Below are 72,089 nucleotides of genomic sequence, written 5' to 3'. Positions count from 1 at the left end.
TAACTGTTGTAATTTGAAAACCAAACAAGCCCTTGAATTCTTTGAAATTCATTTACCTTAATAAGTTTTTTTCATAAATGACAATAATGGCTCTCTTTATTTAATTAATGAGGAAGAAAATCTTGTTAATTTTGTAAATGACTAAACTACTCTTACATGTAAAATGGTATATGTCATATGGCTTGCAAACAGGTTCACCCTGCTGATGAAGTGGGACATCACATAAATCACACATTTCCAACCATCACATGCAAATTGGAGGTTTTCAGGTGGTTGTCATGGTTTTTTACTCTATACCCCACTTGATATAAGGATAAGCTTGGTCTTTGAAGGCTCTCATAATGTAAGCATTGGTTGCCAACCATAAAAAGATCGCGTCTTACACATGCAAGAGTATAAGCCCAACGGTAGCAATGGAATCAGGAAAAGTATATAGTAGAGACTATTCTTTTCTATTATATTAGTTATTGATTATGAGTTCTTTCTTCCATATTACTTAGTGATTCCAACTCTTGGTGAGTTCTTTCTTCCTAATTAATTATATAGTAGAGACTATTCTTTTCTATTATATTAGTATTAGTTATTGATTATCAGTACTTTCTTCCATATTAATTAGTGATTCCGACTCAAGTCTTGGTGAGTTCTTTCTTCCGTGGTATGAAATGTTTGCACCAATAAATCTAAAAGTGGATTGATTATTAAAATTTAAAAAAATCTATTTAATCACTGAATTATCTGGCGTCTACAATATATGATTAAGTTACTACTGATTTTACTGGATCAAAATTTTAAAATGTTGAAAAAATCATACCCCCTTATTTACCTGGTGTAATTACTTGAGCCGGCTGAGAGAACACCTTCATGTCCGAATTTTAAAAAGGAATCCATTGAAACCTATCCTGACTCTAACATGTTTGTTCCCAACTCTTCACAAGTGGGCCCACATTTTCTGCAAGGTGAAAATAAGGCTAGTTCAGTCATCAAGTGGGCCTCGCGTGTGTGGCAAACGTGGAGCCATTGGATCTTTCAAAATCACAGAAGATGCCATTTACTGTATTTCATCTTCTACTTCTTTTTATTTACACTTGCCACGGACAGGTAGCAATGCACCTTACATGAGCGAGATCCAAGACATCTTGCTCCAATAACCAGTGCCGTCTACTAGTTATGTTTCCCACACATACCGAAAGAAATTGCAGACCGTACATATTTAGTATACACGTGTGGCCTAATTATTATATGACTAGGTCACGTTCATGGTAGACGGCTGGTGATGAAGGTCACGTCATGCACATGTACCCAAGAGTAGTTTTCATAATGCCGTAAGAGGAGATCTAATTGGTAATAAAGGGATCCTTACCATTGCTCCGGTGGTTGACTCCTGAGAGTTTCAACACCTCGTCAAGGGTGAGTATCCATAGACGTGAAATCCCACCATGGGATGAGTGTGCGTGTGTTAAAAATAAATAAAAAAAATTAATAATCAAGAATTCGTTATCTATACATATAGTGTTGTCAGAACAGATGTATTCAATCTGAAATTTTTTTGGGGATGTTCAATTGATCAAAAGCATGGCTCGGCCAGTCAAGGGTCCGCTCGACTTAAAGTCCAACGAGCTTGATTTTTTGGGTGTCTGTGATGCTCTACCAATCGAGGGTCAGTCTCGATCCGTCGAGCAGGTTGCTCGACTAGTTGAGGCCCTCCTTCGACTAGTCGAGGTTACGCAGAGCCTGCGCGGACTGCGTAAATTTGTGGCGATTTTCGGACTTTTCCAAAGGAGGTGTGTAAGTGGAGTTTTCTAAACTATAAATAGGAGTCCTTAGGGCTATTCTAAAATATTCTAAGGTTTTTTAGAAGTTTTTCAAGGATTTCTAAAAGGGTTTTAAGGTTATCAAAGGGTGTAGTAAGGGTGAAATTCGAGGTTGTTCGAATTGGATCTAGATCTGTGTGATTCTGCAACACAATCCCTAACAAGTAGTATCAGAGAAATCGTTAGGGCACAAATCTGAATCTGCAGGATTAGTAATAATGAGAAACGACAAGTTTGATATTGAGAAGTACTCAGGCAAAAATAATTTTTAGTTATGGAAGGTTAAGATGATTAGCTTGTTAACCAAGCAAGGTAAGATTAAGGCTCTTAAGGAGCGGAAATCTACCATGAAAGAAGATGAATGGAAAAACTTTGATAGCAATGTTTTAGCCTCTATCCGTTTATGTCTCATGGATGAGGTTCTCTATAATGTTTTGAGAGAGAAAACTATAACTAGTTTGTAGGCGAAGTTAGAGAACATCTATGCAAAGAAGTCTTCTGAAAATCGCCTACACTTGAAGCTATAGTGTTATACCTTCAAGATGATAGAGGGTGGAGATCTAGAAGCTCATGTCAACAACTTTAATAAATCGATGTGCAAATTACTGGATATGGAGGAAGTGGTCAAAGATGAGGAACAAGCATGTATATTGTTGAATTCTCTTTCTGTATCATATGAGTCTTTCAAAGACACGATGTGCACTGCAAATAAAACCCTAAGTGTTGACACCGTTATCTCAGCCCTTCAAGGGAAGGCTATGAGAAAGCTAAACGGCGACATGGGGGCATCTTCCAATGCACTGATTACGAGGGGCAGAGATTCTGAGCGAGGTACAGGGTCTTCAAGACCTAGATCCAAATCCAAGGGTAATGGCAAATGAAAATTAAAGTGTTAGAAATGTGGGTTGATTAGACACATGAAGAAAGATTGTACAAGTTGTAAAACAAAGAAAGAAAATTCAGCGGCTTCTTTCAAGGAGGCCAATTTGGTCACATCTGATGAAGAATCAAGTGGTGTTGATGTTCTGTCTGTTTTCATGATTGGTCACTTACACAACAATCATAAAGACGAGTGGATACTTGACACGGGAGCATCTTATCACATGACTCCTCATCGGAGTTGGTTTACCAGTTACAAGGAATGCGATGGTGGGCAGATTTTTATGGGCAATGACAACGCCTGTAATGTTATGGTTATTGGTACAGTGAAGCATACCGTAATTGACATCAGGCATGTTCCTGATATGAAGAAAAGTCTGATTTCTTTCGGTGCACTCGAGGCTATAGGGTGCAAGTTTACCGGTATTGATGGTATCCTTAAAGTTTCAAAAGGGGCACTCATGGTTATAAGAGTGCAGAGACACGGAAACCTTTGCAGGTTAACTGGGAGCACTTCGACAAGTAGAGTGGCAACAGCTATTGCAAACTCCACGTCTCTACGTATGTGGCATGCTCGTCTGGGCAACATGAGCGAGCGGGGCATGAAGATACTTTCTAATCGATGTTGATTCCAACTTTTAAAAATTCTGATTTACATATATGCGAGCATTGTATATAAGGTAAACAATCTAAATTGTCTTTTAAATATGAAAAACATGTTTGTAAGGGAGTGTTTGATTATGTGCACTCTGACGTATGGGGGCCATCGCTAGAAGTTTTCATTGGGGGATCGTCATGATTTGTTTCATTTATTGACGACTACTCCAGGAAAGTTTGAGTTTACTTCATGAAACGTAAATCCGAAGTTTTCACCATACTGAAACAATGGAAGGCAATAGTGAAAAAAGTCAGGGCGAAAAATAAAGGTTTTAAGGACTGATAATGGTGGAGAATTTACTTCCATTGAGTTTAATGAATACAGAAAGGATGAAGGGATCATCAGGCACAACACAGTGTGCCACACACCTGAGCAAAACAGAGTGGCTGAGCGAATGAATCGGACTCTCATAGAGAGGGTCAGATGCATGTTAAGTAATGTTGTGTTGGGCAAGGACTTATGCACAGAGGCCATTAACACGGCTTATTATTTGGTGAACCAATCTCCTTCAATGACAATTAAATGTAAAATCTCGAAGGAAGTATGGAGTGGTCAGAAAATCGACTACTCAGATCTACACATATTTGGTTGTGAAGCTTACTCTTATGTACTGTCAGTTGAAAGAGATAAGCTAGACCATAGAGAAAAAAAGTATATCTTTATTGGCTATGGTATTGGTGTGAAATGTTACAGGTTATTCGACAAAATCACATGCAAGGTCATCATTAGCTGTGACATTAGATTCAATGAAAGCTCTCTATTCCGCAAGAATGATCAAGAAGAGCAAAAGGAACTAGAAATGTTGATCATAAACGTCCAGATTGACTCAGATGATACTCAAGTAGAAACAGATGCGCAGACAGAGGTACAGGATCAGGTGGAGCAGCCACCTGTGAGAAGGAACCCCCGCGTGATCGCAGGTTACCGGCAAGATATAGGGACAACTCTAATATTGCATATGCCCTCATTACAGATGAGAGAGACCCGTCTACTATTTAGGAGGCTCTTGATGAGCCTGATACAAAAAAGTGAAAGGTGACTATAGACGATGAGATGGACTCGTAACATAAAAATCACAAATGGGAGCTGGTGGAGCTTCCTGTGGGCCGAAAAGCAATCGGATGCAAGTGGTTATTTAAAAGGAAACAGGATAGATACAAAACAAGGTTGATAGCGAAGAGTTATGCTCAGAGAGAAGGAATCGACTTCACAGAGATATTTGCGCCGGTGGTTAAGCAGGTATCTATCAGGTTCGTGTTGGCGCTGGTTGCCCAATACGATCTCGAACTGGAACAGATGGATGTGAAGACTGCATTCTTGCACGAGGAATTGGAAGAGCAGATCCGCATGAAGCAACCAGAGGGCTAAGAAGTTAAAGGGCCGGAGAAAAAGGTTTGCAGGTTAATGGGGTCGTTGTACGGCCTGAAATAGTCGCCTAGATAATGGTATAAAAAATTTGATTCTTTCATGGTGAGTCAAAAATTTACTCAGAGTGAATAAAATTATTGTGTCTATTACAAGATACTGAGTGATGAAAAATTCATCATCCTAGTACTGTATGTTAATGATATGTTGATCACCTGTCATAATATGTCTGAAATCAACGTACTGAAGACTCAGTTATCAGGGACATTCGAGATGAAAGATCTGGGAGTTGCAAAGAGGGTTCTCAGCATAAATATCCATAGAGACAAGAAGAAGAGCAGGCTTTTGTTATCACAGGCAGAATACCTTGAAAAGGTATTGATCAAGTATGGGATAGACCAAGCAAAGCCGGTGAGCGTTCCCCACGCGACTCACTTCAAGCTTTCCTCAGAACAATGTCCTAGATCAAATGAGGAAAAGCAAGTTATGTCTCATGTGTCTTATTCGAATGCAGTTGACAGTTTAATGTATGTCATGGTCTGTACAAGACCAGATATTTCACAGGCAGCCTGTGTTGTGAGCAGATACATGTCAAACCCCAATAAGCAACATTAGGAAGCTGTGAAATGGCTACTTCGATACATTCGATATACAAAAGACTACGTCTTAACCTTTGAGAAGACAGGAATAAAGTTGGTAGGGCATATAGATTTCAACTATGCGGGCAGTTTAGATTCCAGGAAGTCTACTTCAGGATACTTGTTTGTACTAGCGGGTGGAGCAATCAGTTGGATGTCGAAGCTTCAGTCCGTGGTGGCTCTTTCCACGATCGAAGCAGAATATATGACAGTAACAGAAGCGTTTAAAGAAGGTGTTTAGCTCAGAGGCATGATAAATCAGTTAGGACTTCAGCAGGATGTCGTGTTAGTTAACTGTGATAGCGAGAACGCTATCAATTTGGCTAAAAATTCTGTTTATCAGTCACGCACTAAACACATTGATGTTCGTCACTACTTTATCCGACAGGTGCTTGAGGAAGGAGGCGTCACGCTGGAGAAGATTCATACCAGTGTGAATCCAACAGACATGCTAATCACCAAGGTCATTCCTACAGAGAAGTTCAAGTTCTGTGCAACTTCTCTGAGCTTGGCGATAGCGTAAAAGAAGGACGGAGTATGCACGAGAAGCACTGATTGAAGCTATGATGCGATGAAGAGATAAAAGAAGAAGTTAAGAAGCTACACGGTTAAAAATTGAAGACATGGTGGAGATTGTTGTCAGAACATATGCATTCAATCTGAAATTTTTTGGGGACGCTCGACTGGTTGAGAGCATGGCTCGACCAGTCGAGGGTCCACTCGACCCGTCGAGACTCGCTCGACTCAAAGTCCAGCGAGCTCGATTTTTTTTTGTGTCTGTGATGCTCGACCAGTCGAGGCCCTCCTTCAACTAGTTGAGGTTACGCAGATCCTGCACGGACTACGTAAATTTGAGACGATTTCTGGACTTTTCAAAAGGAGGTGCGTAAATGGAGTTTCCTAAACTATAAATAGAGGTCCCTAGGGCTATTCTAAAGTATTATAAGGCTTTCTAAAAGTTTTTCAATGGTTCTTAAAAGGGTTTTACGGTTATCAAAGGGTGTAGCAAGGGTGAGATTCGAGGTTGTTCGAATCGGATCTAGATCTGTGTGATTCCGCAGCACAATTCCCAACATATAGTGCACACGTACAAGATCCAAACCTTTCATCTGTCAACCGTACCTACGGTGATTAAGTGCTTGGTAACTAATTCATAAATGGGCCTGTAATTTACCGTACCTTTCATAAATACGTGTTTAGAATAAATAGGCCTGCAATTTACCATGAAATCATGTCTTTTCGACAAAGTATTTGCTAAAAGTTGAGAATACTTTCTCAAAGCAATCATCCTGTATAAATTAGAGGCTTTTTTTTTTCTTTTTTCTTTTTTTCACTTTTACACACAGGACATTCTTATCATTAAGAAAAAGAAAAAAAAAAAAAAAAAAAGGTTTCTTCGCAGAAGGTAGTAGGTACTGCCATGAAAATAAACCTAATAAATTAGGTAGCTTAATGAAATGTTTATTTAAAATATGAGTATAAATACTAAATGATTGGAAGCCAATTCAATAGGCTGGAAAGCACACCCAGATCCATAGCTCAACCGGCAGACTGAGTGGAGATACCTCGTTTCAACATGGAGTGTGTGTCCTGATATGGGTGTGTACTAACAAGCTAACCCAAGCTTTTTAAAAAAAAAAAAAAGAAAAGAAGAAGAAGAAGAAGAAAAAGAAGGCTGGAAAACACCTAATTCCATCAGAATGTGACATGGCATCGTTTCATAGGCCTGTCAGATGCTAGTTAGAGAGGACCCACTAATTTTCAAAAGTTGTTGGATCAAGTACCTACTCAATCCTATTTGGCAGGCCAATGAAATGGTGATATATAATGGGACTCTGTATTTATCCAAAGGGAAGGAAGAAGGTAACTTTTAAGTGCATGGGCGGATGGTGTATTTCGTATGGTGGCAATTGTTAATCACATTTGCACACCGTCCATCAGATGTACTGCCCCAGTTTGTCCATGATTGAAAAAATACACCATAAAAACTTCAGTTGGGCCACACCATAGGGAATATGTAATGCTTAAAGTGTCTAAATTCATATTTTGCAAACTTCGGTATTAGAATGGCCTAGCTTTTGGGGCAGGCATCCCTTCGTCCTTTTAAGCCGGATGATATGAACGGATTGAATTGATTATGCACACTAGGGTGGGCCCCCATGCACAACCAATGGCAGGCATCTCCATCTCAACTGTACCCTATGATGCAACCCACCAGATTTTTTCGGTCTGCCTGATCCTTTAGGCCTCACGGACAACTTGATGCGATGCATCTATTGAACGGTATGGATCTCATGTACTATCCCCTGTGGCCAGATTCGCGCATGATCTTATGAAAATAGCTGAATTCCGCTTGTTGTTGGAATCGAACTATTCAAATAAGAAGACAATTAACGGGTGCCGAAAATAGTTAAGCAAGAGCTGTACATCCCGGACACGGATTAGCTACGGATGGCTTCATTAGCTATCTAGCTACTGAATTAATCGTCACCAAGTTCTGTGGGCCCACCATAATGTATGTGTTGTATCCACACCATCCATTCATTTGTAGAGGTCATTTCAGGGGATGAGTCATAAAATGAGGCGGATCAAAAGATCAAGTAGACCCCACAACAGATAATAGTGGAGACAGCGATGCCCACCCTTGAAACCTTTCTATGGCCCACCTTGATGTTTATTTGAGATCCAAACTGTTCATAAGTTCACAGAAAAATAGATAAAGGGCAAACACAAATATCAGCTTGATCGAAAATTTCTGTGGCCTCCAAATTTTTTTTAATGGTAGGCGTTCAATCCCCAATGTTTTTTTTGTGGCGGGTGCACTTGAGATTTCGATCAGCCTCATTCTTTGGCTAGTGTCCTAAAATGATCTCTACAGATAGATGGACAGTACGGATAAAAACACGTAAATAATGGTGAGAGCCACTGAAATTGGTGACGTCACGTCAGTAGCGATATGCCTATGAAGCTACATCCCACGAACACTATTTCGATAGCGCTATTACGTGAGCCAAAGGGGTCCAAAATCAAGAAATGATACCTGATGATTAGAACATCTCATTCACTGGGGATGTATACAATTTTTGCACCTTCACTTTCTATAGATTACACGTGGCATGTGTACGTATGATGATTGGAATATCTCATTCACGGTACGTCTCCTGACCATGATCAAAAGTCACAAAAGTCACATGATCAGACAATCCTGACCATGCAATAGACGGCATACAGATGAACGGTTTACATAATCACACGTATTACACGCACGCATGAATAAAGATTTCATGAAGAGAAGAAATAAATAAATAAAGCCTGAAAAACTGGAAAAGATAGGAGGATGAGAAAATCACCTTTTGGGGCTGAAAGAGCAGATGTCTCGTCTGTAATGCAAGTAGAAATCTCCGCCTGAAATAGTCGAGGTTGCTCTAAACTGAAATGAAGACCGCTCTGGAATCCGGTCAATGCCGGCATCGCACTAAAATACTCGAGAATCTTAAATTCCGACGGAGTATGAACATCCGTGCTCATGCAATCAATTTCCATACACGTGGCACACACTATTCCAGGTTTCTTATACAGATGGGCCTTAATTCATAAATCATACTGATGGGTCGTCATCAACTCTGTGTGATTGGGAGTCAAGAGATGGACGGCTATTACACGTTTCTAAGTCAAGGGTACGGTAGCTAAATTGACTAAATTGTGGATCCACCGTTCCTAAAATAAGATTGGTTGAACCATCCGTCTCTCCGATTAGTGGACCCTTGTTTCATGAAATACAACCATTGGATGTTATTTATTTTTAACCGTCCAATGGATGTTCACCAATCCAATAGTCAGATAATAAAATAAGCATTTCTTTTTGTTCATGATATATCTAAACTGGCACATAGATTTTGGACAGTTTAATTGGAATTACTTGCATGCCAGGTGTGCTATTTCTAAATAATTTCTAACTGCCTGCGTATCATCCCTTACGCTCCGATAGAGTATGAAAGCTTTTCTCTTTACAATGATGAATGTCAAGAGTCCTAAGTCAGACTCAGGACTCGTATCATCGCGTGTGTTTGACTTGATCGTCAGGATTCGTTTGGAAACTTTCGTGCACTCGCTACAGGGAAAGTACACTCGCCTAAAACATTGCAACAAAGAACACGTATGAGAGATCGGAGCCGTTCATCAGATGACGGCACTTCTGATGAGCGGCTCAGATCTGATACATGCGGTTCCTTATCTCCACTTGTTAGTAAGGGACACTTTGAAAGTGCACTCGAGCAATTTCAGTTGCCACGATTCGGATTGGACGAAACGGGAGCGGATTCGGTCGGACCGGGAAATGCCGAGCTCAGTCAGACCGTGGGGCTCACATTGATGTATTTGTTTTATATCCACGCCGTCCATCTGTTTTTTGTGGATTATTTCAGGAAATGAATAAAAATAAAAAATAAAAAATAAAGTAGATCCAAATCTAAGGTAGACCATGCCATGGGAAATAGTGGTGATTGAATGCCCACTATTAAACTTATCATGCAATACAAATGTTTTCAATAAAACTCTTACGTTTTTTTTTTTAAAACTTCATACAAGTCGTACGACCTTATTATCAGGTTGGATGGCAAATAAACATTACAGTTGAGTTAGGAAGTTTTTAACTGTGGGCGCTCAATCACCATTATTTTCTATGGTGCGGTCCATTTAATATTTATATCTACTTTCATTTTGATATCATGCTTAAAATGATATGAAAAAATGAATGGACGAAAAGGATATACACTGCATGCATCAAACTGAGCCCCACTCATGGCCTAACCGAACTTAGTGTTACATAAGCCTATTGAATCCGCTTCCGACGAAAACTTGGCTGCGAGGCGTGGAAGGGATGCGCAACAACCTCACATATGGTTAGAGGTGTACACAAACCAAGCTAGCTCGGTTAGCTCGCTCGACTCGATTTGAAAAAGCTCGATTTGACTCGATTCGAAGCTAAGTTCGAGCAAGCTGATTTTTTGAACTCAAAAATGAGTTCGAGCTGGCCCCAACTCAACTTGACTTGGATCGAACTCAGCTCGATTCAAACTCGGATCAAACCAGTTAGGTGACTCAGTTACTTTGATATTGATGTTGCTCACCAAGTATTTGATGAAATGATTCAAAGAAGTGTGGCTGGTAGCAAGGAAGGTATGTATATGAAACCAACATCCTTTTTTTCTTAATTTTTATGTTGCTTAGAAGATGTTTGATAAAATACCTGTAAAACTATTGTTGTTATTTCAAATACGATGAGAATTTGAAGGTATAGTTCAGGTGTTTGTAGAAGTGCTATAATGGCGAACTCGGCTTGATCTTGGCTTGAATTCGGCTCGAGTTGTTGACCAAATCGAGTCGAGCTAGCCAGTCAAGCTCGAGGACTAAGCCGAGCTAAGTTCGATCCGAGGTCAACTAGTGGCTGAGCCCAGTCAAGTTGAGGCCAGCTCGGCTCTGTTCAACTCTATGTACACTCCTACATGTGGTAGAGCCACCTCTTCGAGGAGTTGTATCTATCAATCATCTCCATCCAATGAGTGGGCCCTATCATTGAGGTAATTGTACCTATCCAGTCCGTCCATCTAGTGGGGCCTATCATTTGTGGATTACGTTTCGGGAATCGCACACATCAGACAATTCCACCATAACTTTTCATCCAATTCCCCACTGAATAGTTTACTGTTAACTACTATATTTTCTACGGTCTCACTTGCGTCCACCAATTGGATGAATACTACAATCTGATCCGTCCATAGATTGAAAGATTCTCCGTCAAAAGTGGGGGCGATTAAATGGACGGACCTGATTGGTACAACACCCCTACCCGTGTTCTGTGGAGAGAAGGCTCTACCATGTCTAGTCTCGAGTACGAGTCACATAGGAGGCGAATTGCCTGCAGCCGGGGGCTGCAAGAGATCCTGTAATACTAAGATCTTTGGGGCCCACCGTGATGTGTATGTTTTATCCACTCCATCCATCTGTTTAGTCACCTCATTTTGGGACATGATCCCAAAAATTAGTAATATCCAAATCACAAGTGGATCACACCACCAGAAACATTAGGGATAAAGATGCTCACCGTTGAAACCTTTCTAGTGCTCATCGTGATATTTATATGCCATCCAACACGTTCATAAGTTGAATCCCACATGTGTGAAGGAAAAACACAAATTTCAGCTTGATCCAAAACTCATGTTTCCCTCAATAAGTTTTCAACCGTATAAGTTCAATCACCTTTTTTCATGTGGTGTGGTCCAATTGTGCTTTGGAGATGCCTCATGCTTTGATTCATGTACTAAAATGAACTGGGGAAACGGATGGACTGAGTGTATATAACACGTAAATCATGGTGGCCCCCACAGAGTTTAGGGCTGCAAGAATCCCCGTAAGCCCCCGCTTCAGGCAATCAACCTCCAGTTATATTCTTCCATGTCATCATGTGGTTCATCTCACCTGTGCCATGTATCAAGTACGGTTTTAATTTTAACGGAAACGATACAAGACATCATGCTGTACTGTAACTACCATACAGCATCATGTATTGTATGACTTCCCTATTTTGAATATTTGATACGGCAAGAAGCCGGCAGATGTCCATTGTCTCATTGCAGATTTCCAATTTCATGAGTGCGAGCGGCTCTTTGGCGTTCATAACGTACAACAAACTCGTGTTTCCTTCAGTATGGCACAAGATTCAGTGCGCTCATCAGATGGACTACAGATGGGCCACAAACCAAACAAATCTGATGATCTTAGCCGTTCAATCAGTGACAGCAATGTGGTGGTTATTGTAAATAAAAATGATAACAGAGAAACCATAAGCTTAATGGGAAAGCCCCCTGATTTAGAAATTGAAATAACACGACTAATGCAATTTTGGGTAACTGGCGTCTACATGGGGACACTACCCCCAATGGGTTCTGGGTACCCTATGAGAAAGGTCAGCAATAGTTTAATTAGAGGCTTCTTTTTTTTTTTCATTGGAGCCTCTTATTGGAGTGGTAACATTATATAGTTTCCTTTGCCCAATAATCAGATTGATCCACTGGTCAGGTGGGTCATAATTTTCAAACCAAATGCACGGCTCTGAAAAACTAAGTGAAGTTCTCTAACGCACCACTTTTTTTCAATATTGGGGCCCACGTGCTAATTCGACCATATTTTGTTTTTGTGAAAACATGTGCAAGGTCAGACCAACTTGATGGATGGATTAGATCTGGCCCATGTGCATCATGCCGCCACGTGTAGCGTGCACACCAGCTTTAGTGTCACCCGGATGGGACGCGGATTGCCTGCGACACCCTGTGGCAGGAAAGTCTTGCGGTCGGAAGTTAGTTGGGGCATCATGTGTTTGTGAGAAATACACTCCGTCCATCTCATGTTACAACATGAACACGAAAATGAGGCAAGTCCAAAACTTAAGTGGGCCAAACGACAGGAAACAGTGAGGATTGAACATCCACCGTTGAAAATTTTGTACGGCCACAAAAGTGTTGAGTAGGAATGACCTTATCGATGGTTTGGATAGCATATAAACATCACAGTAGATCCAGGGAGGTTTTAACGTTGTGCATGTCCCTATTCAGTTTTTCCATCGTACTACCCACTTGAGTTTTTGATCTACCTCATTTTTGGGCTCGGATGGGTGGGGTGGATTTCTCACAAACATCACGGTGGCCCCACCTGGCTTCTGATCATGTGACAGTGTCGCAGGCAATCCGTGTCCACTTGTGCTGTGCATGCCCATCGTTGAAACCGTTGTGGTTGCCCGTCTCTCTTGCTCAAGTGTATAGCACACCTGCAGGAAACCGCACCCTTTCCCTCCATCTTCCTCCTTTAAAACGATCCGCTCTTTTTGCGTAACAGCTGCCCACTTGACGCGAGACCCAGCTGCCGGAAAGGGCTGGGCCACTTATCATTGCCCGAGGCCCATCCTGGACCCAGGCCTTGGTTGGCTGATTGGCATTCAGGGTCCAGCCCTCAGACCAAGTTTAGGAGCCCAAGCCCTGGCCCTACAGAGGATCAGCCCATTGCCAGCCTAAATACAGATGAGGCTTTGGGGCCAGGTACAGGCTTCGTCCTGCTCATTTAATAAATGGGGCTAGGGCCAGGTCTAGGTTTCACACCATTTTCAGGCTATAACACTGCCCAGAAACAGGCCCATTTTCAACCTCGTAAGGCCAGAGCTTATAAATCAATCCAGCTTCACGATTAAAAATGGATATAATGGGAAATCCCCATTCCTCACCTCGCTTTGAAATATTTTGGTATGAAGATTTATATTGCGATGTAATTATGAGTACTTTGACTGAATCATACATAACACAAGAATGTTTTTTTTTTTTTTTTTTGCAGAAAATAATCATATTTGCTACTGGCAGACAGATTCGGCACAGTGAGAGCTTTTGCATTCAACACCATCCAGAGACCGCATTTAAAGAAACCCAGTAGCTTCAGGAATTGTTGTGGAGTCTATAACCCTGGGTTCAGCCCGCATTGCCTCTATCTTATGATGATCTGTACAGAAACATGGTCAGACCCGCTGGGTTGGTATTGAAAGAACAGTGACACGAACTGATTTTGTGTGTGTCCATCAATGTTTCTCAGAGCTGCCCTTGCTCATCAATGTAGGAGTGATTGAAGCAATGCCGATGAGGAACAGGGTTGCAATCGACTGAAAATCATACAGGTCACCCACCGACCTCAGTTCTCCAAGAGCAATTCCTGCCTGCATAAACACCACCAGATATTGAAGATGGCTTCAAAATGAATTTCTTTTTCTCAATTGTGATTGCATGAGGAATGCAGGAAGCAGATAAAAATGGTGAAGAGATTTGAATTGTTCTTACTTTCACTGTGACAAAAGCGGCCGGAATGAGCCCAATGAATGTTGCAAGGAAGAAAATATGGTAAGGCACATCTACTATGGGCGAAGCCACGTTGATGAATGTATTCGGCAAAGTAGGGGTAACTCTTAGAAAGAGCATGTAATTCAGTAGTCTCTCTCTTCTTTTAGCCACCTGAAAGACAACAAAAGGAGAAGGCCACAGTCCATTAGCAGGTTGAAGAAAGGATGCAAGAGTATTAGGAGAGTAGAAAACAAATGTTTCTTGTATCATTCATTGATAAGACATTCCCCAAATGCAATTTGACATGACTAGTTTAAGACAGAAGAATGAATGAGTGAATGAATGAAGGGAAAAAAAATGGATGTGTGTGAAGAAGAAGTAGAAGAAGAAGAAAGAAAGGATACGTGTGGGTAGGTGGGTGTGCGTGAGGGTTGCGTGTGGGTGTGTGTGTGTGTGTGTGTGTGCAGGGTATGCATGTGTGGGTGGGTGGGTATGAAGAAAAAGAAAGGAAAAAAATGCGCTTCCGTGCATTCATGTGGGTGCATGTACGTGTGTGTGTGTGCGCGCGCGCGCACATCTCAAATGTACCAATAACCCTGACAATGGTATGCATAAAACCAGAAACTTAATCCCAGGTTATTGCATGTCAGGGTTGCAAGCACATTTGATAGCATCAATATTGTAGTGGAACAAATGAAATTCTGACACTTCTCATGATAGTAACATTTCTAGTCAGGATTAGAAACATGTTTATGAAAGATAAAGGTGTGGTTCCACCTTAGAAAATTCATACAGCACACCTAACTGCTGTTCCAGTTTAAATTTTGAATTTATGGCAATCAGTGCAATGTTAATTTATGAAAGACTATCTTATAGGGTAATCCGCAGGTAATTTCATGGCAAATTGGACTCCCCCAATAAAGTTTGATAAATTTCCCCTCCAATAATATCCAAATAAAGAACCCACTCACAAAAAAATAAAAATGAAAAAATAAAAAATAATAAAGGAATTATTACCAAGATCCAGAGCACTTCCACAGTCAATCCCAACAAATGTTGGAATCTATTATGGCTAGGGCAACAGAGATGAGTTGATATTCACCTGCGCTTGGAAGAAACTCAGCTTGTCAGGCCACAATGAGAAGACCAGGGGTTTCCCTATCTGTTTTGATAGGAAATAGCAAGAAGAAGCACCAGCAGTGGCAGCAAAAACCACCAAAGCAACACCTTTGAGTACTCCGAAAAGGGCTCCGGCAAGTAGAGACATGAAAACGGTTCCAGGAATCATGAAAGTCTGCATAAAAATGTAGACTACACAATATCCCACAAGAACCTGTATGGTGTAGTCACTTGTGTAGCTCTCGAGATGATCCCTACAAAGAGTGCATCAGCACTGTACATATCAGCCAAGTTCGTTCATCAACATCATAAAGAAATTTCATGCATCAAATTTCAAAATTCCAAAGAAAAGTTGAAAGCACAGTTGTTCTCCATGGATTAACTTCAACCACCGAAGAGTTTTAGGCATTTGGAACTGAGCGAGAAAAAAAAAAAAAAAAAACAATCAAGAAGAATTGTCAGCATTTGAGGATGGGCTATTTGGTCAACTTTCAGCATGTTGGTCTGACAATGACCTGATAGACACCATTCTTACCAAAGAATGACCCGTTACGCCATGAAATACATGTCCACACACACATGTATATACACACACATATTGCTTGATGACCTGCGGTCTAACTGCAATTATGGCCCTTGATAGAGTGGAATAGCAGAAAAGGGTTCATGTAGGTGACCCCAATTAGTTGGGATAAAGCGTAGATGATGATGATATACATATATTTAGGACCCTCACACTGTAGAATTTTAGCAAAAAAAAAAAAAAAACAAGATTTTGGCTTTTATAGGGCCATATCTTCCTGTATGGGTGCTGTATTAGTGGATACGACCCATATTGTATCAGCCAGCTGATATGCCGGCCAAATATAATACCTTAAGGAGAGCATAACCTAGATAACCATTCCAAGATAGCATGAACCAGATGTTCTCTCTGTCTGAAGCACAACTTTCCTTGCATTCAAATGGTCCCTTAATGTCCGGATGGAATCTACAGCAAGACCTGAGAACTGATGTCAATCTCAGGGTGTCACCCACTCCAGATCATCCTATTCACAAGATTCATTTGGTTGGCATCAAGAGGTAAAAGATTCGCATGGTAGATACAAAGTTGCCTAAAGGGTGAGCACATCTGCAATCTAAGGTGATAGCATTCTCATACTTGAGCCATGCGTTTGCTAAGAGACAATTCCCAAATTCTCACTCTTTGAGTTTTCAAGAGATCTGACCAACTTGAGACTTTTGGTTGGTTAGGTCACGTGTGTAGTCAACACTTCATTGCCGACTAGTTCTTTACATCTCCCAAGTTATGTAAAAATGGTTACATAACGGCCGTTATGTAAATGTAATGGTGGCCACCATTACACGTTACAGGTTTGTAACAGCCATTACAAAAAAACAGCCCATAATGGACCCGTTACAGCCCCGTTAGTAATGCTCCATTATGGGGCCGATACAGGATTTTTTTTTTTCCAAAAAAAAGAAAAGAAAAAGAAGCCGTCGTGGCCGTTACGACCCATATCATAACGATAATGGTGGCGGCCATAATATCTTCAGTGATAAGTGTGTCTAGATCAAGATATTAAAAAAAAGGTTAAGTAATACAGCCGTTACATAAGACTAACGGTGGTAACTGTTATGCATTACAGGGTCGTAATGGCCCGTAACAGTCCATAATGGGGATGAAACAGGTTTTTTTTTTTTCTTTCTTTCTTTCTTTCTTTCTTCAAAACAAACAAACAGCAGTAATGCAATGGGTTGTTACCTCTTAAACCCATAAAATGGTAGTTATTTGTCAGTGGTTGCCCAACAGCCATTGAAGGAATAGCGAGGCAATACTGATTAGCTAACACCAAAAACCACGAAAGTTTACAACTCACACATGTGATGCTGATAAAAATTAGTTAGATCTTGCCTTATTGAGTCTGCAACATCTAAAGGCCCTCATTTTCAATTTGGGGCAGAGTGATCCTTCCATATAAGAGAAACTGTTTCCATTTCACTTCCTCAGCCCTCAAGCCGTCTGTTATTAAGATGTTTTCTCAAGTTCTTCAAATCCAAGAACTCAATCTTCCTTCTCCATGCAGACCCTCATACTTTTTACCATCATAAATGGCACCAACAGTACCCTTTAGGCCTTTTGGCCACATAAATCCAATCTACCTCCATTGTAGTGTTACAATCTCAATGGTCTAATAGCCTAAGTTGATGCACTCCATCAGTCTTGACGCTTTTGGTGTATTGGTTAGGTTCTTAACAATTGGAATAAGGGCCAATACAAAGTCTCGTATTTGAGTCACGGAAGGGGCCACCTTTGGAAAGGGTAACTTGGACCAAAGTGAAAGCCACCACCATGGAGAGGGCTACCTCAACATCCAGAGTGCAGCAGCACAAGTGGAAAGGGTTGTCTGGAAAAGAGGCCAGAGTGGAAGCCAAAAACAGAGTGAGCCATGTCGACCAAGACATGAAGAAACTCAAGAAGATATCCTAAACGAGCACCTTTTGGTTGAAAGGGTTGAAGTAGGCCTTTTTCCTTGCTCCTTTATTGTCATAAGAACTTTGCAATCTAAAACTGGAGTAGAGGGGACAGTTACTATCTTATAGAAATTGAACATTCCGCGATTCGAATCCAGGAGGTTTTTCATACATATTCCATATTTTCCTTCTTCCACATCCAAAGGCATATGCGTCCAATTTCTTCTTCAGAAAATGTGCCTAAAACAGCACTCCAAACACCTTTACTTCTTATCCATGTGATCTCCCTTCTTCCACTACCATTTAAAAATAATAATAATAATACACAAGCTTGAGTCAGAATCATCACATAATTTTGCATGCACATCGGAACCACGAGCCACAAGTTTACTACAAATCCAGGACTGAAAGCTAAATGTTCCTTGACTTTGTCAGAATGCACTAAAATATACGAAATGAAGCACACCAATTTAACATGCTTTCATGTTTCTGTGTAGTGTATTTGTCCTAATCTTTCCCTACACTGATGTTATAGAAATAATTCCAACAAATTTCCCTATGCAAAGGTTGTTGTTTTCCAATTATATAGATCTCAAACACTCCCAATCAAACAACCTGTACCATCCTTTGGATTTATCATTCTTCTACTACTGATTTTTTTTTTCCTTTTTTTTCAGAATTGATGATTTTATTGAAAGAGCCAAAAGACTCAAGGGAGAACAAAGGAAACAGAAAGAAGAAGAATAAGAAAAACTTGGGAGATGCAATGCAAAGACATGTCAATCAAAACACTGAAACTCCAAAACTCCACCGATTCAAGAGAGCACAAATAAAATTTCAAGAATGAAAAATCTCTAAAAATAAAAGAAAAACATATGACAACGAACTCCAACCAAAAAAAAATCCTAAATTCCTAATTACGTCATTTCTCCAAATGAAAATTTTAAGAAACATACCTGAGAATCTGTAGATCTTCAAGGCTGCGGGGAAGCTTGAGGAAGCTGTAATCCGAAACTGGCATCGTCAGATATACACATAAAAGCCCCAAACCGAATGCGAAAACGACCGAAGAAGCAGCGGCCATCTCCGAAAAGGTTAAAGGAAACTTCGATTCGCCGCTACCGCTTCTGTTACTGATTTCCGCGCCTTTCTCCATCTTCTCCTCCTTACCTCGAATGGAAAAGAAAGCTAGGTTTTCAGTAGCTGCATTCGAAGAAGGTAGAAGAAGAAGAAGAGGAGGAACCCTAATCCTAGCTAGAGATCTTTCCCTCCCTCTCTCACTCACTCTCTCTCTCTCTCTCTCTCTCTCTCGGGAAGAAAAGAAGCTGGGAATGAATATTCGATGTCCTGAGATCTAGTTTTTCTTGTCTTCTTTTGTAATGGACGCGAGCGAAATGAGATGCGTTGCACGCGGGAGCAGCACGTGCCAACATTCTAGCGCGAGTCGCCCATTTCGTATACCGCTCAGATGCGGATTCCTCCGCACGCGGATTTCCTGCGAAAGCCTTTCGCAGTAAGTTCCTGCGTTGGAAACTCAGGTGGATCCCTGATGTTTGTGTGAAATCCACTCCCTCCATCAGTTTTTTGAGATAATTTTAGAAAACGAGGCAAAAAATGAACCGAATCGAACGCTCAAGTGGGGCGAACACATGAGGATTGAACTTCCACTGTTGAAATTTTAGTGGGGCGACATAAGTTTTGAATCCGTCTAATATTTGTATTTTCAGTTAATCCCGGTAGGAATGATTTTGTGAACGGTATGGATGGCATTTAAACATCACTGTCGACCCCTTGGAGGCTTCAAGGGTTGGAATTTTCCTACCCACCTTTTATCTTTAGTGCAGCTGACTTGAGTCTTGGATCCAGATCACTTTTGGTCTTAAGTCCTATAATGAGGTCAAAAATCGGATGAACGGTGTAGATTTCTCACAAACATCAAAGTAGGCCCTACTAAAATTTGCAAGAACTTCCTGCTAAAGTCTTTAGCAGGAAATCCGGGTCCGATTCCTCCCTCCCTCCACCGTGATGAATGTGTTATATCCATTCATCCATTCATTTCTCCAGCTATCTTAGGGAACGAGACCAAATACGTGGCAGATCCAAAGCTCAAGTGGACCCACACACCAAAGAGCGAAGATAAAGACGGCCAGGCAACTGAAGTTTTGCATTAAGCTGATATTTGATTTTTTCCCTTCGCATGGGTGGGTGACTCTCGTTATGGTTTGGATGGCATATACACATCGACGTGAGCATCAATGAGGTATTAACGGTAAGTGTCATTGTCCCACTATTCCCTGTCGTGTGTTACACTTGAGCTTTGAATTTGCTTGATGTTTGGGCTAACATGCTAAAATGAGTTGGAAAAACGGATGGACGGAATGGATATAACATATGCATCACGGTGGGCCCCACATAGGAAGTGGGTAAAGGAATGGAAGAGAATTCGCTTAAGGAATGATTTTGACCACCACCATCTGCAGATGAATTAAAAATCAATTCCAGGATCATCAATCAGAGTGATCAGAGGTAATATCCTATTCACGGTGGTGACCAGAATATGGACGGTTCAAAATCATCAGACCATAAGCACGTGGGGGACCATAATCACGTGGGGCCTGTGTACTGAAACAAGCGCTGGATCCTGAGACGCGACAGTGCTAGACAAATTCGTTGCGAGTAGTGTGGACTCTGGGTGGAGGACCAAAGACTACAAGAATTCGCTGTCGTTTCCAGAAAATTGATGGAGAATATTTTCACGCGCGCATTTCCGACAGCCAAAACCAAAGAAGCACATTACACGTGCCAACATATCAGACATGTGATCAATCCACGCCGTTCTTTGAAAAGGCCCCATTCTTAATGTGCCTTTTCCAGAAAATCATGCAGTTCCACTTATAAAGTCACACATGCACATTGAATTTTGATCGTTGGCGAAGCCATATGGCAGGTGATTTATCATTCGGGACCGTTCATCTAGTTGCTCTTACGGTGGATGGCAAATGATTCAAAATATACGCTGATTGGATGATCCCATCTGTCCATCAGTGAGGAAAACAGAAGAACAACGGTGGATAAAATCTTGTAGTACCTTTTTTTTGTCCATCAGTGATGATCCCATCCGTCCATCTCGTAGTACCTCTGATTTCTGAAAGATGGGACATCTCGTACAGTGCAAACTAGATGGACGGCATCACCCTGCCGCTCCTACTGTGAAGGGATGGCCCTGTATTCATATTCTTCCTACTTTATACAACATTATGTCTCTCCCAGCCGTCCATTTTCATACTCACACGTGGGTCCCCAGATTAGCGAACTTGCCTGATTTTTAGTATATATCATATTCAACGTGGGGCCTGCTAGATGAACGAGATCGATCTCTAACATGTTTCTCTACTGGCACGTGTAACAAATCTTGTGTTTGGCGTTTTGCTAATACGCGTCTATAAGTAGCTTTCCTAAAGAGCGAACAATCTCTAATGGGAGGCACGTGGGGTAGACCGTGGACGGTCCAGGACAAGTGGCTGTAAAACAGTAAGAAGAAAATTGTCCAAAATACCCTTCATTTTGGTTTATTTGCGAAGAGATTTTGTAGGCGAGGGGGGGAGATTCTCATCTTCAAGCGCCCCACCTACATGCTCTACACATGCCAATACGTGGACGCGATCAGAGACATTCATAGTGTGAGACCCACGTAAACATTCCTTAGCGTGAAAAACACTCCGATTCATTTATCAGGTGAGCTAAACACGTGAAGAGAAATGGACGGTTGAAAAAAAAGTGACAACATTCAGGGCGCACGTGCTGCTCGGCTAGTGAACTTGCGATGGCAGTTTTAGGATGGGGCGGCCACTGAGGTAGGGGCCTCTGATGAACGTCCCAAGTCGCCTAGAAGAAAGCACACCTCACGGGTGGAATTGTATGATCCTGAGTCCGCATCTGACAGCAGAAAATCTGTGACGGACGCGGATTTCGCAGGAAGTTCCTGCGCAAGGATGGTGGGTGGGGCCCACCACCATGTTTTTGGGAAATATACTCTGTTCATCCGTTTGGCGAGTTCATTTTGGGAAAATCGACCAAAATTGAGGTCGTTCCAAAACTAAAGTCGGCCACACCAGAGGGAAAATTGGGGAAAGAATTACCTACCGTTGAAACGTTCCTGGGCTCCATCTTGATTTTTATATGCCATCCAAACCGTTTATAAGGTCATTAACACTGGGATGAAGTGAAAATAAAAAAATTTTAGCCTGAAACAAAGCTTTTATGGTCATAAGAATGTTTCAACGGTTCTCACTGAATTCCTACAGTTTCCTCTTGTGTGACCCAATTGAGTCTTGGATCCACCTCATTTTATGTTGCTTGTCCTGAAATTAGCTTGCAAAACGGATGAACGGAGTATATTTCACAAAAACATGCTGGTAGGCCCCACCCAGCATCCTTGCGTAGAAACTTCCTGCGAAAGCCTTCCGCAGAAAATCCGCGTCCGTCTGTAACACCTGATGGCTATAAAATCGAAAATCATAATTTCACCAGAAAAGGTTGATTTTAGGTGGCTTTCACATCAGAGCGGAATTGTCTATAACACCCGTTTTACCAACACTCTCTGTGGGGACGTGGTCCATGTGAAATCCATTCCGTCCATCAGATGGGACTTTTATGTTGACTACAAATACAAAATATCATCCTAATAAAAAAACTAAGATAGGCCACACCAAGCCTAACAATATAAAATTGGGCCAAAACAGTTCACGCTTAGGCTGATTTTGTAGGAATAGGATTGGGTATTGAGATACTATGCTTTTATCGTAACGTATAAACTTAGTTGGGCCTGTATGTGAGTTATCCACACTGTCCATCCGTTTTTCCAATCATTTTAGTGGTTGATTTTAAAATAGAAGTATTTCTGGAGCTTAAGTGGACCACACGAAACAATGCAAATAATGACTTCCACTGTTGAAATCTTACTAGGGCCCACAGTGATGTTTTTTTGTTCATAATATTACACAGACATGGATGAAGGAAAAACACAAATATCAGCTTAATCCAAAATGTCTGGGGTCGCAAGAAATTTTCAAGATATATCTCATTTTGGGACCAAGCCATATGATTATCTGTTAAAATGGATGGACGGAGTAGATAAAATATGTAAATCATGGTGGACCCCACAGAGTTTATTCAGTACGCTTACCGTACTGAGTTAGTATGCAATCTGCTTCCAATTTTGTATCTGCCCTTCATCGTGATGAGTCAGGACTGATGAACGGGTTTGATGGAAGATAAACACTATGGTGGACCCACAAACAAACCTTTGTTAGCGTCTCATCCCCATTGTTTTCCGTGGTGTGTCCCACCTGAGTTGTTGGTCTTGCGAGTACAACTATGGATGGAGTAGATGTCACGCAGATAACATGGTAGGCTGCACAGCAGCGTTGAAGAGGACTTCAGTCCCTTCGCAAAAGAGATCCCCTACAGCCTAAATTCAATTCCAGCGTTACACTCTCTATCAGGCGGGTTGGTATGGTAGACTACAAACGGACAAGAATCTCCAAACTTAGTTTTGGCTTCTTTTTATTCAAACTTATATAATCTGCCACTGACCTCAAATCTAACTTTTGGGTTTTTCCGGTTTGAACGAAAACCATACATTAAACTTGTCTATTTTTAGGACCATTAGTGAAATATTATTATAAATAATCCACGTGTCATAGTGGGTAGAGATAGGTAAGGGACCAAGGGTAGATTTCTTTAATAGTTTTGCAATAAAAAAATGGCAATGACTCATCCTCGCATGTGGTGTGGATGTCCAACTACCTAGACCATCTAAACTTTGGGTCACGTTGCTGATGAAGCATGCTTATAAAAAGGCTGTTGCACATGGCCAAACTATTTAATTCTTTTTTTAGACCATAGGCAGTCTCTTTAAAAAATAAAAAATAAAAGAAATAAAAAAACATTTTGAGCCTTCTTTTTATCCTTCTAGAGCCTTTGATTTCTACCGAATGACTCCTAATCAAAAAAAAAAAAAAAAAGAAGAAGAATTCTCAATCTCTATTGCACACAACCAAGCTATTTATTTCTACACTCTTATCTTATTATTTGATAGTATTCTAAAGTTCTTTTATATGCATGAATTTCTAATTCTATCTTTTTTATTTTTTATTTTTTTACACTTATTCATCTCAGCGTCCTCATTTGAATTATATTCATATATATTCTTGAATTGCCCAGTGTTTTGCGCCATTAGGCTTTCGTGGTCTCATAAACTATGTACAAAGAAGAATTTCCAAACCTAGCTTTGGGCCTTTTTTGTTTGAATGAAAACCATGCATATGACTTACTTTTTTATGACCACCAGTGAAATATTATTATAAATAAATCCGCATGTCACAGTGGGCAGAGATAGGTAACGGACCATGGGTAGACGTCTTTGATAATTTTGCACTAAAAAAATGGAGATGACTCATCCTCACATGTGGTGTGGATGTCGAACTACCCAGACCATCCAAACTTTGGTTCACATTGTTGATGGAGCATGCATATAAAAGATCATGCCGATCAAGCAATCATAACCATCTAATTAGTGCCTATCAAATGGAAAAATAATAATAAGCGTTCCAAACTAGAATAAAAATTTTTAATTGTTACTATTATTTTTCCAGTGAAATTTCTCAGTTGTCTCCATCCACATTTGGGTCAACAATTTAGACGGTTTAGATTGTACGATACATTTGAAGAGCCATTACTGTTTTTAAATGGTGCAACCCCTACTTCCAGAAAAAAATAATAATAATAATAAATCAACCTGACCTAGCCCACTAAAGAAGCCCTACGTGCACCTGTTAAATGTGGACCCATAGTAGAAAACAAAGATAAGAATTGCCTAAAATCTGACTGCAAGATTTGTGGGTCCCACCATGATGTATGTATTATGCTTGCACCGCACATTTGTTTGGCTAGCTCATTTTAGGGCAGGAGCCCAAGTATCCAAATTTCAAGTAGACCACAGCTTAAGGAAACAGTGGTGATGTTGAACCTTCTTAGGGTTCACTATGATGCTTATATGCCATCCAACCTGTTAATAAGGTTGCTCAGACTTGGATGAAGGGAAGCTTGATCTAAAACTTCTGCAGCCTCGAAGTTTTTAATGGCAAGCATTCAATCCCTGCCGTTTATGCGGTGTGGTTCACATGAGCTTTGGATCCCCCTCATGTTTGGGCTCATATCTTAGGATGGGTTGAGCGAAATGGAAGAATGGAGTGGATATAACATATACATCACAGTGGGCCGCAGAGAGCTTAAGGGTTGTAGGCAACCTGCATGACAAAGGGTGGTAATGGGCTGAGTAGACCACCTAACCCAACGAAGCCCAACACGGCTCTATGCCCCGGCTTGGAATTACTAGCTCGGCTAGTAGAAATATACATGAGCCGAACCGGGCCGAACTCTACCCCAGCTCAGCCTGACTCATTCAGGCAAGGGACCTCGCTTGAGTTCAGCTCAGCATGATCATAAGCTGACCTGTTCAGCTCGGCCTGATTTGGTTTGATTTTGTAATTGTAAGCAAAGGAAGTGAAGTGGATGAATCAGAAGCTATGATAAACTAAACAAAAGTTAAGGCAACACCATGTTCAAACATTCAAATATTCAAAGGGAAATTGGAGTCGGTGTGTTGGGCAGGTTGGGCAGTGGACGGGTCAGCTGGTCGGTTGTAGGTGGAAGAAGATGAGATTCAAGGAATGGGAGATGAGAGGAATAGAAGAGGGCACTCGGTCGGGTCAGGTGTGTAGGATTAATGGGAGGGAGAAGAGGGCGCTCACCACTCTCGGGACTGGATAGGGTTGCAAATTTAAGAGTTCAGGATTTTTTATTTTTATTTTTATTTTTATTTTTTGCATTCATACTCGGCCAAGCCGAACAAAGCTAAGGTTCGAGTCCAACCAAATTGGGCTGACATACAACTTGGACTCGGCTCGATTTTGACACGAGCTGGGATTTCTGGCACGGTATAGCCCGTACTATTCAAGCCGAACCAAGCCGAGCTAAATCAAGCCGAACCAAGTGAGCTAACCAAGTGGCTTGGTTTGTGTTCAGCTCCATCAGCTAGTGGGCGGGCTTGAGCTTCGCATGCCTGGTTCGGTTTCGTTTAAAGTCATTTTAGCCCAGTCCGACACAAACTAACCCAGCACAAAACAACTTTATAAGTGCATGTCTTAGATACTATAAATACGCCATTCCAATCCTCAGGCAAACCTATCCATCTCAAATGTATCCTCTTTCTTTCATTCCTATAAAATGTCTAATTATTTGTGCATGTGTGGGCCCGCTTGATTAATGAATAGATTAGGAACATTCAAGTGCGAAATAAGGATTTATCAACTGTTGGTTTGATGGATACAAGTGAACACTTTTTCATCGCACTACGTCAGGGGGCTGCAGGAACTGACAGGAATCTTCCTGCAGCTCCCCCTTGCAGGGGATCTGTAGTGCTCATCAGGCTGCAGCCAGAGATGAGGTAAAACAGAAAACAACGTTCAACATACAATGCAACATAGAATTCTTCCAGTCTTGGACACTTTCGGTAAAGGTACCATCCAAACTGGAGCCTGATATCAACGGTTCAGATCACTGAACCCTGACAGCCATTTAACCCCCTTGCGGAGGAGCATCATATATTACCTTCGAAAATGGTGGAGATGGGACATGGTATTTTTGCCCTTCATTTGGGCCAATCAACTAGATGCTACATGCCCGCAGCTTTGGGCAAATGGGGATCCAAACAGGCAAGTCAGAAGTGCCCTCATACTCCATGTGCAAACGCGGGCGATCAGAGCCTCACGGGAGCCGCACCATGTAGATTCCTGAGCGAAAATTTGGGTGGTGGCGGGCCACAGACAGGATCGAGTCAAAATCTTTTAACCATCTATTTTTGGCCCAGGGAATCTATGCCGTGACCCACTTGATGACCAACCTGGATCCTACACATTGGCAAGTGGGGCAGCAAGTGCACTTAACAGGACTATTTTTTCAATTCTTCATCCTGAAATTATCAACTTTTTTTTTTTTTCGCATAACCACTGTAACTAAGAAAAATTACAATATTACAAAATTTCATTTCTCAACAAAGGCCTGACCGCAAAAAATAAAAAACCCTTCTATCCCAAGGACATTTCCTGCGAGCTCAGGCTTAAAACTAGAGAAATATATGATGCCCAAATGAAGGAAAAGATCAATTAATACCTGACCAGATTAGAAGTAATGAATTGGGTTAGGCCTGTAGTGCAACAGCCGATCCATCCACGTATTTGGTCTCCTTGAATTTCTTTGCCCCGCTTCTCGATTTGCTTGATTTTCGTTTCTTTGAGGAAACCTTCTCTTCCCTTACCTCAGTCGAACCCTGATTCTGCTCCCTGCCATCAATTTCAGCCGAGAATGGCATGCTTGCTTGCACATCATCTGAGTGCAACATGGATCCATCTTTGGACTCTAAGGAGTCAGTTTCAGGATCAATAACAGACATTCCGGTCAGAGTGTAGTCCAATAAAAAGGTGCTTCGTAGAAGCCTGTCTATCCTGCTGAAATGCCTCTGTGAGTAGGGTATGAGACCTTCAAGGAGCTCACTAATGCCTTTTATCTGAAGATGTACAAATTGCAGACATCCATCAGCTTGATATAGACATGCCATATTTTTGAATGACAGTTGCGAGTTGAAAACTTCCTGTTAAGGTTTATATATATATATATATAGAGAGAGAGAGAGAGAGAGAGAGAGTCATGCTCACTTGCGCACCTACGCACGTGCGTGCACCTTTGCACACGTGTCACGGGTGTCTAATCTGAACGGTCCATGTGATGCAGAATCCCATGAAACCCCATGTGACAAATTTTCACCCTGATCTAAAATTCTGGTGGGCCATAGCAAAAAGAAATGCAAATCAAGGGAGGAAACTGTTTTCATTTTTCATGGCCCATCAAAGTTTTAGATCAAAGTAAAACTTGGGCCCGGGGGGTTTCACGAGGTGCTGCTTCATATGAACGGTTCAGATTTTGGATCCACATCACGTATGATGGGTTCTCAAAAAAGTTCGCACCAGTTCCGTGCGAACTGGTGCGCAGGTGAGCATTTCCCTATATATATATATATATATATATATATATATATATATATATATATATATATATATAAGGTAACACTCCCAGGGATTGAACCCTGGATCACTCACACACAACTGTCTCTACCGGCTCATCTAACAAGCAGGAGACAGGAAAGCCCAATATCAATATAATAATAGTTGAAAATGTATTTTCATCTGGAGACAGCTGGGGCCCGTGCGTACTGCATCTGCAGCTCATCACGCAAAGTGGAGCAGCTGATGCGGTGCCCACAGCTGCAGCTGTCTCCTGACACCATAAAAATATCCTGGAACAATTAACAAATGAAGCCTTAGTGACAAGGATCATAGATAGGTTACAGCAATTACCTCAATAATCTCAGTGGGAGGAAGGATGTTGAAAACCTGGAAAAGCACAAATTGCGCAACATGAGCAAGCTTTGGCTTCGTATTCCACTCTCGAACATATTCAAAAAGCAGATGGATCTCTTCTTTCCCAAGGACATGGAGAGCTTTCTCTATTTGATCCTCAGCTTCTCTCTCCCTGAAAAGGAAGCTTACCTTGTCAGATAAAGATGAAGAAGAAAGACAGCAAAGAACTGTAAGGGGACATGATTCCTGACCTGCAAAGCTCTGCAAATAAATCGAAGAGTTTGTGGGGTCTGCGAAGTTCGAATGCAAGTTGAATTGCTTTGGTATAATCAGCCACTGATACAGCATTTTCCATCTCTTGACCTTTCAGAACCCCTTCCTCCTACATCGGCAACATGGAAGAACATATATTTCATACTCAGAAGACAGGAAAAGAAAAATCAGCATCACTTCTCGATGGTGAAAGATAATATGGTAAAAAAGGCTAGTGCAATTCATACGAGAGATAAAAGTGGTGGAATGGCCACATCCTGATGGTTAACGGCAATATGGCAAAAAATGCTAGGGCAATTCACACGATGAGATTGAAGAGGTGGAACGGTCATGTCTCCATTTGTGAAAGGTAATGAAGTAAAAAGGTAAGAAAAAGAATGAATGAATGAATGACTGAAACGTCCCACCTGGAGAGGGGAGGGGAGGAAAGAAATAAAAGGCAGCAGAATGGATGTGGATGACGACAGCAGACAGGATTCCCCTGAGTGGGGGAGAGTCCCAAATGGAGATGTATTGGATGGCCATGGGCTCGTCCACGGAGGGAAAAATGGAGGCTAATGCTGGTGCAACGCCACCTAAGAGAAGCTGGACCAACATGGAGGAAAATGAACACATGCACGAAGTCATCCAGGAGAATGAGGAGAACCCAACTTCTTCCCTGCCCTGACCATACGAAAACAGGGACATGAAGGCTTCTCTTCCAAAGAAACCTTGAGAATCAATGTAGAGGAGGAGAAGAGGATGATCTCAACTGGACTGCTCCAGTGAGAACTGAGAAGCGAAAAATAGAGGATCTAGGTATGCTATTTGTTATTGGTGCAGATGAAGTAGAAGCCGGAAGGGCAGCCCAGAGGGATGTGGCCAATGGGATCCCGAAGGAAATCCTGATTTGGGAGGCCTGCCAGGCCAAAGTCAGTGAGTTAAGCCAGGAAGAGGGCTAAGATGACAGCTAGTAATGAGGAAGGTAAAGGTGCTTCTTCTATGGATGTGGAGTCCACCCAAAAATGAACATAGGAGGACCATCAAGGAAATCGAAACTTCCCCCTGGGGACAAGGATGAAGGTTGAGGTGCGGAGGTTCGTGGATTGGATGACTCACAGTATCAACAGGGTACAGATTTTGTTGCTGATAGCATTGGCAGGAGGGGACCATGGCCATCACGTCTGGCCAGATAACGCTCCTAGCTTCTTGAGAAATTTCATTTTTGTAGTAATGATGTGAATGGCTATCACTCTTAAAACTCTTTTTGGGTCATATGGACACCATCATGTGAAAATTTGCTCCTCTGGGTTATATATATATAATAAGGGAAAAAAAAAGAAGGAAAGAATCCCGCATTCATTAATTAATCCAACTTGGAAAGTGAGTAAACTCACTTCTCTACGAAAAGCTTCCTCCTTATCTGCAGCAGTGCAGTCATGCCACAAATTGACAACAGCATCACCACCACCAGTTGCAAGCATTTCTGTCTTTTTCCCGACAGCTAATGCCCAAACCTGCATGGTAAAATTGAACATGAAAGACAATAAGAGAACAATTTTTTTATTTTTTTTTAAAAAAAAGGGATACACCAAGAAAAAGGTTACCAGCTAAATAACCAGGATCATGGTGGCATTTGGCCATCAAGTCACATTAGTTTAAGTCCCATCATAATCCAAATGTTCAGACTTCAGACATGGATGTTAATACAGGAACAGATTAACTCAATTTGGTGCCTCTGTCATGAAATGCCAGAAATTAACACAGGACATAATTCTTTCGAAGATAATGGACTTCATGACCAGTGTCTTAAAAGCTGGACTGAACTGGCTGGTCGGACCAGTTTGGACTGGAACTGGGGGGCGGGGAAGGGTGGTTGTGTGCATCAAAACTTTGGGCATAAAACCATAGAAAGGAAATCCACCCCATGATTGTCATAATAGTGCAAGTGAGAAGAGTGAGAAGATTCAAGACCTTGGCCTCATGCTCATCATAGGTTGCAATACATTCATTTGTTTTGATTGTCCATAGCTTTACCAAGCCATCAGCACCTGCAAAGAAACCATTGGTCCAGTTAAGATCTTGAATAAGACATGCGAAAGCAAGTATTCAGGTAAAGACAGGTCCTCATACCACAAGAAACAAACTGGGTGCCGCGAGTAAGGAAAGAGGCTCGCAGTACACTTGATGTATGGCCTTCGAATGTTTTTAAGCACGAACCATCAGATATGGCCCATATTTTTATTGTTCTATCACCGGAAGAAGTTATCACGCACTGATCCACAGGAGAGAATTCTACGGACCAAATCCCCCTTTTGTGCCCTCTAAGTACTACAACTGATACTAAATCTGGAAGCCTCCATATGCAGGCAGTACGATCCTGAATTGAAATTTCAAAACAATTATTTCAGAATAAAAGCGAGAATTATTTTGACCAGAGATGTTCAGGAATATAGTAATGGATGCTAACTTACTAACCTGGGAACCACTGCAAACAAGATTATCATTTGGCGCCACAGCAAGAGAATTAATATCTTTATCATGAGCCGCAACAACTGCTTTGACTTTCAGATTAATGACTTCACTACCATTCTCTAAGAGACCATCCAAACTCCATACCTTAAGGGTACGATCACTGCATAGGAATACAGAAACAGGATTAAACCTTATGAGAAGCATGGGTAAAGTTAAAAATGTTTTGTCCAAGACAAGACTACGGATACTCAGCTGTACTTAAGAATAGTGTTTCTACTTGAAAAATCAATTAATCCATCATTAAAGAGCCAAAATTCCTATATTAACTCATCCAGCTTCAAACATAGAATAGGTTGCTTAAATTTTTATCTTTTTTTTTTTTGAAAGATGAGAAAGATATTAAGAAAACAAAAGGAGAGGGAGATCCTCTCCAAACAAGAAAAAGAAAAACAGCAACACGAAAAACTAGGAGACTAAAAACAGAAAGGAAAAAAAAAAACAACAGCAGGCCCACGCCTGGCAGGTTGCTTAAAATATGACCTTGTTGCACAAGGAAAATGAAATTAATAGAAAGGGGAAAAGGACTTCCCTTCTAATAAACAAAATTATAATGCACAAAATGCATAGCATGGAAAACTTCAAGGGAAAAATTGCAAGTTCCCATTATAACTAAAACTGTAATTACAAGTTACCTGAGCTGTGACAAAATTGTGATATTTATGCAGAAAATCAAAGCAGAATGTTATGGAAACCATCCTAGCACATTGCGAAGACAAAAAGAGGAATGAAACAGCAAAGAGAAAACGTCAATGTCAAACAAATGGAACATGGTCCAATGATTGGTTGGAGTTGGACCCAGAAGCTAATTTTTTTGCCACATTATTCATCTCCCAATGAACATGAAAGGAGTCATGTAGGCGGAAAAACATATTTCAGAGTTTTCCTCTACCGGCTCATCATATTCTAGGTCTGGGTTCACATTGATCATAAGTATCTTTGAGGAAGAGCCTTTCACAAATTAAATGAGCAGCAGAGAATATTAATGGCTTCAATAGAAGTGTTCAAATATCAGTTTACTTGGTCATGAACTGAAGTTTCTTGTGAACACAAAAAAGAAGAATACTTTGATAGAAACTGGTCCATCTCAGCACGAGATAGCAAATCTGTATGGAATCTCCTGCAGGTTCCTAAATAGTGGTAGGATGCTAGATGCAAACTCAAAAATTCAACTGCTGAACATCTGGAACTATCTAACAACTCTGAAAATAATAGCGATTTGAAGGTACTTTCGGTTCCAATATGTGGCAGAAACTGTTCATTCCAACAAGCATGGACAACTTCCTCTCACAAAATAAGAAATTGGAGCAATGAACAGAAGTGGACAAGATCAAATTTTATTGGCCTAATTCAAGATAGACAAAAGTTTGATCTCTATGGAAAACTCACTAGCTACCACTGACAAAAAAACTCTTCCGCTTCTTTGAAAAAGCCACAGCTCCAACGGCTCCCATATGGCCAGTACCAACACCTATGGAGCATCTGTTGTTATCTTCCCATACTCTAACCTATAACAAAGAAGGAATAGAATTAGACGTGTAGATCAATTGAAGTGCAAACAGAATACACCATAAAAATAATGAGTTCAGAATGTAAAGCTAAGAAGTTAAAAGAAGAATAAAGAAATAAAACATGGGAATTTGAAATGAAGATCCTTAGTTACTCGGATCCTTACCCTTGCTTCGGAGGTAGACTCTTAGGAGTTTCAACACCCGATTAAGGGTTCGAGTATCCATAGGTGGTGAAATCCCACTACGGGTGAGTGTGTGGGGGTGTGTGTGCATGTGTAAAAAAAAAAAAAAAAAGATCCTTAGTTACTCTGGCTGACATTTTGGACCATATTGCAAGCACTGAAGGTAAGAAGCGAGGTTGCACTGTCCTCCAAGAAACAAATATCCATGTGCAAACGTGTATGCATGCATTGAAGGAGGGGTGATTCTAAAACTTCAAGGTCCGCACTTAATAGTGGGTTGGTTTCACTTATGTGAGCCTAAGATCTTAGTTCTGAAACTATGAAGATATTTCAATTGTTTCCACCTGAGAAGACTCCAACTTGGCCTTTTAAACTATTCTATGCGTCATCGTAACTAAAAGCATAAAAAAGGCTGTCTGTCTACAGAAATAAGCAGGAAACTGCATTTTGAGTTGAAAGAAAAGAGACTCACAGTATTGTCCTTGCTTCCAGTTACAATAAGTGTCTTCCCAGAACTTAAGACACATGTGTCAAGGCATAGAACGATGTCTGCGTGCCCTGCCAATACATAGGAACATGACATGGATGCAAGGTCATACACTCGCACCTGCACATTGTTTCAAAACTAGAATGCAAATCAGAAAGAAGCTTGGGAATGTTGCATCACATTTATTCATAATTATCCCTTCTGGATGTCAACTGAAACATATTACAGATAACTCTGCAGGGGTATGGAAATGAAAAATGTGCAGAACGGTATGCAAGTCCGTCAAAAGTCCAGAAAGCTCCACTGACCTTTAACAAGGAAAGTGCAGAATCAATGTGAGAAAAAAAAAAAGAAAAAAAAAAAAAAGAAGGGATGGTTGAAGTACGTCCGGCAAGCTAATAACATAAAGTGATGAGAAGATCAGATTCAGAAGCAAACAAATTAGATTGATGAGAACAGTACCTGTTCCAAGTTTGTAGCTACGGCAAGAAATTGTTCCTCCTCACCCAAAAACTTAAGATCCACAATCTCTTCATTGTAACCAACAAGCCGTTTGTTTAGATTTAAGTGAAATGACCCCTCAAGAGACTCTGCTGGACAATAGAATAGAAACTGCTGATCAGCTGTGACACAGAGCAATCCTTGATCCGAAGGTAATATAACAGCTGATGTGAAACCCCGTCTGACATCATCCTCATCCGAACTAACAGTGGCATCTGTATATCGTTGCTCATATATGCAGACTGCACTGTTTACAATGCCAAACAAAAGAATAAGCTCTCTGAATAGTTCCTTTTCAGATGAAACACTAGTAAAAACTAATTAAAAATAAATTAAAATGTTAACAAGGATACTATTGATCTGGTTAGAGATTTAGAGGTTTCTCCCAGTCATATTCTTCATCAGTATGACCCCTATGAAGTCTCTATCTCTCTAAATAGCAGCAGCCCAGAGGAACTGTTTATTCAGCAAACGTAAAAGGTATACCAACGACTTACCCTTCAGAGCTCCAAATTCGTACAATACCACGCTCTCCTGTAGTCAAAAAGCACACCGGTGGTGAGCCAGTTTTCTTCTTCTTCCCATTGTGCTTGTTCAAACAAGCAGAAAAGCCAGTTCCATTGTGAATAACACAAACGGTTTCAAGCACTTCATATGTTGGCACAGTCATCTTGAAGCTGTAGCTATGAAGGTCCCATAAATTTACAACCTGAGATGATTTTAGTGATCAATTTTCAACCAGTAACAAAAAGAACACAATAGAAATTTTTTAAGAATCTCACTGATTTTGAAAGATACCATCAGATGCACATAGACAGTGGTGAGGTTCTTCAATTCCATTTTTTGGAACCAGCCAATAAGGAGCAAAAGTACCCAACAAAAGAATATGGCAATTAACTATGTTACAGTTTTGACATCTAACCCGAGCAAATGTATAGACCAAATAACGTGCTCTTTAAAGTATATATATATATATATATATAACATAAAACATAAAATTGGCACAGCCGGCTGATGGGAAGGATCCGCCCAAACGTGCCCTTCAATCTAAGCATAAGAACTACCAACAAAGTAGAAAGAAAATTCTAGAAATTTTATTCAATTCAAAAGTACCTTGAGACTACTCATATAAGACCCTTAAATAGGCTCCTTAAAGAATGTAGGTTCGTAATGTCATTAACAACCAATGACTTATTACAAAAATGGAAAAGTAATAAAAAGATGCTTAAGGGATAAAAATAAATTTAAGAGGATTTGGCTTGCTTTTTATTGCATAGTTAGCTGATTAATTTTGTATAGCTAGCTACCTAACTAGGAGGCTTGGGCCTCTTTATTAATGGGCTAGTTGTAGGGCTTGGGCGTGCACTTAATGAGCCTAGGCCTAGCACATGGATCATGGGCTCAATTTAGCCTGCATCAGTCCTCCCCAGCATGAAAGGACTCAACTTTGGCGAATTAACAACTTGATATTGCTCATCAAGGTTAGGATTTAGGCACTAGAATTCTATAGCTATGATCCATGTAGCATCGGAGAGAGGCCGTCCTTGTCAACAAATAAAAAATTTCTATTAACCACCTTGGCGCGTGGAGATGATCCAGTCATCAAGAACATCAATGATCGTATTCATTGTTGTCAAATGCGATCGCATATACGCATACTGTGGATCAAAACGCATATGCCATCATGACATATGTGATCCTGACAAGTATGCCATGACATACTTTGATATGAGACCAATATGCAATCGCATACTACATATGCGATCACATATTTCCCAACGGTCAAAAATATGAACATTGGGAGCATTTTTTTTTCCCCCAATTTGGGGCACTTTTGCCATAAATAGGCACTCATATCCCCTCCATTTTCACTATTCTTTACTCCAAAGTTCTAAATCTCTCACTCTCTCTCTTACACCTCTTTCTCTTACACTAGTCTGTCTACAACTATTTCAAGTATGTGTATTTTTATATTTTATAAGTTGTGATTGTTTTTTTGTAAATTAAGCTGTAACTTGTAACTTGCAAGTTGTTTCAAGTTATCCATTTATCAATAAAATTTCTATGTTCAAATTTTTTAATAATTAATTCTCTTTTAATGTAGCTTGTTGATTGTTTTGTTAAAATTTATGTAAATATAATACAAGTAATTAAATATATAACTTAATGAAACACTCAAACCAGAATGAAATAACTAAAATAACCCAATCCAATCATGTGTACTAATTAGGCAATTTTTTCCCCTTTTTTCTATTTTTTATTTTGCAAATTAAATAGGGGCTGAATTTGGACTGGAATAGCACTGGTTTTTTGGGCTTTTAATGGGCTGTAATAGAGGCTGGATTTGGTCTGGAATAGAGCTGATTTGAGGCTTTTAATGGGCTTGAATAAGGTTGGATTTTTTGGAGTTTTTAATGGGCTGTAATAGAGGTTGGATTTTGGAGGATAAATGGCTGCCAAAATTTCGGCAGTCTCCCTTGTCAATTGGATGTTTGAGCTTTGTAAAAGAAAAGAAAAAAAAAAGTGACTAGGGGGTGGGAGGGGTAGATGCAATGAAGAGAATAAAGGAAAAGATGTCGAATTTTATAATTAACGAACCTACAAACAAAGTATCAAGATTATTGTTGATCCAGGACTTCAATCTAGCCATTAGAACCCACTCTAATACCAGATTGGAATAGCCAATTGATGAGAAAGATCCACCCAAACGTAGGCACCTTAGAACCACAAACAAAGTAGAAAGAAAAAATCCAAAGTTTTTATTCAATTCAAAGGTGCCTTGAGACTACTCATGTAAGGCACTTAAATAGACTCCTCATATGTACAAATAAGGTAGGTTCATAATGTCATTGACAACCAATGACATGTTAAAAAAATGAAAAAGTAAATTTTTTTTTTTAAAAAAAAAATGCTTAAAGATAAGAATGAATTTAAGAAATTTTGGCTGACTGATTATTACATGGCTAGCTGATTGATTTTGCATGGCTAGCTATTTAAATAGGAGGCTTGGGTTCCTTATTCATGGGCCAGTTGGGCTTGGGCTTAATGGGCCTAGGCTTGACCCATGGATATTGGGCCCAATTCAACCAGCAAAAAAAAATTTGCTAAAAAGATGTAGATATTATCCATAAACTAACAGGATACTAATCAGCTGCTCTGGAATCAATAGAGTAAAAAATGGATCATAGAGAATAGTTCAGATCAAGTGCATTGGCTTAAAAAGGATCTACCGTGTGTGTGTGTGTGTGTGTAAATCTTATCATGATTCACTGGGTTAACTCTGACCATTATTAAACTGGTGGAGGCCAGAGACAATCTATTTCATGTGGAAACATGTGCCGAATGAAAGCCAATGTTCTACAGGGGCTGGCTACTCAGCCCTCAGACCAAATTAAAGGAGAGTGGAACCAAGACATCAGTGTTAGGTGTCAAATGTCAAAGTCAAGTATGTGAAAATTGTAATGTGATAAAGGTTGCAATTTGCAAAAGGCATAAAACAGAAAAAGAACACTTTGTAAGCTGGAGATTATTTATGAGAGTTGAAGCAAAATCTCATGACAAGATTCCTCATATCTTTTGCAAAGCAATAAAGTCATTTTCATTCATTGCCACAGAAAGAATTATCCAGGAAAAACCATATGACACCAGATGAGAATCTCTAGATTGAAACCAGAGAATCATCCATACTGCTAAAGCAACGTGGAAGCTACTTCGAAGTGATGCTAGCAATCTAAACCTTTTTAAATGCAATCACTGTTGAGCACAGGTTATATGAGGCATGAGTCAATAAACAATTCAAAGAAGCAGATAATGTTTAAAGCATCCATATAATTAAGTGAGAACAATAGGTTAGACCATGCCTTATCTCTTCCAGCACTAAGCAAGGTCCATCCATCTTCAGATAGTGCCAAAGAAGTAACTGCCGAGAAATGCTTTTCTAGCACCGCCATGCACTTTTTAGTAGAAAGATCCCAAACTCTAACAGTTGCATCATCACTTCCAGAGAACAGCTGGAAGCATGCGCGCGCACACAAAAAAAAAGAATGGTCAACCAAATAATGCACATGCACCAGGGGCCGAATGAAGCAAGAAGAAAGGCCATTCAAAAGTTAATGATTTCATTAATGATGCATTCGGAAGTACAGTTGACTTAAATTCTAATATTAAGTTGCAACAAAGATGAAGTAAAAAATCAAGACATTCATCCGATTAGAACTGTTGGTTCTAATGATAGTATTGAGATTATTTTAGTTTCCAGTCCAACTTAAAAATAAAACAACCATAAAGTGTGACCTTTTCTTGATTGGCAATTGGGCTGGTTATTAACTCTAAAGTTCGACAAACCTGACATGGGACATTTGCTTCAGTGCATCTTATTTTCACAATCCAAGAGAACTAGTTCCAAATGCACAGTGGTAACAACAGAAGTACTAATAATACATACATCATCTCACCATCATCATTAAGCCTTATACCAATTAACTGCAATCGGCTACATGAATCCTGTTCCACCATTCCACCCTACCAGGGGCCATACTTCAGTTAGAGCATAGATCATCAAGTCTTTTCTTACTACCTCCATCCACATCCTTTTGGCCCTTCCGCTTGCCCTTTCAGAGACTTCCACTTGTACAAACTCACCCCTAAGCCCTAACCAGTCCACCCCCCCTCTTTAATACCTATTGCTGCTACTCCTAAGTTCCCTCAAATGCATCTATTTCTAATTCTATCCTTCCTCATCTTAACACTCCTCCATCTCAATGTCCTCATTTCAGCACACTCATCCTATGAACATGTTGTTCCTTAACTGCCCAACATTCTATCCCATAAAGCATGGCTGGTCTTATAGCTATTCTATAAAAATTTCCCTCTCAGTTTGAGTGGTACATGACAATCACAAAAAACTCCATAGGCACATATCCATTTCTTCCACCCAACTAAGATCATCAAAACCTTATCCCAACTAATTGGATCGGTTAGCAGCAGAATTAGTGATAATATGAAAAATTTTCACACATAAGCACTAGATGCCCTGACTGTCGCACCAACATGTCACTTGCGTAAAACTTTCAATCCATGCAAAAGGTATGACACACAATGAAGAACACCTGGTTCAAAATTCAAGGCTGGTCCACTCATCACGGAGGCCACATCATTGACATTGATGTATGCACACCATACAAATCAATGAAGCAGCCAATGGTCTGGCTCAATGTATAGGTGTGACCCATTTAATTAGTGGATTGGCGTGATTTCCACAGCGGGTAATCTTGATTGTGTGACTGGTCATTTGCATGGTTCAGATGCCCTATTCATGACTGTTCATGAAATAAAAACGTGTCCTACACATGACTTGTTCATGGGACAGACAGGACTGTATGTGAAAGTTCAGATACAGTGCTTGTATGTGATCATTTCTGTAATGCCATGTTTGGTTGGAGGAATCCATGGTGTGGGAAAGAAAAACTCAACGTTTATGTAATGATTATTTCCTCAATTTTTTTTTCTTTGAGCAAATTATTTCATCAAGTTACTATGCACCTGGATTCCTCTAAGCAGAGTGTTGCCTGTAGTGCAAAATGCTACGGTGGAAAACATCAATAATGGTCACATTTCCTGCTGTGACGATTCCTTCTTGAGATGCATGAATCTCAGGGAGATTTCCCATCAGATATTGATTCCAAGGTTTTAAATGTGTATCCAAACGTGACCAGCTGTCAAATCATGGGAGTTCAAATTTCTTTTCCCTCATTTTCCAATGGATTCCTCCAATCCAAACATATGCCCTAATAAAATAGTAAGAAAAGTCTCACATGCAACTAGCTGTCTGTGAAAAACCATGCAACTAGCTGCATGTGGGGCCCACCATGGTGTATGAATGAAATCCAATCCATCCAAAGGGGTTGTTCCATCATGAAAATTGCATGGCCCAAAAATAACATTGATCCAATCATCATGCAGGATACCTAATAGAAAACAATGGATAGCCACCCAAAAACTTCGAATTTCGTATGGTGGCCCACTTGATGATTGGATCCCATTTTCACCATGAGGCAACCATGTTAGACCAATTTAATGTCATACGTACACCATGGTGGGCCCTGCACGGAAGGTAATCCAAAACGATATGTAGCAGCTATAACCGTGGTAACCGTTATACATTACAAAGTGAAAAATTGACCCGTAACGGCCTATAACAGCCCATAACGGTCCTGTAATGACTGTAATGGCCCCATTACAGTCCGTTACAGGGCTGAAATAGGTTTTTTTTTTTCATAAAAATAAATAATAAAAAACCTGTAACAGCCCCATATCGTAATGGTAACAGCGGTGGCCATTACAGCCACCATTACCATTATGGAATACCTTGCCTGCACTCCCAACTAATTGCATTTACAACTAGTCGTAGGTGAGACCTCAATGAAGATATTAGTGATGATAGCAGCAGCAGCAGCAGCAGTAGTAAGAGCAATGACGAAAAGTACAATTGCGTAAGTTGAACTTACAAATAGGCAGTTTGGATCAGGATGGAACATGATGCTCGTTATGACTCCCTTGTGACCTTTCAAGTAATGTGTACAGAAGCCTCCATCAACATCCCAAACAAGAACTTTCCTATCAGCTCCTGCAGTAGCAAGCAAGCCCCCGGAAGAATGACAGGCCATGCCCATCACAGGACCCTCATGCCCCTATACAAAACACCATTTTTTTTTCTATAAGACAGCATGGTTCAATCTAGAGCCCGACTTCTCTTCTTCTTCTTTTCCAGAGAAGGCAAGTATCACAGATGACAGGATTACCCCAAAACCTTAGTCCTCTGGGCCACCAAACGCCCATACAGCCCAAGAATTCATGATCAGAGCCATTCATCTAGTGGGCTCTCACCTGGATCAGCCAGGTGTTAGACGTGTGGCATTAAAAGCCTAACTGGAATTAAGTGTTAATCCAGGTTCTCTCCTGTAAACCTGTTCTGGATAAACATTGGAAGATTCATCCTGGTCTGGTGGCGGTCTGGTATATGATCTCACAACATGTTGGTTAGTTGGCCGGATTGTGGCAAAACCGACTGGATATCTACCCATTGAAAAACCTCCATGGTTCTAAAAGGAACCATTGATTTGGGTGAAATACACACAAGAGTATAAATCCCAAACCATTAAACTCCGCTATCTTGCCATCCAATTGAATTTTCCAACCGGCCAACTGAGGTTGAACCAAGTTCACCAGGTTACAGCAACTGCATATGTAACATCCTAAGCCTCAACAGTGACGGTTTGATCCTACATTTCGGTATCAAAGCACGCTTAATCCCGATTAGGCTTTTAACGTCACAAGTCTAACAGGACAGGGTGAATGATCCCGAGGGACCCTGATGGCTGCAAACGGACGGTTCACATTCTAGAAGCAGAAACCCAAAATTTTGGGTGGTCATGCGGACTAGCGAACATTTGTTCATTGGAGAGAGAGAGAGAGAGAGAGAGAGAGAGAGAGAGAGAGAGAGAGAGAGAGATTAGGGTTTTGGAGATTTTTCAAATCACCTTCCAAGAACGCAGGCATTTGAGAGAGGAGAGATCCCAAACCCTAATAAGCCTGCTATGGCTGGCGGAGAAGAGGAGCTTATCGTCGGGACTCAGAGCCAACGCGGTGACTGACTCAGTGTCCGCTTCCAGGGTCGCCCTTATCGACGCGTTCGACGAGTCCACGATCTTTATCTTGTCGTCGCAGGCGCACGTTAGAAACGAGCCGTCGGAGGAGACGGCGAAGGGGCCACCCGTGTAGAACTGCTGGAGAGAAGGCACGCAGTGGTAGTTCCTCTTCAAGCTCCCAGACGCCATTGATTTTCTCTGAGTGAGAGACGCCGATGTTTTTTTTTTTTTTTAGGCGGGTATAGCAGCGCTCTTCCAGACCTTGGTTAGGGTTTTGGGCGGTCAACGGCCGGGCTGTCAGGGCCTATCCAAAATGTCGTGTTGCCAGTCCCAGGCCCGGCCCATCTACGTGGGCGCGACTTGCTTGCTTGGAACGCAGTTTTAGTAGCCGTAAGCTCTGTAAGGCCCATCGTGATGTCTGTGTTACATCCAAACCGTCCATCCGTTTCTCCAGTTCATTTCCAGACAGATTTGATAAAATAGGCAGCTCCAAGGATTCAAGTTAGCCACACCATTGGAATAAGTGAGAATTTAAGCAGCCACCATTGAAACCTTCCTCGGGCTCACCGTGATGTTTACATTCGACTCGTTCATGAGTTCATTCCTACCAGGATGAAGAGAAAAAATATCATCCTGATCTAATTGTCATGTATGCCATGAGAACGTTTCAATGGTACGAGTTCAATCCTCACTGTTCCCATCGTGTGGGCCATTTGAGTTTTGGATCTGCCTTATTTTTGGGCTCATGAGCTGATAAAACTGATGGGAAGAGCAGATGTCCACATGGTCATCGTCACCCGAGTCCATTTTGCCTCTGTCGGTTCTGGTCCAGTAACAGCATTAAGAGGCAGATCCTGACCGTTAAAATTTGCAGCTGAAAGTGAGCCCTCTTAAACTTATTTATCAACGGTGCAGATTCAACTATGGACGTCTGTTGGAATCAATTAATGGGTTGGGGTTCGGGCTCAAAAATCTTAAGTGGGTCGGGCCATGCATTTGGACTGGACTGGATTGGTTCGGGTTTGAGTATGAAATCTAACCTCATGAGTCGAAGGACGCGATGCAAACTCTTCCCATCGCCACTCTTTTCACGTGGTTAGCGCTGGGAATTGTTTTGGATATAATAGGGATTAGTTAGCGACAACCCAGCTTATGGATCCGAAGTTCAGGCCCAAGGCCTGCACATAATCGCGAACGGGTCTATTTTCCTCTCAACGGAAGTCTTGGAATAAAAATGTAGGATAGTCGGATCTTGTTATTTGTGAGGCCTGACCATCGGAGGATAATAGCCAACCTGCTGAGTGGCACAGTGCAATACCCGGGCCATCTGGTGGGCCCCACAATTTTGATCGTTGGCAATTCTTTTTAGGCTGGTCATCTCATGTACGTCCATAGTATTTCGTTATATATATATATATATATATATATATAAAACTTAATTTAAGGAATCTAATCAACAATCATAAATCTACAATCAGGATGGTGACACATAAATGTAGGCAACACTTGTTGAAGCAAAAATCTAGTTCACTCTCGTCGAGCTCCGAGCATTCGCGCCGAGCCCTGTACTGCACAGGAGAAGGACAAAGGAGACCCTGACTATAGCAGGAGACCCTCCGATGCTAAAGGCTAGGAATCTGGGTCTAAGTAATACAGTTGAAGTTCAAGGTGTGAAATATTATGTACCTTTTTTTGTTGTAATGTCTCCTACATATACCTTTAGGTTGAAATGAACGTGTCTGATAATCTCAGCACGGTCTCTGCCATCATGCCAGAGCTATGCGCATGCTGTTGTCGGCCGTTACCCAAAGATCATGCCCCAGATGATGCTTTAGATATGCATTATAGGAAGTTAATCCCTTAGTGCAAACTTTGGCTATGCTCTCATCCAAGCCGGGCTTTACTTGCGGCCATCTGAGCTCATGAGCGAACTGATCCTGGTCGCAGTCTACGGGTCAGATGTGTGATGGCTTCTTCTAGGTTCCAAGTCGGTATCAAAGTTCTACAAATGAACTTGGAATCGGGTAGGGTCAGACGCTACCGATTTGAAGCTTTGCTTATTGATATCTCTAAGTCAACCTCAGTATATCTCGGTTCAGATTTACCCATAACAACACTAATAATTAGAAAACCATGAATCAACTTTATAATCGCTCGACAGGTTTTTGCACGTAGACACCCTTGTTCATCTTTCTTCCATTTCTCTTATTCAAGGTTTATGTTTAGAGATGGATGGGCCATATTTTTTTTAGCTTGGATGTAGAGAACCAAAAACTCCTTTTTTATATATAGATTTTGATTTCCATTCCATGATAAAATTCAAGTTTTACACAGATTTTTCTTTACGCAGGTATCAGCTTTCCTATTTTGAAAATTCTTTTTATGATTAAGCTTTGAAATTTAGAGTACATCTTATTCAAAAATCAAGGCGAAAGTAATTGTATGCACATACATGCACGTGTAAGTGTGGGTGCGATGTATGGGCCACTGTATGAGAGACATGTTGATGCATTTTTATTGTTATAGGAAAAATAGGTTGACCAATGATTAAAGGTCAGGTCAGAACCTTGCATACCTCCCCAAGTTGGACACTGCGTTGGGTTCAATCTCATATTCAAAACCGGAGCAAGAAGTAAGATCGAGCTCGGCATCTTATCACCAAATCGGGACATCTATTAACTTGCCTAATCACTTGAAAGAACAATACCTCTGTCAATTCCAAGATTCCCGTAATTCTTCAGGGACATCCCGCCCCGCTGCCTAACTAAGGAAACAAGTTGCCATAGTGATTGCTTGCCTCCAAGTGCAGAGGTTCATAAGTAATATCCTATGAATACAGGGTCAATCCCACAAGGAGATGAATTGCGAGAAGGAAAAAAATTAAATGCAAAACAAACTAAGTAATAAAAACTAAACTGATTATTTGATTTTGAGATTTTTGAATGGATGTAATTCAACTAAATAAAATAACACTCGGAAGCCCAATTTATAAGTAGGGAACTCCAATTTATAAGTAGGGAACTCCAATTTTCGTAAAAAGTTGAAAAACCCTAGAACCGTCTAAAATATATGTATTTTTTCAAAATAGACTTCTTGCTGCATAGTTCATTTAAAACAGACTTCCTGCTCCGTTTAGTTTTTCAAAATAAACTTCACAGCTTCAAAATACACTTTTTCAGGACGATTTCAGGATTCTTCACTTAAAATCTTCAATTCTCTTCACTTCTCACTTGGTTTTCTTGGATCTTTAACATGTGAATTCTTTAATCTTGGCTCCTAAGATCCATCCCTTGCCTTGGTGATTTTTTAGCATCAAATTCTTACTTTTTAGCACCACTTTTCAATCCAAGCTCTTAAATTCACTTTGCAACACATATATGAGTAAAATAAAATATTAAGATGATTTATGTTTATAAAATCAAGATGTAAATGGGCAAAATTATGCAATATTTGAGTCTCAACACACAGCGTAGGTCGGTAAGACCTAGGTCGACACGCCACTCACAGGTCAGGTCGGCCAAGACCACCTCAACCTCTTATTGCGCATCTCCAATGATCTCATATAATTAGATCGGGCCCAAGAGAAATTTACCCGGGGATTTCTCTAAGGATCTCGGAGGATATCTGCGACACGCTCGGACCCTCGAGATCTTTGCCGAGGATCTCAAAAGATCCTCCTACTAATCTAGGATATGAATTCATTTCCAATACGTATCTACTAAATAGGAAAATTCCCTCTAAACCACCGCCTCTCCTAAAAGCTATAAATAAGGTACCTTTGATGGTGAAAGGTACGTAAATCTCTAGCCCTAAATTCTTAGGATTCAACTAGACCCAGATTCCCTTCCTGACTTAGGCATAGGAAGGTCTCCTGTATGAGTCAAGGTCTTCCTTGTCTGTCCAATTTGTACAAGTTCGCGAGCCTAGAGAGGGCTAATCAGATTTCTGCATCAACATTTTTTATGCATATGATGATGCATTTGACTATCAATTTATTTTGCATTGCATTGTTATGGCTTTTAGGTAGGGCATGTAGCTGGCAAGACCCATTTGATGAGTGGCTTGAATCTCCACACATACACCATTCTAGCACATGAGAGCTATTGCTTTGAATTTATAGGCCAAGGCATCCATTTACCAGGACCCTTTTAATGAGCCATTGGGGCCTTGTACATGCATGCACCATTGGCGACATTAGCATATACGCTCAACTTGAAGTAAAACAAGCTAGTATTGTTTTGTTTTAGGTTTCATTTACTATTTTAAAATAGAGAGACATAAAAATAGCTTGAAAGATTATGCAAGTGTTGAGAGAAAATAGATAATTAGGCTGATTTTTGTCAACAATGCATTGGTGATGCTTGTTTTGGAACCCATCAGAAAATATACATACAGCACATAAATAGCCTACACATTTATTTCATATTGGCATGTGTGCCTACAAGTGATTGAGGGGCTTAAATATGCACTGAAATTAGAAAAAAGATTCCAGATTTTCTACTCTGCATATATCATAGCATCATTCTCTTGAAATGGTAACTATTTTCCACACCCCCTCTTAGTCAATTGGTCAATGTGTGGAAATTTTTTAATTAGATACACTTTACATGTAAGAAGAATTTCACAAGGAATCTATTTCCACTCTGTCCATTTAGCATCTCTGGCTGACCTACAAAGTGTTTACAGCATCATGCCATACATAGCTTAAAGTGGTAATTTTGTCCAAGTCTTCAAATTATATGGAAAAAAGGCTTGAATTTTTTTTCTTTCGGAGCACCATAAGAACATCTAGGGATGCGACAATTTAAGGGAGTATTTGGATTGTAAATTACTTAAGATAAGCTACTTATTCCTTAAGTTGCTTATTTTGGTTTTTATTTATTAAGTTGAAGTAATCAAGTAACCTTAAGTAAAAAAGTCATTTATAATTGATCTTAAACCAAACTTATTTATCACAAATAAGTTACTTGTCTACTGTTGTAAGGATAAAAAAGTATCTTATTTGGTGGTATTCAAACGGGCACTTAAGCTACTTTGCATGTATAATTCACTAACCTTTAATTAGAACCATATAGCCTTGCTAAAAAATAGTTTTTACATTAATCCAACACAACCCGTGCATCATTTGTTCATGTGAACATTTGTGGACGTGAATTGCCTTTGACCCCAATGGCATGAAAGGTTCATTGAGATGTTTGTCAAAAATCCACCATATTCATCCATTTTGACAGCTCATGTTACCGCATGCGCTCAAAATTGAGGTAGATCATGAGCTCAAAATTGAGGCATTTCGAAAACTCAATCGGCCACGCGACAAGAAACAATAGGGATTGAACGCTTACTGTCAGAACATATGTGGGACCATAGAAGTTTTGGATTAGACTAATAAATTTTGTGTTTTTAGTTTATCCATGTGGGTTGATCTTATGAACAGTTTGGATAGCATATAAACATCACAGTTGGACCCTAAAAAGGTTTCCATGCTAAGCATTTCCCTGACCACCTTTTTGAGTAGTATGGCCCAGTTGTGTTCTGTATTTGTCTAATTTTTTGTTCATGTCTAAAATGAGTTGTCAAAACAGATGGATAAGATGGATTTCTCACAAACATCAAGGTAGGCCTAGTTCTACCTTTACCACAGCTCGGATCCAGCCAAAGTCGATCACCTGTTGGCGCCCATATGCTGAATTGTCCACATTTTGAAATAATCTTAAATCAAAGTGTGATTATGAATATCAGCTTATTTACAGTAGTAATGATGACATGGACGGTTTACATCATCCAACCATCTAAGCATCTAAGCCATGCAGCTGCCAACACGCATTTGATCTTGGGTGACCATAGGTGCAAAATGAACTCAAAATAGAGTTAATAGAGTCTGATGTGTCTGGCCTGGGTCAATTCGAAAGACTATGGGTAAACCCAAGCTCAGGCAAGTCAGGCTGATTCAGCCCAACTCGAGTCCCGACTCAACTGAGGGTTAAAGAAGAATGTCGGGGTTGCCGAGTCTTTAGCAGTGCTTAAGGGCGTACATCGAGGCGAATCGAGTTGAGCTGGCCTCAGTTCAACTCGGCTCGGCCACTAGTTAACCTCAACTCGAACTCGGCTCAGCTCGGTCCTCAAGCCTGATTAGCCAGCTCGGCTCGGTTCGGTCAGCAGCTCAGGCCAGTTCGAGCCGAGTTTGAGCCAAGATCGAGTCGAGTTCACCAATGCAGCATTTTCATAAACACTTGGACTGTACATTCAAAATCCCACTGTATGTAAAAAGCTGTAATGGTTTTAAAGATATTTTATCAAACACTTTCTAAGCAACATATAAAAAAATGGTATTTGTTTCATCTACATGCCTTCCTTGCCACCGGTCACACTTCGTTGAGTTATTTCATCAAACACTTGATGAACAACATCAATATTAAAGTAACCGAGTCACCGAATTGGTTCGATCCGAGTTCAATTTGAGATAGGTTTGATTCGAGTCGAGTCGAGCTGGGTTCAGCTCGAACTCATTTTTTAGCTTAAAAAATCAGCTCGACTCGACTCGACTCGACTCGAACTCAACTTCGAACCAATTCGAATCAAGCTTTTTCGAGTTGAGTCGAGTGAGCTAACCGAGTTAGCTCAGTTTGTGTACACCTCTAGCCTTGCTCCTGGGCTCTCCTTCTCATTTTTCACCTCTTTCTATAAAACATTTTTCTTGGAATTTGATCGGTGGGTTGAGACACCACCACTCTATTATGGACCTCATTCATCATAAAACAAGCGACTGTCCATTTATGAATGGGCACAACACTTTCGGCCACCTGTCAGAACGGATTAGGTGCAGCCCCGACATCACCCAAGACAATGCAGCCCTTACCGTGGGGACTACCTTGACGTAATCTATTTCTACGCCATCCATCCTTGTCATTTCAAGGCATGAGTCCATAGATTAAACACATCTAAATATCAGGTGGACCATACCATAATAAAAAGGGGTGATTGACCATTAAAAACTTATTGTGGGCCATTGAAGTTTTGGATTAAGCTAATATTTGCTTTTTCCTTCAACTAGGATTTTGTGACCTTTATCAAAAGATTGGATAGAAAAAAAATAAATTTACTACGATATTTTAAGGGGCCTAAGATTTTTAATAGTACAACATTCAATCATTAATATTTCTCATGGTTTGGTCCACTTGAGATGCTTCACTTTTAGGATCATGCCCTTAAATGATATGTCAAAATCTTTGTATAGGTGGATATAAAGTATAAAATACATACATCATCGAAGGCCCATGGTAAGCGGGGTACTTCTTGGATGTAGTGGGAAGCACCATCATGGTAAGGACAGTAGGATGATGACAGCGGATTGGGTGAGGCCTTGCCCACTCAAGTCAGTGTCGTCTTCACAATAGGGTTAGTATAGGGCTCACCTTGATGTATGTATCATATATTCATGCTGTTTGTATGTTTTTTCAGATTATTTTACCGCATTATTATAAAAAAAAAAGCCTACCAAAGTATTAATTTGACCGTACCATGAGAAAGAGTAGTGATTGACCATTAATAGGTAACAAAAGTTTTGAATCAAGCTGATATTTATTCTCTCTTCATCTATAACCTTATCAATAATAAACACTATATAAACATTAAGGTATGTACTAAGACATTTTTAATGATAGAGTGATCTATCACCACTGTTTCTTATGGCATGGTCCACACAATAATTGAATCCACTTAAAATTTGAAATAATGTACTAAAACAATTTAGAAAACTGGATGGACAGAATGGATGCATAATACATACACCACGGTAACCCCATGATAAGGGAGACGGTGCGGCCCTATCATCGGGTTACCGTGGGGTCTACCTTAGCGTAGACGCCTTCTTGTCACAAAATGCCTTTTAAAGTCGAATAATTTAATGCAGTCTAAGTTGCCTGACCATCGCCCACTGGAGCCGAATCCTCGGCAGCACCTTGATTTAGCATAGGGTCTGCTTGGGCGGTGGGATTAGAAGGGATTAGGTGGGATGGGATTCATCTGGTCCTGTGCCAATTGCACGCCATGTTTGGGAAGTATGGAAATGCTTGGAATTACATTAAATAGAATTGTATTGGGTCCCGTGCCAAGCATTACATTAAATAGAATTGCATTGGGTCCCATGCCATTTTCACTCAATGTTAGCAAGTTGTCGTAGGTCACACCATGATGTGTGGGTTATATCCACACCATCCACCCATTTATCGAGATTATTTTAGAGCATGGGCTAAAAAATAAGGTAAATCTAATGCTCAAGTGGACCCCATCATAGAAAGCAGCAAGGATTAAATACTTATCTTTGAAAACTTCTTTGGGGCCACATTAGTTTTGGATCTACCTCATTTTTAAGCCCACGCCATAAAATGAGGTTACAAAATAAATGAACAATTTAGATATAACACGTGTGTTATTCTCAACGATCTCAAATGATGATGGGTATATCCATCCAATGTACCATCATATTATCAACAAGGCAGGGCATTAATCTTATCCCATGGCAACAGGGACAACCCCCGTCATGGGTAATAATTATGTTTTTTAATCCCATCCGCCTAATCGCACTGCCCAAACATACCCTTCATTTTTCCGTGAAATCCACTCCGTCCTTCCGAGGGGTGTTTGGTGCATGGTATTGGGAAGGATTAGGTGAGTTGGGATTAAAAAACATAATTATTGCAGGAGATAAACTTAATTCCATGCTATGTTTATAATACAGTGGCACATTGAAGGGATATATCCACTATCATTTGAAACTATTGAGAATAACACACATGTGTTATATCTAAATTGTTCATCTGTTTTGTAAGCTCATTTTATAATATGTGCTTAAAAATGAGGCAGATCCAAAACTTATGTGGCCCCAAAGAAGTTTTCAACGGTATATATTCAATTCCTGCTGCTTTCTATGGTGGGTCCACTTGAGCTTTAGATTTACCTGATTTTTTGGCCCATGCTCTAAAATAATCTCGGAAAAGGGGTGGATGGCGTGGATATAGCCCACACATCATGGTGGGACCTACACAACTTGTTAAAATTAGGTGGAATTGCCACGGACCAATACACTTCCATCCCATTTAATTCCAAGCTTTTCCATTCTTCCCAAACATTGAGTGGATTAGGCACCGGGCCAAATGCAATTCCATCCCCCCTAATCCCATCTAATACCATGCACCAAATGCTCCCTTAGGTTCGGGGTTCCATGATAGGTTTAGGTGTAAAAACTCAGCAGGATTCATGACCATGCTCGCCACACCACAGGAAATAATAAAAATGAAAAATGCCACTCATATGTATGCGTGGGGTCACAATGGTATGCCTTTTTTATTGGACCCTCAAGATGAATGGAAGAAACACTAATTATCTGAGTTTCTAGAAGCAATTTTACATTGTTACTATTTGTGTTTTACATACGATTTTTTTTTTTCTTCTTTCTATTGGAATGATAATGATAATTCGTATGTACGTTGAAATTAAGAGTTCTTAATTGATTAATGGAGTAGATTTCACACATACAATACGGTAGCCCTATAGTTCCCACGTGTTTTACACGCTGCTTGAAACAGGTGGCGCCGGTGGTTCTCGTTCACCGAAGTTGCCGCTTGTAGAGACCTAGGAGGCAAGTCGCGTGCAAGCCAAGCGAACGTCGAACACGTGTGATATCAGGACGTGGGCCAGAACGGAAAATTCGGACGCGGATTAGATACTGACGGACGTCACCAAGTTCTGTGGGCCGCACTATGATGTATGTGTTGTATCCACACCATCCATCCATTTTGAAATATCATTTTAGGGCAGGAGTGAAAGAATGAGGTTGATAAAAATCTGTAGTGAACCCTACCACAAAAAATAATGGGGAGATTAATTCCTACGGTTGAAACTATCCTAATGCCCACCATAATGATTATTTGAAATCTAACTTGCTCAAAAGTTAAAAAAGATATAAAATAAGAAAAAGCACAAATATCAGTTTGATCTAAAACTTTTGTAGCCTTTAGAAGTTTTTAGTGGTGGGTGTTACTGTCTCCACTGTTTCCTGTGCTGGGTCCACTAGAGCTTTATATTTAACTCATTCTTTGGATATTGACCTAAAAGGATCTCCACAGATGGATGTAAGGTATAGATACAAAACATACATCATGGTAGGGCCCACGGAACCTGGTGACGTCACTCCATTAGTGAGTCTCGCCACTTAACCTGACATAGCGTTGGGCCCACCATGTAGTTTGTAAGAAATCCACCCATAAATTCATTTTGCAAACTCATTTTAGAATATGTTACAAAAAATGAAGTGTATCCAATATTAAAGTGGGCCACACGAGAGTAAACAGTGGAAATTCGGTGTTGAAACATTCTTATGACCATATGAGTTTTGTATCAGGATAATTGTTTCATGATATCACTTCAACGGTTTGGATGGCATATAAACATCAAGGTGGAAAGTTTAACGGTAGGAATTTCTTTCCTCAAATTTCCCTCTCGTGAGACACTTGAGTTTTGAGTCTCTCTCAATTTTTATGTTATAAGTACTAAAATGAGGTCTAAAACCGGACGTAGGGAGTGGATTTTTCAAAAACATCTCTCTGGGGCCCACCCAGCATCCCTTTATGTTAAAAGGCTTTTGCCGGAAATCCACGTCCGGAAAATTCCCCCAATCCACGCCGCGGTTCACCATTTTCACCCACTCGCTTTAAGATTACGAGTGAGGTCAAATCCCCGAAGACCCTAACGTCACGTGCAACGGGATATCACTCTCCACCCGGCGAACCTTGACGACATTTGTCAGGACGCGGATTAGATACTGACATGTTGAGTTGAGAGACTCGATACTGAAGTGACGTCACTAACTTTTGTGGGCCCCACCATGGCGTATGTTTTATATCCACACCGTCCATCCATTAAGAGAGATCATATTAGCCCATAATCCAAAGAATGAGTCAGATCAAAAGTTCTAATGGACCCCACCACATAAAACAGTGGAGAGAGTGACACCCACCATTAAAAAGTTTGAAGGGCCATAAAAGTTTTGGATCAAGCTGATATTTATGTTTTACCTTCTTTTATGTCTTATTTAACACATGAACGGATTGGATATCAAATAAACATTATGGTGGACATTTCGAAGGTTTCAACGGTGGGCGTTACTCTCTCCACTGTTTCTGTGGTGGGGTCCAATCCAGCCTTCTATCGGCCTCATTCTTTGTATCTTCTCTAAAATGATCTCTCAAAATGTAATAGACCATGTAGATACAAACATATATCATAGTGGGTTCACAGACGCTGGTGACGTCACTTCAGTAGCGAGTCTCGCTACTCAATCTGTCAGTATCTAATCCGCATCCCATATGTCGTCCGTCTAACTCCTTCGGAGAAATCCGTCCGTCTATTCACGCCTTAAATGTTGCGCCGCCGGTCCGCGTCATACAATTTGCGAACGATAAATACTCCATGCAACGGCGCATCTGCTAAGCCCAAATAAAAATCCCAATCATTCGTCAAATTTGAAGACATGTAAGTGATCAGATCCGTTAATTGGTCGGGCCCATAGATATTAATTTATATGAAATGTTTTTATTCTAAAATAATACTCAATATAAACGTATAATACTAAATTTATTTAGTATTTCTAAACCGTCAAGTTTTCCCCGCTGACTATGTGAGTGTACGGAACCATCTTGAGGATTGTATATTGGATATATTACCATGATTCACATGACAATAGGTGCAGATGCATCACACGTATTACTTACTAGCACGTGTGTGGCAAATAGCATTGGGCGTTTGCAGATGTACGTCGGCAAATCAGGCTAGCTACTCGGAGAATCTTAAGAACATGCCACGTTGACGGCCGAGACCTTCCACAGCTCCACGCGACCCGAATTGCTCAAACAGCTGGTTACCTCGCGTTGGGCTACCCAGCACGGTCAACGTGGTAGAAAGTACTTAACTTGAATAAGATCCATGCCGTCCATCACGTAAAGAACCCCCTTTTGTTGGATTTTATGCCAAAAAATCAGGATGATTGAAGAAAAAAGTGACCGATCTAAAAACTTTATACCTTCAAACACTAAATTCAAGTTTTGTGGTCCCAATGAGGCTTTTATGATTATATTTTTTTCTTTTAATGGATAAAATGAGGCATCGTACCTTATGGACGGGGTGGATCTAATTAAATTCCATTTATGTGCCTCTCGATTTGAGAAAGTAACCCCGGTAGTAACCTAGCGCGTCTCCCCTCTATTTCAAACTTAACCAAGGTTAGATTTCCTGAAACTCAGGTTCGAACCATGGGTCAGAAGCTATATATTCCCAAACACCCACGAAATTTATCTTCTTTCTCTAATTTCCCTTCTTCTGAGGAAAGAAAAGAAAAGAAAATAAAAAAAAACGAAGCAAAAAGTAAAACCATAATCCTCCCGATTTTATTTTTGCCTCGTTTTTCCAAGAAAATGCTCCTTGCATTTCCTCAGCACGAATTTGCAGACTGAAAGGCAATTTCGTCATTTCATCCCATTTCCGTCTCCAAGATCGTCTCTCCGAGATGTCGGATTCTTCTAGAAGATTCGGAATCGGCTACGCCCTCGCACCAAAGAAGCAGCAGAGCTTCATCCAGCAATCCCTCGTCAACCTCGCAAGAGATCGCGGTATCGATCTTATCCGCATCGAATCCGACCGTCCGCTTGTTGATCAGGGGCCGTTCGACTGCATCCTCCACAAATTGTCCAGCGATGGCTGGAAATCCCAGCTCCAAGAATACGCCACCAAGAACCCCGGCGTCTTTATCATCGATCCGCCCGACGCGATCCAACGGCTGCACAACCGCATCTCCATGCTCCAGGTGGTGTCCGAGATACAGGTCCCGCAGGAGCACGAGACCTTCGGCATCCCCAAGCAGATCGTGATGTATGACTCTGCCACGCTTTTGGACCCTGGCGGCCTCCGCTTCCCTGTCATCGCGAAGCCCCTGGTGGCCGATGGCAGTGCCCGGTCCCACAAGATGTTGCTTGTGTATAATCGCGATGGGCTGATCAAACTACGGCCCCCAATTGTGCTGCAGGAGTTTATCAACCACGGTGGGGTCATCTTCAAGGTTTATGTCGTCGGTGATTATGTCAAGTGTGTGAAGCGCAAGTCGCTGCCGGATGTATCTGAGGAGAAGCTCGACAGCTCCGAGGGGTCGCTGTCGTTCTCGCAGGTGTCTAACGTCACACCTCAAGAACGGACGGACGAGAACTACAGTTATCTGCATTTGGAAGACGCCGAGATGCCGCCCCTGAGCTTCATTACAGATATTGCGAGGGGGCTCCGGCAGGCCATGGGCCTCCATCTATTCAATTTTGATGTGATCAGAGACGTCAAGGTTGGAAATCGGTACCTTGTTATTGACATAAACTACTTCCCAGGGTATGCGAAAATGCCGTCGTATGAGACTGTCTTGACGGATTTCTTTTATGATATCCTTCATCAGAAGAAGCCAAAGGAATTGCCTAGCAGGTTGGAAAAACTGGAGGATGGAGTTGTTGCAAGGAATGATAATTGCTTTGATGGGGATGATAAATCTCTTCTTTCGCCCCAGAGCAGAGAAGGAAAGGTGAACCCTGGTGAACCCTAAGGAAATGCACCCTGGCATATGCTGTGATTGTCTGTGGGTTATTGGTGGGTCGGCTGAAAGAGTGGGTCAAGGGCTTCTGCCACGTTTTGTGGTTTTTGATTGGGCACCGTAAAGGCAATTTCTCTGCTCTCTTGCTGGTTTTAAGGCGGAAGTGAGCGAAATTCACTCATCTTCTGTATTGCAGCTGCAAGGTAGCGAATAAATAGGGTTCGGTGCGTTTTGGGTTTCTGCCTTTATGACGGCTTTGTTTGGCATTTCGGATTGAACTTGTATATGCTGCCATGGTGCCAGGATAGGTATTCTTTTCAATTACTTTGAACTTTAGGAAGGTGTATTTCCATGCTTCTGAGCTGTTCTTAGCCTGTAACATCAGGTATCTTTAGTGCATGGATTTTGCAGTTTTTTGCCCATTTATATCCAAATTTGCATATATGGAAGTCTCATTCAACCAGTATTTCTTGCCAATTGTTGCTTTTAATTACGTGCTGAATGTAATTGATGTGAACATGAATGTTTTAATTGCTGGTGTATTGGGGCGTGTTGGTCAAGGGATCAGGTAGTTTTGCCTTCAGCCCACTGGATCACAAATGATCATCTGTCTCAGATATCTGACATGTGATTGTGGGTTGGTGGATCATATTTTTCACCTAGTGGGTCCTTTCCTTGGATGTCCCTCAATTGAAATCATGCTTAATGTACCACTGAGCTATATGCAGGGGGGCCTTTAAATTGACAATGGAAATGAAATTGGTTAGCCTTTGATGGGAAAAAGCTGATTGCTAGGATTGTTTGATATGAACAGGCCATCAAGAAGGACCACCCACTATATGCGTGGACTTGATTCACCAACCCACCAGCCACGTCTCAGGTATCCAGTGACAAATGCTCCTTCCTCGATTTGGCTTGCTGGATCACGGTAGGCCTCTTGACCTAGCTATAACATGCAGCAAAACCAATGGATAGATTATTATTATTATTATTTTTTTATCAAGTGAGACAAACAAAATGATTAGTTCACATTCATCTATATCTCTTAGACTTCGAATGTTTTGGTGTTTGGACATGCTAGGCATGAAATGCAATATGTGTTGATCAAGGGAATCTATTCACTGTTAGAGATGGAATAGAGAAGGTATTGGCTGCATTTAGTTGTTTATTGCAGGTCCCTGGTCATAAATGCTTGGCATCTAAATGCCGTTAATTATTGTTGTCAGGAAAAATATGTGAAGAGTCCAGGTCTCATGGTTGGATCTATGCCTCTGAAAAGATTTTATATGTAGAAGCATGTATTGAAAATAGCAAAGTTCAAGATGGAGAGCATCTCTTATTCATCTGGAAAGATTTCTGGATGGAAGCATGTAATGAATGTTTATGACTTCCAGCTAGGATCACCGATTCCCCTTATGGTTCTTGCTTAGTAATGCATTCCCGCTGTTATGATTCTTGCTTGCATTGTTCCAACTAATGGGATAACTGAAGGTGCCTTTGAAATCAATGTAAGGGCCCTTGGCTGTGAGTATATTTGATTTCTTGGGTTGTTAAACTCATTGCACTTTCCGTTGGTATTGGTTTCTCTTTGGTCTCATCTGGTTTTTAACGTTTTACGTGATTGGCTTTTATTAGTCATCATCATCATAATCTAAGCCATATCCCAACCACATTGGGGTCTGCAACACTATTTCTCCGTTCCACTCTATCAAGGGCCAGAACTTCAATTAGACCATAGGTCATCAAGACTTTTATTTCTACCTCCATGCACTGCCTTTTCGGCTATCCCATTTCCCATTTGGAGCCTTCAACATGCACCAACTCACTCCTAACAGGTGTAGTTTGTCATCTCCATTGTATATGACCAAACCATCTGAGTCTTCTTTTCCCCATCTTATTACCAATTAGTGCTACTCCCAAGTTCCCTCAAATGCATTCATTTCTAATTCTATCCTTCATCGTCTTGCCATTGATCCACCTCAACATCGTCATTTCAGCTACGCTCATCCTATAAACATGTTGTTCCTTAACTGGCCAACATTCTGCTTCCATAAAGCATGGCTGGTCTTATAACTATCCTATAAAATGTCCCCTTCAGTTTGATTGGTACATGATGACCACCTAAGACTCTAGAGGCATGTCTCCGTATCTTCCACCCATCTTGAATTCTATGGCCATCATCCTTATCAGTCTCTCCACTCTCATGAACATTGACCCATGATATCGAAAGGTGCTCTTCGAGTCAAGAAGAAATTGACACCTGTCTGGTGACTACATGGATACATCTTGTTCAGCAATCTTAACTACTTGTTGCTAAAGTTGCTAGCTTTTATTAGTCATCGTGTCACAAAACTGTAGGATCTTTCATGCAGTTGGGAGTAGAGAGGAATGGTGACGAGATGGAGTGCTGTGATTGGAGATATGAATGAGGTGGATAGGATGTGATAATTTGAATATCAGTTTGCAGATGAGCTTCTGGCACCTTTTATGATGGATTTCTAGTTTGCAATCCATTAACTTGAAGAATATTATTCCTAATTTTACTAAATCGCAACCCTAAAATTCCCAAATTCCAAAATCCCAAAATTTTCCAGACCCAAATCCCCAAAATCTGAAAATCCCTTATCCAAATCATAAATCCCTAATTCCCACGACCTGAAACCCATACTCCCAAATCTAGAAACCTTAAAGTCCTAAAATCCTTAACCCAAAATCTGAATTCCCTACCCAAAACCTCAAGCCTAATGTTCCAACCTTAATTCCTGTAAACCTAGATACCCCAAACCCTTATCCCACATTCCCTAGTCTTTAAACCGCTCTAACATGTCGAAACTCATACAAGACACGATTTTCATTGAATTCAGTTTTAACTCTATGCTAGGATGAGGGTTTTATCTCCCATAGGTTTTGGTTAACCATAAATTTATGAGATTTGCATTGCGGGACTGTCATAGGCTTGAATTTGGACATATTATGAATATAAATTTGTGAATTTATAGTAAATTAGTTTTATTTTGTCATTACATTGCTCCAGTTAATTTGTCTTTTAATTTCATGGCATCATATTAGGTCAGATCATTCTGTCATGCATCACAAATGCTAAAACAAAATTACTGTGAATGTGGTTTTTGGTGCGGTACAAAATGTTTGATACCATTCTCTTTACATGCGATGTTCCATGTCACCTTTTGGGATGGTCATTCATCTATATCACATGTCACCATCGAGAGCTCTCGGATAATGCATCTCCGTAGTCGAAGCAAAGGAAGTCATTAGAGTAATGGGTGTGACTTGTGAAGGAGTGGGTCTTGACAGTTGAGGCTGTGTGTTGAGGGAGCGTCTTTCCATTGAATTGGGTCTATTTTAGGCTAACGCCAACCCTATTAGAGAAGCAACTTATATGTTATTTGTTGTACCTGTAGTGCAAATGTTATTTTTTTCTATCATAGGAATGTTTGCACAAGGATCCTCACGTCATATTTAGATGTTGGAATGGACATGAATTAATCATGTCGTTTTTCAGCACCAAAGGTGGAAACTTTGGGATAAAGTTTTCAACAAAGGTTATTGTTATTTGTTTTTTTTCCCTTCTAAGATGCATGTTCTCCTTGTCTTTCTTTCAAATCTTTTGGGACTTGATTAAGCTTGATCTGATGAGTTTTGTTTCAGAATTCTTTGAATTCGGTTGTATGTCGTCGGAATGGGGTTGTTCTTTCATTGCTTTGGTTCTGAAGGTCCAAGGTACTGAATGTTTGAAGGATTATTGGTCTATTAGTCTTATTAGTAGTGCCGATAAAATCATCACCAAGTTTCTTAGCCTCAAGTTGAGGGTAGTCCTTCCTAAGGTGATATCTCTGCATCAGAGTGCCTTCATTACTAGGAGATAGATCTTGGATAGTTCGCTTATTGCTTATGAATGTTTGGATTCTTGTCATAGGGCTGGCATACGTAGGGGATTGTTTGTAAGTTGGATCTTGAAAAGGCTTATGATTATGTTAATTGGGTCTTTCTTGACTATATGTTGGGCCGTATTGGGTGTGGGGCCAAGTGGAGGCTATGGATGAGAGCCTGTCTCTTTGGCTAGGTTCTCTGTCCTTGTTAACGGATCTTTGTTTGGCTTCTTCCATGCCTATAGGGGCCTCCTGTAGGGGGATCCCCTATCCTCTTTATGTTCCTCGTGGTCTTTGAAGCTCTTCGTTGAATGTTGATTAGGGATTAGTCGGTTGGTATCTTTTGGGGTTTACATGTTGAGAATGTCTCTCAACATGTTAGCCACCTTCAATTTGCCGATGATGCTCCAATCTTCTGTGAAGTTGATGTTTTTATGTTGGACAATCTTAGAAACCTGATCCAATGCTTCAAAGTTGATTCGGGGCTTAGGGTGAACGTAGCCAAAAGTGAATTGCTGGGTATCCATTTGTCTGAGGTTGAGGTGTCTCAGTTTGCAGAGTCCCTTGGTTGCTGGGTTGGATCCCTCCCTTCTTCTAATTTGGGTCTGCCATAATGCATTAGTAAGTGATGGGGACATCTCGCGCATACGCGCATGCACGCCGCCTCACCTACGCACGGAGTAGGAGGGCCCCACCATCGATCTGTCTCGATGACGACGTCCAGGGAGGGCCTCCTACCTAAAAGATGAAGTTTTGTTCAAAAGATTGGGCCCGATAATCAAGAAAAGCCCATCATGGGATCTCATGATTGTGGCTCACTCGTCGGATTGATTTCATATTTTAGGTTTTGTTTATTGTTATTATTTAGAACATTGTGAACGCTTTAAATTTCTTTGTTTGATTTTAATTTTAGTTTACTTCATCGCTAAGTAATAGGTTGCGCACATGGTGCGAGTTTTGGGGTATAAGATTTTCCCTATAAATAGCCACCCCTTGTAATTCTTTTGATTCATTGAAGTTAATAAAAAAATTCCTGTTTTATTTTTCTGCTCTCTTCGTGAGTTGTGGAAGAATTCAAAAGTGGGTGCGAAGCCCTCCCTTTTCGAAGGGCTAACTACCGTGGTACGAAGCTACATCGATCCTGATTCACCCCTATCCTCTATCATTTTTTTTTCCATCTTCCCCCACCATCCGTATTTTGAATTTGTTCTTTTGTTGCATCAGATTTCTTCATTACAGCAGGTTTCCAGATTTCGGCCCGCAGGCGAGCTGAAACTTCGGCGGAGCACCACCCACAAACCGTACATCGGATTGAGCTGAGATTTGAGGGTTTTGGAGACCATCCTTGGCCGACCAGGGCCAAGGTGGCCTTTTTCTGAATAGTGGGCCCCACACACGTGCGGCCGAGATCACACGCACGTCCGTCTGGGCCATTGTTGCTGTCTACACGCGAGATCGTCTTTTGGCTCAGGTTTTTATCTTCTTTTATTTTCTCATAGCCGTTTTTCATGAATCCTAGCCCTAGATTACATTTTTCCTAAGTTATTTGCCAATTTTCTTACCTTAGGGTTCCCCGAATTGGAATTTCAGAATCCCTTGGATTAGGGACTGATTACTATGCATGCGTGGATGATTATTTCTTATCTTTGAGTATCGTTTGGTTTATAATTTTTATTGATCCAGCCCTATCATGTGTAGGCCTGGACCCGCTTTGATCCCCCTTAATTGAATGTTTGGACTTTCATGTGGGATATGGAATTTGTGTAATTGTTTCTGAACTAACGTGATCTTAAGCCTGAAATCTCGCATATCATATTTAATTTTCATGTCCTGCATCAGTAAGCCTGACAAGCGTCTTTAGGATCTGGTGATTGAGAGGTTGGAAAGGAAGTTGTCGCCTTGTAAAAGCAAGCTCCTGTCTTTTGGTGGGGGAATCACTCTTATTAAGGGAGCTCTCTACAATCTGTTGGTTTACTTTTTTTCGTTGTTCAAGCATTCAAGATTAGTCCTTGATAAGATTGATAAGCTTTGCTGTGATTTTCTGTGGCAAGGGGGAGAATCCCGAGGTAGGTTTCACCTCATAAGTTGGAAGGAGGTTTGCAGACCCTATGTCGAGGGGGGTGTTGGTATTTGTAGCTTGGATCTTGTGAACTTTGCCCTCTTAGGTAAGTGGGTTTGGAGATTTTGGTCTGAGGAGAATAGTTGGGTGGAGTAGGATCCTGACTATTGATAATCTTATGGTGCTCCGTCTTAAGTGGCAGCCTTTGTTGGCTTGTTGGCAGGACTAGGATCCTGACTATTGATAATCTGCGCAAGAGGTCCTTGGTGAGCCTTGGGGATGCTAAATTAGCGGATCACTTGTTTCTTCATTACTGCTTTTCTTCATTTTGGCCTGTAGTTTTATCTTCTTTCCGTGTCTGTTGGGTAATGTCGGGTTCTATTACAGATCTCTTCTTATCCTAATATGCTGTTTTTCTTTTCCGTTCTTGCTTCCATGTTGGCCATATCTGGTCTTATAGTGCTCCGTCTCAAGTGGTGGCCTTTGCTTGGCTTGTTGGCAGGAGTAGGATCCTGACTATCGATAATCTGCGCAAGAGGGCCTTGGTGATGCCTACCTTCTTTGCCTTCGGGATGCTAAATCAGTGGATCACTTGTTTCTTCATTATTGTTTTTCTTCAATTTGGTCTGTAGTTTTATCTTCTTTTGGTGTCTGCTGGGTAATGTCGGGTTCTATTGCAGATCTCTACTTATCCTAGCATGCTGTTTTTCTTTTCCGTTCTTGTTTTTTTTTTTTTTTTTTAAATAAATTTTTATATCGCCCCTTTTGTTTTGTTGTTTTGTCTTTGGCCCTTGGCCTTTAATAAAGTGCATTAACTTTTTTTTTAAAAGATCAAATGTTTACACAACATCTGCATCTGTAGAGAAGCAAGAGAAAGGAAGACCCTCTACTCCACTGGCCCAACACCCTTCCAGAAGGCAGATCCATATCCCCTCTTTTCTCTGTGGAGATACCAATTCCTTTTCTTTGTGGATCCAAACACACCTTCATGATGTTTGTGTTCTGGAGGATATAGATTGCAAGAGTAAGGATGCCAGAGAGCAGAGGATGAAGTTGTTTTGAGATGGAGCCATTCACATGGTGAAGTGAGCAAGTTCAGGGGGAAAGGGTAGGGCTTGAGAGTTTTGATGGCGATGAGAGCGAGGTCCAGGGTTGTGGGTTGAGGCAGAAGGTGGTGGTATTCATCAATTGATCAAATAGGATTGCTAGTGGTCTTAGAAAATGTTTGAAACAAACAATGTCTTGTTTTAAAGAGAAATCAGCCTAATGACAGTTTTAGACTCAGAAAATTATAGAAGAAGAAACTCTTCTGCTAGTGAAACTAGCTGAACAGCGAGTGCTCTGTAAAAGCCATGGCTGTTGAGTAATGATCTGCTGTTACCTTATAGGCCTATTAAAGCCCAGGGAAAAATAATTAAGAAGAATTGGATTGCAGGGAAACCCTCCAAAAGAGGGAAGAAGTCCTGATGGTGGCAATGAGGACTTACTGATGTAGACGTGATTATCTCAGAATGGAATACTGACATTTCGTCTAATGAGAGATATCTATCTATACATATGAGTTTTACTTAAAAGAGTTTTGAGCTGGTGCATGCACTTGAAAGTGTGAATGGAGCATGTGGAGAAATTCTTACTGACACTGCACTCTTGAGTCATATCCATTTTAGGTTCAACATTAATATGATCCTTTCACATCCCTTTTTAAGTCTGATCTTTTGGAGTTAGGTGGGGTATGTGGAGAAGAACTTGTTGAGAAAATGACTCTTTTAGTCCCCATAAATGGTGGGCAATTTTGGATTGCAATTTAATTCACTTCTTTACAATTCCTCAGAGGGTAAGGAGTAGAGGAATTGCACACATAATATTTTAGGTCTGAGCATGTGCAAGTGCGGGTGGTGGGACCTACCTGAGATAGAACATTCAAAGAAATGTTAGGTCTGGGACAAAACCTAAGCTGTTGATTGGTGGCGTGTGAATAGAAAGATAGGCTAAAGATTGTATAGTTAGGATATTCAGGGAGATTGTTGGGGCATGGTATATCTATGCAGAGTGGTTGTACGTCTGATAATGGGCCAGGATCACCAATCCATGAAGCCCCACTGCTACAAACTCAAAAAGCCCTACCATATCGTGTAGGGGTCTGGAATTAAAGTCCAGGATCTACTAGCTGTGGATTACCAGAAATCAAAGGAAAGATTCTGTAACTAAAGACCTGGTTCTCATCACACAAGATTTCGTTCACAGGAATTTCTCTGGAGATTTTCAAAAGTTTTTTGAGGGTTTTCACAGGGAAACCATCCTAAAAATCTCACCAAAAGTATTTATTTATTTTTGGTTATGAATTAATAAATAATTTGGAATTTTAAATATATAACCATAGTGATTTGGATACAAATTTGAATAATTTTTGCGTCAATATTGGGATAATTTGGTGATAACGTTATTTTGAAAATCCAACAATATTATCTGAAAAATATTGTTTATTAGATTTACAAATTGTTGGAGATATTTGTTACATTTGTTCTCATCATGCGGTTGGTGGAAAGAAAATTGTTTATGATACAGTTGATCAGTTGGCCTTTAAATTGAAACTAATACCAGTGGACCTTGTTGAGCTTGTCTCTTATTAAGATGATCCTAACAGTCAGATTGGAGGACCTGTCTCCTTGAATGGTTGTCAGTGCTCTCAATGCTTCGGTGGTCTGGTTTCAGGTGATTGGTCAGATGCTTAGGATAACCTGACTGGAGTGACTATATGGGTCTACCGTCAATTTTTCGGAGGGCCCCACAAGGCACTGCCCGCATTGTGTTGGTGAGATTGATGTTTCATTATTATTATTATTATTTTGTGTGTGTGTGTGTGTGTGTTATTTATGGTACTGTAACTTATATCACGAGAAAGTCGATTTGGTAGAATTATAGGGTCCGACGTCCAGCGCATTAGAAAAGTAGAGCTTGCGAATGTGCAGGGTTCGGTACGCATGGGACTATATCATAGTGATCTGAGCTGTTGATCTAGTGGGCTTTAGAATCCACCAATCTCAATGATTTTCAAGGCATGGGACAAACAAGTATTCCTAGCCTAGCCATGCCTGATTAGCGGATGCATGCATACATGCAGCTATGATATGTCCAGTTTCGGGATTCTAGACTTCGGATTTGGATCGACCCAAGCCGTTCATGTGATAAGGCTCACCTTGGATGGGAGATCCCCAAGAAATCTTTGAGATTGAATATTTAAACCTTTTGATTATACAAAGACTTTCGTGTTCCCACAATTTATTTATTTTTATTTTTAAAGCATCATCACGCAAAGGAGACTTATCTTGTAAATGGGTCTGGATGATTGGAAGATGACACAGAGTCAAAGGCCGAACTCCCAACATATCATATAGCAATATATGCTGGGAATTATTCTAACAAGCCTCCTTTTATTCGGGTTTTGGGTTTTGTCCGGTCGAATATACGTATATGTTCGGGTCGGGTTAGGTATTCAAGATGAGAGCGACCCGTTTATTTAAATGGCCCAAAGTTTTTAGCGGTACCCTCATGACTCGGTCAGACACGGTCTGGCCAGTGGACCCACCAACCGGCTTGGCCCAAGCACAATCGATATTTTGAACAAGCCTGGCCTGGCAAGGTAAGATCAACTGGCTCAATATCTGGTCCTGAACAAGGCCATGCATGCATATCGAGCATTGATTAGGAGCCGTGTGGCCCATGTAATGAGTGAACTGATCTGATTTTGGTGCCAGCTGATCTGATCTAGCGCCTGCATATGGCACAAGTCTTAGAGATCTGGACCGTTCATCTGGTAGGGTGTATTGTGAACATTGATACACTAGGCCCTTCTTTAGATTTCTCGTGACCCAATATCTCTCCGATCTATTAGTGGAAATGGGCCAGGTTAGAACCCGGTTCCTAAGACCTGGCCCACTTATAGATAAGTGTCCGTAAATTACACAGGTGAATTGAAAGGGAACCGCTGACAAGCACCTTGTCCATTTTTCTCTATTATAAAGGTGGACCAGTTGATGATTGGACTGCGTCATTGTTGTCCCTGCCTGGATAGCGTGCGTAGATTTCATGCCTGGGCCTAACCCTGGTGCCTAGGCCAAGCCCTGGCCATACAGCCCGAGCCGCCTGGACAATTGTTATCACTAAACTAATTAGATAATCCTTACCATCCAATCAATGGAATTTTGTTGATTAAATATGGGCTGATGCATGTACCGTGCACGTTTATTTTTAGTGTCCATTCATAGGGTTGTTAGATTGAAGGGCTGACGAAATTTCATACCCCACATATAGACTCCCACTAGACTTCAAAAAATATCTCATTTAAAAAAGCGACGTTGCTGCTAAAACCGTACACATATCTAAATTCTAATGCTTGAAAAGCTACAAATTACATTCGGTTAATCGAACGATTGATTCTAGGATTTTTAAAGCTAAAAAAAAAAAAAACAAAAATAAATCATTGCCATCGTGGTACTTTGGGCTGCATGTGGCATCTGCCTAATCTACATGCCACCACATGTGCTAGCCATCAGATGAGACCCACTGTTAAGTTTCTTTGGTCCAGATCAGTCCTTTTCACTCATCAGGGGGACCCAAAAAAATCTACAACAGTAATGAGCGGTCAAAATTGTTCTGTAGCGGTGAGACGTCACAATGAAATCTTGATTTGATCACGCCAGATTTCATTGTTTTCTTCGTCGGTGGGACAATCAGTGACATTAAGACGACGCCTTTGAATAACCTTTCAACTGCAATTGATTAAGTTTAATCTCACCATCGATCAAGCATTTATTGTTTTATTAGTATAATTCCCTTCTTATGGCACTCCCAATTTCAAACTCCATTATTTTATTATAATGCAACTTGCTATAATAAAATCATCCAATCCTATTCAACCCAAATTAATTAAGTCTAATTTCCGTATTAACCAAAGATTAGTATCTTCATATACTCTTTGACGTTGTATTTCATCTTTCAATACATACAAAACAACTTGAAAGAGATGGATGGCATGAAATAGATACATGCTTAGTATGGACAAGACTCTTATCTTAGTTCCGCACCATGTTGAAAATGCTGGTGATTCATCCTCCTCACGGGTGACACTGATGGACAGCCATCCAGACCATCCAAATTATGGGTCCCATCGTGGATAGAGCATATCTGTAATCGAGCTATCCTGACTGTCAAAGTAATGGCTATCAAGATGGTTAAAATGGAACATTGACAGCTGGTCCGACAAAAATCAGATGGTTAATATCATCTTTTTGGTGCATTTTTTTTCTTCTGTTGTGGTCCATCCATAGTTGGTACACTGAATTGGACGGTCTTGATTGCAATACAACTATGCCATGTGCCCAGCTGAAGAATCACATCAGTTTTTTAAATGGTTCAATACTAGTATACAAGCCTGGCCCACTTTCAGTATTCTACTAATATCATTGATTACACATGATATATACAATGATCAGATGAAGCCTTAAGTTTGGGATACCATCATATTGGGCAAAGGTAGGTAGGTAGGTTAGTTGTTTTTTATAGGTAATTATCATACCTACTAGAGAAAGATTATAGTGGGGCATTTCGTGCTACACGTGCTAACGTCTCACGTGTGTCCCATTGATCAGGTGGGGCCCACCATGTACATGACCTGGCCAAGAAATAGGCCAATCCTTTGCGGATTGGCCGGTGACCCCTCCACCAACCAGCTAGCTGGTGGAAAGGCTGTGTACCGGCCATGATGTATGTGTTTTATTTATGCCGTCCAACCATTTTTCCAGCTCATTTTAGGAATGACCTCATAAATGAGGTCAATCCACACCATAGAAGACAGTGGGAATTGAAAGCTTACTGTTGAAAACTCATCGAGGGCTACGTTTGTTTATTTTCCATCCATCCTACTTATAAAGTCACATAATTGTAGATAAGGGGAAAACACAACATCAGCCTGATCCAAAACTTCAGCGGCCGTGGATGAAGGGAAAGCACAAATATCAGCCTGATCCAAAACTTCTGTGGCTCCCATTAAGTTTTCAATGGAAAGTGTTCAATCCCTACTGTCTCCTATGGTGTGGTCCACTTGGGCTTTTGATCTAACTCAATTTTTAGGCTCTTGCCCTAAAATGAGCTGGCAAAATAGTTGAATGGCTGGATAAAACACATGCATCATGGTGGGCCCACAGATCCTTTCCAACAGCTAGCTGGCTGGTGGAGGGTCACCAGACAATTCGACTCCACTCCATTCATCAAAATTCAAAAGGGCTGTACTTGTGCTGAAAAATGTACAGCTGGAATGATCGGCAGGGCTGTACTTGTGCTGAAAAATGTACAGTTGGAAATGATGGGCGGTGGTCTACAGCCAAGTAAATGTGTGGCAGCTTAATTAGTGGACCAGACTGATTTTCGGGCCACAGACCTGTTCAACGTGGGCCCCGCCTGAGGAATGTCCCGAATTTTGCACACATCTACGGCAGATTGCGTGGCATTTATCTACCTATTAATATCATGCAATCCATTGTTGGACGAGACTAGCCTGTTTAGATGGAAGGGTTGTAAAACGTCGGGGCAAGCATCACAGATGCCACACTAAGGGCCACGCTCCCAGTGTCAGATGCCACACATGTGATTGATCTAGGCCACACACTTACTTTGAATTCAGACTGTTAGCTTTTTTTGAGAGCCGCACATGACTCAATTAAATCACACCACCTTAGGCCGCCGAAGATATCCATAGTGATTTGGTTACCCTGCAATATGCTTCCCACATGCATCTACAAGTCCGCTAATGCATAAGCCAACACATATGCCAATGGCTCACAAATGAAATATCTAAGCCATGCATCATGTGGACGTTACACAACTGTGTAGATGCTACTGCTGAAATACATAATGGTGGTCCACTTAGTAGATGTGGCATGAAATTAGAAACAATTGGACAGGTTATAACAACTTCGCATCCTTACTCATCCGTCTGTGGTAGACTGGTTTCAACATGAGGTCGTGGGTTCATGTACTCATTGTCATGAAATCCTACTATGGTGCGACTGTGTGGGTATGTGTGGAGTGTGAGTGCATGTGGAAAAAAAAAAAAAAGAAGATAAACTTCAGATGATTTTTCATATCTGCACATTTTTTTCAGTTAATTGTGGCCCACCTGACCAGTGGACCAACCTAATTCTTGGGACAGGAAATCTAAATATTGATATCCTTTTGATGGATGGCTCAGATATTGCCACTGTCAGTTACGCTAGCACATGTGGTCACATTTGCAGTAATTGACTTGCACACCTGCACAGGGTTAGCACAGCTCATGTTTATACCACCAAAAACCATATTTACTTGCAAATAAAAGCACTACGCTGAGTGATAAATGCTGAGAGAGATGGTTTACAAATGAGAAATGGCCTATCTGGACCCTTCTCTCTCTCTCTCTCTCTCTCTCTCTCTCTCTCTCTCTCTCTCTCTCTCTCTTAAACACACGCACACACACAACCACGCACTCACACCGTAGTGGGATTTCACCACCTATGGGTACTTGAACCCTTGACCAGGTGTTGAAACTCCTAAGAGTACCACCGGAGCAAGAGCAAGGACCCATTGGCCTATCTGGACTTAGTGAATGGAAACCTTTACGTGCACCTATTTGCATTTGGATTCGCTCCAATTCACATAACCTATCTTGGCCATTTATTGGGTTTGGTTAGGATCCTTTGAACAAATTATACTGCTCCGATGATCTGCATAATTAAGTCAAGTTGCATGACAAATGGATGGATAAGATTGTCCATATAGAAGATGGGTCTAGTACTCACATGTTAGAATGAATGTTCTTTTAGTCTAATGAAACATATATATTTAATTATATATATTTTATTTGTAATACTTTGTTTGTCACTAATTATTATTGTGTATGAACATGATTGAGACGGATATGTTGGGAGATTTCACCGGGGTCTTTGTATTCCTAGAAATGAAGTAGTACATATTCAACGTGAAATACATGAGGTTTAAGTTGTTTGGTTCTTTATAAAACTAAAACATTATCATGGTCAACGGATAAATCAAATAGCTTAATTCATAAGCAATTATACATGATATGATTGTTGTGCATATGATAAGTCTAAGCATATGGATATATACACATTTTGATTTTGATATAGGAAGTCAAATTAGATTTTACTGTTCGGTATTAGGTTATACTTTTTTATGCTTGTTACGCTTAGTTTTTAGACTTAGGGCCTTTTTGATTTTCCATGATACAAGTAAATTCCGGTGAATAAGTAATTATTATTTTTTCACCTGGTTTGAAATTGTGGGAGTAATTCCACCTCGAAAATCGATATAAAAGTGCTGACTTAAATATTTGGACCCCACTGTAATGTATATGATATATCTGTACTGTCCATCTATTTTATTAGAACATTTTGGGGCATGAACAGAAAAATAAGACAGATCCATCACTCAAATGGCCCACACGAAAAGAAACTGTGGCTTTAATTTGTCCACCATTGAAAGTTGTTTCCTTCACTGGACTCATATTAAGGTTTTTTCAACATCTAACCCATTCATAGGGTCACATATACATGGATAAGGGGAAAATACAAATATCAGCTTGATTCTAAACTTTTTAAGGGCCTCGAGAATTTTTTAATGGTAAGCGTTCGATTCCACTTTTTCTTATGGTGTGGTCCACTTGAGCTTTGGACTTGCCTCATTTTTTTGGTCATGCCTTAATTTCGGCTCGCATAACAAATGAGCGGTGTGGATAAGTCACATACATCACGATGGGCCCCACATTGATTTTGTAAAATTTTCAATTTAAGTGTTAAAAAAGTAAGTTGTCACATATGCATTGAAAAAGATGCAGTAATTACGTAGGTAAATAATTATTACTCATTTACATGGTAATTACAGTTGAGTTGAAAAATCAAATAAGCTCTTAAGAAAACCTAAGATTCTAGTGTGAATTTGATTAATTCCTTTTGACTTATTAATATACGAGCCTTTTAAGTAGTTTATATTGAGTTTGGTGGTTGATCATGTTATTATGAGAATCTTGATTCTCAAGAAAGGATAAACAAACCTTATATGTTTGGGCTTCTATCAAGAATTAGAATAATTGATTAATATGGTCAATCAAACCATTTTTAAAAATTATTTTGATTAAACATTTAATTTTGAAATTATCATATGTATTATTTTATAAAATCAATAGTTTAGATTTATTTTTGAATGATTAATTATGACCATAGGATATGGTGGGTCTAGGAAAGTAGAGCCTAAGGCAATATGTAAAAGGATATACGTATGATAGTAAAGATAAAGTGATCATATACATTTTTGTGATGTACATGTAGAAACGTCCAAATTTAGACATGTTTGAATCGGTCCAAGTTCATGTATGGTTAAGCAAGTACATTTTTGGTGATGCTTGTGATTTAAATAATTTATAAAAATCTCTCCATAACAAAAAATAGGTTAGTGGGAAAGGCATATAAATCTATAATTATATGAGAGCAGCCTAATCTTGTAGAATTTTGCGCTTTGAAAAAGTTTATTTATCATATAAAATAGAAATCCTAGGGTGGCGAGTTTGAAAAGAAATTGGCGTGAGAGAAAGAGAGAAAAATAGTAAATGTCGATCTTTTTTATTCTTTATAAGTATGCATTAATTTATACATGCGTAAAAGTAGATTTAATTTGATTTATTTTATTTTTAACCTACGAATATTTTTAATAATAAGTTTAGATTGATACTTTTCTTTTCTTCTTTTTTCTAGTTAATAGTAGCCGAAGAAGATTCAATTGAATTTAATGGAATACCCTGTCAGGTGATGCAAATGCACACAAGTCTAAATGCAACTAGGTGCATGAAAACACAGTGCAGGTAAGTCATTTGTCTTTACAAACAGTAGAAACCGACAAATAACAAGCATTGAGAGAGAGAGAGAGAGAGAGAGAGAGAGAGAGCGACAAATAACAAGCATTGAGAGAGAGAGAGAGAGAGAGAGAGAGAGAGAGAGAGAGAGAGAGACGTGTTAGGGATGTTAGGTTAGCAAGCCTTTGCAACAGTCAATAGCTTGTATAGAAAGAATAAGCTTCACCTACTGAGTAACAAATAATCTGACTTTTTTTTTTTTTTCTCTTTACAACATAAAACATAGCTCATCACCATTTCTTAAACTGTGTTGTCTGATCCACCATACGCGTGGCATACATGCACCTTAATCTATGCCGTCCAAAATCTAGGGTGCACTGTGGTTGGAAATGAAGACAAAAAAATAAAAATAATAAAATCCCAACCTGCCAATCTTTGGCTAGCAAATGAGGGCTGAAAATAGAACAACGAACTGGTCTTTATTCAACTAGAGAAGCCAGACGGTTAAATTATTTGATTATTGTGAATTTTTCCCAATGCTCCATCCATAATGGGCCCATTATTTGGACGGTCTTGATTAAATAGCATGTCTGCCAAGTGTATGAAATAACGCCGTATTAAAAATGGCAGTTAGCTATCAGCCTAGTCTTGTCTACGATGTAAACAACATTCTCCTCAGCTTTGTTAAGCGCACACGTGCGTGCAATAAAGCTCATGTATATGCCACATATGTGCCAACATGCCATGATAGATTCGAGATCTAATCCATCCATAAGAAAAAACCCACTGCATTGATTCTTCTATCCAAGAATAAGGTTGATAAACTGGTCAGGTGGGCCACAATTTACAAAAAAAAATTTGAAATTCCAAAAACTTGGCTGAAGTTTTCTAACCCATCCACATGTTTCCAATACTGGGACCTGCATACTGAGTGGATCAGATTTATTTTTGAAAAAAAAACATTTAGAAGATCGGAATAACATGGATGGATTGGATCTCGCACCTATGCGGCATGATGGCACGTGTGGAATGCACATGAGCTTTGTTGCACGCGCGTGTGCCGTCAGTAAAGCTCTTCTCCAAGACCAGCTAATGTTTACTGCGAAGGTCTCAAGTCCAACCGGTTGGACTGTAAGTTACCGTCCACCAGCGGATATCTTCCAACATTTCAATTAGTAATAAGATCCAATCCATCCAAAAGGTTGAACCTATAATATAAT

General features: G+C 40.5%; 3 protein-coding genes across 10 annotated transcripts; 1 reads left to right on the top strand and 2 right to left on the bottom strand.

Annotated features, from left to right (window-relative positions):
• Window positions 1-13,628: 13,628 nt before the first annotated feature.
• LOC131233352 (uncharacterized membrane protein At4g09580-like) lies at window positions 13,629-19,150 on the bottom strand. Its single transcript, XM_058230042.1, has 4 exons — window positions 18,772-19,150; window positions 15,327-15,597; window positions 14,225-14,395; window positions 13,629-14,103 (listed from the first exon to the last, which is right to left on the bottom strand). Exons 1-4 carry the CDS (start codon window positions 18,969-18,971, stop codon window positions 13,969-13,971), a joined length of 777 nt encoding a protein of 258 aa, XP_058086025.1. The 5' UTR covers window positions 18,972-19,150; the 3' UTR covers window positions 13,629-13,968.
• Window positions 19,151-26,136: 6,986 nt separating this feature from the next.
• On the bottom strand, window positions 26,137-41,700 carry LOC131232598 (protein TORMOZ EMBRYO DEFECTIVE). Of its 2 annotated transcripts, XM_058228940.1 has the most exons (15): window positions 41,297-41,700; window positions 40,265-40,447; window positions 37,619-37,768; window positions 34,256-34,467; window positions 33,720-34,005; window positions 33,243-33,377; window positions 32,467-32,585; window positions 31,024-31,180; window positions 30,679-30,925; window positions 30,520-30,596; window positions 29,943-30,062; window positions 28,545-28,675; window positions 28,291-28,465; window positions 27,050-27,443; window positions 26,137-26,787 (listed from the first exon to the last, which is right to left on the bottom strand). In XM_058228940.1, the coding sequence occupies exons 1-14, from the start codon at window positions 41,591-41,593 to the stop codon at window positions 27,078-27,080; spliced, it is 2,655 nt and encodes an 884-aa protein (XP_058084923.1). In that variant the 5' UTR covers window positions 41,594-41,700; the 3' UTR covers window positions 26,137-26,787; window positions 27,050-27,077. The 2 variants fall into 2 exon arrangements, with proteins under 2 accessions (XP_058084923.1, XP_058084922.1); XM_058228939.1 differs by lacking the exon at window positions 26,137-26,787 and having other exon boundaries at window positions 26,851-27,443.
• A 12,084-nt stretch (window positions 41,701-53,784) lies between these two features.
• Window positions 53,785-61,790, top strand: LOC131232581 (inositol-tetrakisphosphate 1-kinase 1-like). 7 transcript variants are annotated; one of them, XM_058228907.1, is made up of 4 exons: window positions 53,785-55,330; window positions 55,837-55,950; window positions 61,195-61,230; window positions 61,510-61,790. In XM_058228907.1, the coding sequence occupies exon 1, from the start codon at window positions 53,964-53,966 to the stop codon at window positions 55,032-55,034; it is 1,071 nt and encodes a 356-aa protein (XP_058084890.1). In that variant the 5' UTR covers window positions 53,785-53,963; the 3' UTR covers window positions 55,035-55,330; window positions 55,837-55,950; window positions 61,195-61,230; window positions 61,510-61,790. The 7 variants fall into 7 exon arrangements, with proteins under 7 accessions (XP_058084890.1, XP_058084889.1, XP_058084887.1 ...); XM_058228906.1 differs by lacking the exon at window positions 55,837-55,950; XM_058228904.1 differs by lacking the exon at window positions 61,195-61,230 and having other exon boundaries at window positions 61,474-61,790.
• Window positions 61,791-72,089: the final 10,299 nt, after the last annotated feature.

Source organism: Magnolia sinica, chromosome 18, assembly GCF_029962835.1.
Source record: "Magnolia sinica isolate HGM2019 chromosome 18, MsV1, whole genome shotgun sequence".
Taxonomy (NCBI): Eukaryota; Viridiplantae; Streptophyta; class Magnoliopsida; order Magnoliales; family Magnoliaceae; genus Magnolia; species Magnolia sinica.
This window is presented reverse-complemented; position numbering and strand designations above follow the sequence as displayed.

What these genes read in the sequence shown, in the direction of transcription:
- LOC131232581 (XM_058228905.1), top strand. Translation starts at nt 53,964, where the DNA reads ATGTCGGATTCTTCTAGAAGATTCGGAATCGGCTACGCCCTCGCACCA.
- LOC131233352 (XM_058230042.1), bottom strand. Translation starts at nt 18,971, where the DNA reads ATGGAGAAAGGCGCGGAAATCAGTAACAGAAGCGGTAGCGGCGAATCG. An exon ending in TGAGTTTCTTCCAAGCGCAG is followed by an intron (nt 14,396 to 15,326) that starts GTGAATATCAAC and finishes GTTGTCTTTCAG; the next exon opens with GTGGCTAAAAGAAGAGAGAG. An exon ending in CCGCTTTTGTCACAGTGAAA is followed by an intron (nt 14,104 to 14,224) that starts GTAAGAACAATT and finishes GTGTTTATGCAG; the next exon opens with GCAGGAATTGCTCTTGGAGA.
- LOC131232598 (XM_058228940.1), bottom strand. Translation starts at nt 41,593, where the DNA reads ATGGCGTCTGGGAGCTTGAAGAGGAACTACCACTGCGTGCCTTCTCTC. An exon ending in TTATTTGCAGAGCTTTGCAG is followed by an intron (nt 28,466 to 28,544) that starts GTCAGGAATCAT and finishes CTTCCTTTTCAG; the next exon opens with GGAGAGAGAAGCTGAGGATC. An exon ending in CTCCCACTGAGATTATTGAG is followed by an intron (nt 27,444 to 28,290) that starts GTAATTGCTGTA and finishes GTACATCTTCAG; the next exon opens with ATAAAAGGCATTAGTGAGCT.